The following is a 72,089-nucleotide window of genomic DNA, read 5'->3' as shown; positions in this document are numbered from 1 at the left end:
AATGGTTTGGGAAATTTACTCAAGTTGTTAAGGGAAGAGGGTTCACCCAAGCTCAGACTGATCACACTTTATTCTTTAAACACTCTGACAAAGGTAGAATTGCTATCCTTATTGTTTATGTTGATGACATAATTGTCACTGGTAATGATACCGAGGAGATAGCCTTTTTAAAAAAATGTTTAGCTGATCAGTTTGAACTAAAATATCTTGGATCTCTCAAATACTTCCTTGGCATGGAAGTTGCTCGAAGTAAGGAAGGAATTTCCTTAACTCAGCAAAAATACATTCTAGACCTGTTGCAAGAAACAGGTATGCTTGGGTGCAAGCCAGCAGAGACTCCAATTGAAGCTAATATCAAGATGGGAGTTGAGGACGGGGAAGATGTTGATAAGGAGCAGTACCAGAGACTAGTGGGGAAATTAATCTATTTGTCTCACACTCGTCCTGATATTGCTTTTGCTGTGAGCATGGTTAGCCAATTCATGCATTCTCCTAAGGAAAAACACCTTAGTGCTGTTTATAGAATTCTCAAGTACCTCAAAAACACCCCTGGTCGAGGAATTCTCTTTAAAAAGGGGAACAAAAGGATGATTGAAGTTTATACAGATGCAGACTGGGCTGGCTCTGCAATGGACCGAAGATCTACTTCAGGATATTGTACTTATGTCTGGGGAAACCTTGTGACCTGGAGAAGTAAGAAACAAACTGTTGTTGCAAGAAGCAGTGCAGAAGCAGAATTTCGGGCTTTAGCCCATGGTATTTGTGAAGGAATTTGGTTAAGAAGGCTTCTGGAAGAGTTGAAGATCTCTTATTCCCTACCTATCAGATTATATTGTGATAATAAAGCTGCTATCAGCATTGCTCAAAATCCTGTCCATCATGACAGAACAAAACATGTGGAAGTCGATCGTCACTTTATCAAAGAAAAATTAGAAGACGGTAGTGTATGCTTGTCATATATACCTACCAAGGAACAAACGGCAGATATTCTCACCAAAGGTTTACTTAAGCCGACCTTTGAGGATTTGATCAGCAAGTTGGGAATGATCAATATATATCTCCCAACTTGAGGGGGAGTGTAGAATATTCTAGATTATCATTTATTACTTCCTTGCTATTTGTTCCCTTATTTATTAATGTCTCTTATTATTGTAAATAAGCCTCTTAGTTTACTGTTGCTATTTATTAGCATTGTTCTTTGTACTCAATATAAATAGGACCTATTGGGTCTCTCAATGTAATCAATCAACAGTGTTATACAGAAAAACACTCTTTCTTTTCATCATATTCTTTATTTTTGTCTGACTTAATCTCTATAACAATTGCAAGATTGTATTGAAGAAGCCATTGGGGCTTTCTTTTCTTGCTTTAGCTTCCCACCCCCCTCTCTTCATTTTCTTGAAGACGCATAGGAAGCTAGAACCTTGGACTAGTCTTTCACCTTAATATTAATTGGTGAATTTTAGAGAATCATTACAGTTTGCTTCTTAGAACAAGGCATAGTTATTTGTGTTTCTAGTGAGCAGTGACCTAATCCTTTAGTAAAATCTCAGCAACTTATGCAGTCATGGATTTGATTCTTCCAAATTTTTGTAGTGGGTAACACTCCTTATCAAATTATACACTTATCATTAATGACACCATGCTAAAAAGGCAACAGAATGACCACCGCGCATTCAAGGAAAACAAGAGGACAAATTTACCCTATGTTCCTGCAGGAAGAATGAGAGCATTGCAATCTTCATACTATTGAGAAATGTGCAATGTCTTGTGATGTTTACAAACATTGTTGCTTTGTCATTGAGCATTTATTGTGGAGGTTTTAAGTAATTATTATCTAACCCATCTTATGGGACAGAATAAATGCTTGTTATTGCAGGTTAGTTAATATGAAGAATTAACTTCTTTGCTATATTAAGTATTTAATTGTTGAAATAACATCATATGCCATTCCACAAAGTCTTTTTTTGAGTCTTGAGGTGTATTTACTTATGACTGTCCAACACTGAGTCTTCCTTCAAATTTGCAGGGTGGAGTTGTCTATTCGAATGGAGTTGTAATAATGTCCTCCATCCATCCAAAGAACATAATTGTTCATAATTTGAGTCATGGACTGGAACCTACTTTAAATGTTCATAGGTAAGTATGCAGTTGAAACATTTTTCCAATCTTGTTTAATGTTTGATGAGGGATTATTTTTTCTTTTTCTTGCAAATCAATATTAACTTGAAATTGTTAACATCGCAAATGAACCGGTTGATAAATATATTAGTTAATTCTTTTAAAACTGTCCCCCTGTACTGTTTGAATAACATGGTTTTATACTAAAGCCTTCTCCATCTGACTTTTCCTAAGTATTCAAAATGGAGAATTACATTTGGTTGCAGGGACAAGTTGGTCATTGCTCCTTATGGATTAGACAAATCCACATGGGATCCTTCAACAGACTATTTTCTTCCAAAAAATTTCAATGCTGAAAATATGAATGGAAAAACTGTTTGCAAAGTAGCATTGGTGCAACGGCTGGGGTTATCTGAACATGCTTCTATTATTCTTGTAAGCGACTCACCCTTTGTTCCTTTTAAGCCTTATTTGTGTGCCATGACAAATATGTATGAGGAGAAAATGATCGATACGATTTATTTTATATGCAATCCCTTCATTAGATAATTATCATATAAGAATACAATGAGCTAATTTCAGGATATGCATAATGTAAGTTGTTGTTTTGCCAACTATAGTTTAAGCATTCTTGAAATATTTAGTTTGGACAGTTTCACGACTATTATATACTTTACACGTTGGCCTTCATAAATAGAGAATTGGTTGAATTGAATTTCTATACCAATGTACATCGGTATATGAAGACTTCGTCTCAGACTTCGTCTCAGAAGTTAAAAGGGAAACTAATATACCTAATAAAGAGGAAAATATCCTTCCTCATAAAGGGAAGAATAAAGGAGGAAAGTATCCTGATCCCTAAAATTTCTCTACCAGTCTAACTATCTAAAGATATAACATGCTCAAAATAAATAATATTCTGAACGCTCATTCAACAGCTTTCTACATGTTGATTCCTCACTTTTTCTCTTTTCAAGGGTTTAATATAATTGTTTTAACATTTTGTCCATTCCTTGAAATCTAGATTAGAGTAAGCATAGTTATGTAAGTTTCACATTTACCCTGCTAGATCTGAAATTCTGCCTAGACTCTAGGACAAATTTGAGAGAATTAGCAACACAAGAAGGGAATGAATTGAGTTGCTCCCAATTTCCTCCAACAAACAAAAACCAATTGTTGCTGTACATAGTATAGAAGTCCCACATCGAGTGTACATAGTATAGAAGTCCCACATCGAGTGTGTCTCTTTGTATTCTTCAATTGGTTTGCTATATAATAGCACCAATGTTGTGTAGTTCAATATAACAAGTATTACAATGAATACCTCTTGTCTCTTGATAATTAACATGGTATCTAGAGCCTAACAAGAGGAATCCTAATCCGCGTTTTTTTTCCGGTGGACCACTTTCTGCTGAGTAAAATATTTTTTTCCGGAAACAGTCATATCTGTCAGTTTCCGGCTTCCATATATCGTCTACGGACCTGTCTGATCACTGCCGCCATTAGGCACCACTGTCCACCGCCGTACACCGCCGTTGACCGCCGTCCACCGCCGTCTCCGGCGAGTTTTCCGGTGAAACCCATATCGATCTGATCGCCACGAGAAGGCGCTCCTTTCTGTCCAGAACCCATCCTCAGATCCTCCTACACGCGCGTCAAACAGCGGCTGCAACTCGTTTTGTTGCAGCGGCGCGTCCCACTCCGGTTGGCCGTCGTACCACCACGGTTCCCTTCGTCTTCTCCTTGCGCACTTGGATCTGTCCTCACTTTGTTGTTTCGACTTCGTTTCGGCTTCCTACAGTGTCTTTTCCCTTGCTGGTCACTATTCACAGACGTTTCTTTGCTTTTCGTTGCTTTTCATTTTTGTTTCAGGTAACCCATGGCTGATTTGTCACCCCACGATGCATCCAAGGGTTCTCAAAAGGCTGACCCGCCTGTTTTTTCTAATTATGTTAATGTTCCGCTGCACGTCGACAAATTGGATGGCTCCAATTATGACTCTTGGGCTTCTGATCTCCGACTTTGGCTTGATGGACAGGACTACACTGACCATCTCATTACTAAGGCTGAGTCCATCTCGGTAGATGTATGCCCTCATTGGAAAAAGGTTGATGCTCAGTTATGTAGCATCATCAAGTCTACCATCCACTCGTCCTTGAAGCAGATTTTTCGTGCTCACGTCACTTGTGAGTCTGTTTGGCGTCAGGCCAAGTCACTTTATACTAATGACACTCAGCGACTCTATGGGGTTTGTCAAAATTTGATCACTACTATTGCTGCTCAACAACTTGATGTCTCTATGTCTGCTTACTTGGGAAAAGTTCAGGGCCTCCTTCATGATTTCAATGAACTGTTGCCGCCTGCTGCAGATCCTGCTAAAGAACTTGAGCAACGCAGCACGTTCTTCATGCTCATGGCTCTTTATGGTTTGCCCCCGGCATATTCTGTCAACCGGGATCAGATCTTGGGCTCTACTACTGTTCCATCGCTTGACTCTGTTTGGTCTACGTTGCTTCGCATTCCACCTAAGACTTCTATGGAGCCTGCAGTATCTGCTCCCTCTTCAATTGACCCATCTGCCCTTGTCTCCAAAGGTTTTGCACGTGGACGCAAACCCTCTACGAGACGCTTTCTCTGCACTCATTGCAAAAAGTCGGGCCATACTATTGATCGTTGTTGGGATCTTCATGGTCGCCCTCCTCGCTCCGCTCATTTTGCTCAGACTACTGTTCCTGCCTCGGACTCTGCCTTGATTGCTGGATCACAGCCACCTCCTGGTACCACTGCCTCTAGTGCACACACGGGTAATTCCTTTGCTGGTGTTTCGCACTCGCCCTCTCTTGGTCCATGGATTCTCGATTCTGGTGCATCTGACCATATTTCTGGTAATAAGTCTTTATTTACCTCTCTCTGTACGTCTGGTCCCTTGCCCAGTATCACTATGGCTAATGGGTCACTGGTTCAGTCCCAAGGGATTGGCACTGTTCTCCTTTTTCCTTCTATTCTCATTGAGAATGTGCTTTATGTTCCTCATTCTCCTTTCAACCTTATTTCCATTAGTCGCTTGACTCAATCCCTTGACTGTACTATTTCTTTCACTAAAGAGTCTGTCATTTTGCAGGATCGGAGCTCGAGGAGGACACTTGGCGTCGGATCTGAGTCCAATGGCCTTTATCAGCTTTCAACTTCTGTTCCAGTGTGCTCTGTTGTGGATTCTCCGCTTACTATCCACGCTCAGTTGGGTCATCCCAATCTTGCTAAGCTCCAGAAGATGGTCCCACGTTTCTCAAATTTATCTAGTTTGTCTTGTGAGTCGTGTCAGTTAGGGAAGCACACTCGTAGTTCGTTTCCCGATCGTGTCAGTCGTCGGTCTTCGTCTCCTTTTGCTTTAGTTCATTCAGATATTTTGGGTCCTAGTCGTACCGTTTCCACTATGGGGTACAGATATTTTGTAACTTTCATTGATGATTATTCTCGATGTACTTGGTTATTTTTAATGAAAAATCGGTCTGAATTGTTTTCTATTTTTAACAAGTTCTTTAATGAAATCCTTACTCAATTTGGTGTTTCGATTCGCATTTTTCGAAGTGACAATGCTCGTGAATATTTGTCTCATCAGTTTCAAACCTTCTTTGCATCTCACGGCATCCTTCACCAGACATCATGTTCACACACCCCTCAACAGAATGGGGTTGCTGAACGCAAGAACCGTCACCTAATTGAGACTACTCGGACACTTTTGTTACATGGTCATATCCCATTCCAGTATTGGGGCGATGCTGTCCTCACAGCTTGTTATCTCATTAATCGGATGCCTTCCTCCGTACTTCATAATCAGGTACCACATTCTGTGTTGTTTCCCCATCAACCTTTGTACCCACTCACTCCTCACATCTTTGGTTCTACTTTTTTTGTCCACAATCTCAGTCCTGGTCTTGACAAGTTATCTGCTAAGTCACATAAATGTATTTTCCTGGGTTACCCTCGCTCACAAAAGGGTTATCGTTGTTATTCTCCTAGTCTTCGTCGTTACTTTGTCTCGGCGGATGTTACATTCTTTGAGTCTATTCCATTCTTTGACTCCTCCTCCCATCCCAGTGATTCTGTTGCTACTCAGCTACCTTTACCACCTGTTTCAGTTCACTATATACCTTCACCATCTCCTTCTTTAGATGTCCCCGTCCCTGTTCCCGCCCCTGTTCCCCCCCTCCAGGTCTATCATCGTCGGCAACGTCCCCCTGTTCCCCAGGACCCTGCCCCCCCCCCCCCCCCCCCGAGTCTGCCCCTATTGTTACTGAGGCTCCTGTGGACTCACTTCCGTCATCATCTCCTCCGGCAGCTCCGATCCTTCCGTCTGACATTGATGTGCCCATTGCACTCCGGAAAGGTACTCGTGATTCTCGTCCCCCTCCCAGGTATTTAATAAATTTGAGTTATCATCGTCTTTCACCATCCCATTTTGCTTGCCTCTCTTCTCTTTCTTCTGTATCTGTTCCTAAGACTACAGGTGAGGCGTTATCACATTCTGGTTGGCGACAGGCCATGATTGATGAGATGAGTGCACTTCAGAGTAGTGGTACCTGGGATCTGGTTCCCCTTCCCTCTGGGAAGTCTGTTGTTGGCTGTCGATGGATATACACGGTTAAAGTTGGTCCGGATGGTCAGGTGGACCGTCTTAAGGCCCGCTTGGTGGCTAAAGGTTATACTCAGATATTTGGCCTTGACTATGGTGACACATTTTCTCCCGTGGCGAAAATGACTTCTGTTCGCCTCTTTATTACTATGGCAGCCATTCATCACTGGCCTATGTATCAGCTGGACATAAAGAATGCTTTCCTCCATGGTGATCTGCGGGAAGAGGTTTATATGGAGCAACCTCCTGGGTTTGTTGCTCAGGGGGAGTCTAACCTAGTTTGTCGTCTCCGAAGATCCTTGTATGGTCTAAAGCAGTCTCCCCGGGCTTGGTTTGGAAGGTTTAGCACTGTTGTACAGCAGTTTGGCATGACTCGAAGTGAGGCTGATCACTCAGTCTTTTACAGACACTCTGATTCAGGTTCTATTTATTTGGTAGTATATGTTGATGATATCGTCATTACAGGTAATGATACTCATGGCATAACTCAGATAAAACAACATTTGTGCCATCATTTTCAAACAAAGGACCTTGGAAGACTCCGATATTTCTTAGGGATAGAAGTGGCCCAATCCAAAGATGGCATTGTACTATCACAGAGAAAATATGCTATGGATATTCTTGAGGAAACAGCATTGTTAAATGCTAAGCCCGTTGATACTCCTATGGATCCAAATGTCAAGCTTTTACCAAATCAGGGGGAGCTATTTTCTGATCCAGAAAGGTATAGAAGATTGGTTGGGAAACTGAACTATCTCACAGTTACTCGACCAGACATTTCCTTTGCAGTCAGTGTAGTAAGTCAGTTCTTGAATTCTCCCTGTGAAGATCACTGGAATGCAGTAATCCGTATCCTCAAGTACATCAAGACTGCTCCTGGCAAAGGTCTTCTCTATGAAAACAAAGGTCATACCAGAGTTGTAGGATACTCAGATGCTGATTGGGCAGGTTCTCCTATTGATAGAAGATCCACTTCTGGGTATTGTGTATTCGTTGGAGATAACTTGATTTCCTGGAGAAGTAAGAAGCAAAGTGTAGTTGCTAGATCAAGTGCTGAAGCAGAATATCGCTCCATGGCCACAGCTACCTGTGAACTCATCTGGTTAAAACAGCTACTGAAGGAACTCAAGTTTGGAGACACTGGCCCAACATCTCTCATTTCTGATAATCAAGCTGCTTTGCATATTGCTTCAAATCCAGTGTTTCATGAAAGGACTAAGCACATTGAGATAGATTGTCATTTCCTTAGGGAAAAAGTTCTCTCAGGAGATATAGTCACTCGTTTTGTCAACTCAAATGATCAATTAGCTGATGTATTTACTAAGTCTTTGAGAGGACCTAGAATAGACCAGATATGTAACAAGCTTGGTGCATACGATCTATATGCTCCAGCTTGAGGGGGAGTGTTGCTGTACATAGTATAGAAGTCCCACATCGAGTGTACATAGTATAGAAGTCCCACATCGAGTGTGTCTCTTTGTATTCTTCAATTGGTTTGCTATATAATAGCACCAATTTTGTGTAGTTCAATATAACAAGGATTACAATGAATACCTCTTGTCTCTTGATAATTAACACCAATTATGAATGCAACGAACAAGAATAATGTAACCAAAGGAATATGAATGTGATAACACAGATTAAAAGATGTTCAATGCAAGCATAATGGCAAACAATTTCAAAATATGCTCTGAACTCGAGACTTGTTATTTATTTTGACAAAGAACTTCATAAGATGAAGAGAATAAAATTACAAGGAATTTAGAGGATGAGGCATCCTCCATAACAAAAAATTGAAAAAGAAAAGAAAAATAAAACAACTAGGAAAAAGAGAACAAACTTGTGCCTACGTTCCCCTCCCCAAGCTCATGCTTGAAATTTTCTTCACTATTCTTTTTAAAATTATTTTTTATTATTTTCTTTGAGCAAAATTAATGGTTAAAGTTGAATTTTTGGAGCAGTCTCTTATAAACAATAACTTCTACTACTCGCATATGATGTCATCAATTTTGTACGTGTTGTTTTACTAGGCTTGTCTGCTCGTTATTGCAATTTTTATCAGGTTGGATGCATTTTTTCAGAAGGAACTGACCTTGATGAGAAAAAGATGAAGGATGTTATCTTGAATGCTAAGCAGCACAACGTTCAGGTTGCAACTCTACGAAATTTATTTTCCTTTTTCAGGAAAGTATAGAGTTGCATGGGGCAGTTATACTTACTACTATTTTAATTTTACAACTCTAACTACCTGTTTGGTTACTGTTGAATCAACTTAAAATCAACGGTTGAAAAAGGAAAAAAATTAACGTTGATTTCAAATTAATCCAACGATAACCAAATAGGTAGTAAGAATGATAAGTCTAAAATGGTGATAAGTATAACCTTCCCGTAATTGCATTGCTTATAAGAATTCCTTCTAAAAGAAAGCTGCGAACATAGCAGTATGCATATGAATTTTTATCTGTTTGCTTATAGGACAAACATGATTTTTATTGGTCCTTGTTTTTATAATGAAGAAAAAAATGTAATGAGACCACAAAGTAAATAGACGTTGTATTAAATGAATCTGGCTTTGGCAAATTCTTGTTCCAGAGGGTTTCCTGTTCGAAACTAGTTTTGAATAATTATATTATTGATTCTCTGCAGTTTATATTTGTGGCGTCCAGTGAAAGTTCAATCTCGAATCAGGCAGTAGAATCACTTCAAAAGGAACTCAAGGTCCACACTGTGTTCATAACTGGTTGCTTATATATATGTTACTGTGCAATGCATTGAGTATTAGTCGTTTTGGCTCCATTTTTTTAATCGAACTGCCTGGACATATCTTGTCATAACTCATTATCCAGCAGAATGAACACTTCAATTTAATTTATCTGGTCATTAAGCTGCTTTATTATGATATTATGTTGTAGAAAGCTCAATTAATAATAGTTATTTTGCTTTGTCTGCTACTAACAATCTGCCATTCCATTCATAATCTGCAGGATGATAATCTTAAATTTATGCTTGCATATGATGAAGCTCTGTTGAATTTAGTCTTTGCAGGATCTGACATTATCTTGTGCCAATCTTTTCTTGATCCTACTGATGAAATCCCAGTAAGTCCATCCCCTCCCCTTTATTGGTGATTTTCCTCCACTAATCAGCTCCTCAAGTAAAACATGTACTAATTAAATTTGGTGGCCTAGCTTCTAGGAAGTTGCTTGTTTCTAAACGAAATTAAAATTTCTATATGAATTTGTTTGTTGTCTTCATGAAACACTGTTCTGATGGTTCACCTTGGATGCTTATCAACTTACACTTCATTATTATTATTTTGTCCAGTGCAGTATTCAGTAACCTAATCTAAGCAAATTTTGTTTCTAAGTGGAGATTTTCATGTGTGTTCTTGGACATGTCAACTGAGTTATATAAATTGCATGTGTAGCTCAAAGCTTTAAGATATGGAGCAGCTCCAATAGCAGTTGGCACAGATGCTAGCACAAACAGGTAACCATGGTCCATTGAAATATTTGTCATAGATGATGATTTTTCTCCATACTTGTATGAAACTAAAATCATTTATATCTGCAAGGGCAATACCTTTTGATAGGAACTTCATAAACCAAGACCACGAGGCCACTAAGTACTCACAGTTAATCAAATCTACCTTCGGAAACATGTCTCTTAGCCTTGCCATTGATGAAATTGTATGTAGTTTCTCGTGGTTTTCACTAATTAATTTTTACTCATATTCTTGAAAGAAACCAGTCATGCAATTATGACTCATTAATTATTGACTTTCACGTGCTTGTAGAGGAGTAACCCATCCAAATGGAAACAAAGAATAACGGAAGCAATGGCGTATGACTTGTCATGGGATGGTGAATGCTATGAAGTTCATGTTGAAGCTTACTCAGCTATAAAGAATTTGTGATGTGGATCTCATATACATGTATGTATATATGTAGTGATTTTTTTTGTTTATTATTTTGAGATAGGGCTCAAAATTATTATTTGAAAGACATTAGCTCCTCAAATTTGGTGCATTGTAAAACTAGTACCATAATCATACTCGGTGAGACAACGAAACCAGAATAATGAAATTATGATGCACTAGGAAGTACCCTCCACATTTTACTGTTATTATTATTATTTTATTTGGGAAACAAAGGAAACAAAAACAAGCTAGTTCAACTTCCTTTAATTAGTCTTTAATTATATAATTTATAAGTAATATATAGCAGAATGAAGCCCATGTCAATGAAAGAACAATGGTAATTATAATTATGATAATAATGATACCTACACATTACTTTTGAAGCATATCCTAGAAATTCCTGGTATTCAATAATATATTCTCTCTCTTTTTACCTTCCATCTCACTGTAAGGCTTTTATAGATTTTTTTCTAAGATTAGTAGTACTTTAAAAAGAAAAAGTAAGGATATGAAATATACAAGTAAGAAATATACAAGTAAGGTGGATCGGTGATACAGTGGCAATAAACTAAACGCATATAAGTCATTTGGATTGAATTCAAAATGATGTTGTTCTAAGAAGGAAATTAAGATATTTTGGTAATTATAATTTATTTCAAGGTTATAATAGCCTTTATTATTATAATTTTTTTAATCTTTCAATTCTGATCAGAACCGGTTTCACAACTGGACCGATCATGTGATCTTCCTCTACACTAATTGATGCCGAAAGCGCATAGAAAAGTGGCTAAACAGAAAGTAAGGATTTCACAAAAGAGTAACCCTCCGGTTCTCAATTTCTAATTCTCAAATTACAAAATTCAACTCCTAAAATAAGGGTCATAAGCACCCTTTTATAGACTAATTACAAATTGATTCAAAATTCAAAATCCTAAAATCCTAAAAATAAGGAAAATTCCTAAATTAAACATAACGACAACTAACCTCTAAAAATAAATAAATAGTTACAATTAAATCATTCAAAATACTTCCCAAATCTTATATCTCAAATCATGCCAAATGTGTTGCTTTTCTTTTCTTGTCAAACAAATCACAATCATATCTGATGCTTCATTTAGACCTGGGTTTGATTGTAATTTGTTATATTTCAAATTACTGCTTTTTTTAACCATTGGGCCATATTTATTGGGCCACAATTCTGGTTGACTCTGAGCTTCCTGAATCAATAGTTGGGCCATGTGCAATGAGCCAACTGTGAGTGCATCACAAATGGTCTAGAACCGTCTTGGGTCAGAGCATCTTGCAATTGAGTAGCTTTAACCCATGGGTCTTCAATGGAATAAGATGGGGGGGTGCACCTGCAAGACACTCTGACGCTCAAGTCAAATTTGGTTCAAGCAGGTTTTATTATGTAGAAAAAGATATGTATCTTTGTGTTAATAGGTATGTATTTATAGTGGAGAGATGAGCAGCTTTGCAAGTGGTGAGGCATACTTGGAGATGAAGTATTCAGAAGGATAAGGCTTTTAATGTTGAGAAGCTTGTTGTCATGTAGTCTTTATTGTGCAGCTTGATGAGATGAGCTTTGTGATAGAGATGAGGTTGCAACCTTCTTTGACTAGTGAGAAGCCCCCCAGATTTGCTTTGCTTTGCTTCATTGTGAAGACTTTTGATTTGGGCCTTGTATTTTAATAATATACAATATATATCCAGATCAGAAGCCCCCCAGCTCGCTGCTTATGCTGAGAGCATGAGTAGTGAGATGTATAAATTTGCGAGATGACATCTGTTTATCAACCTGAAAAATTCATTGTGCTTGTTCCTTTATCTAGAACTATGGTCTGTACTTTGTATGGGTGCTTGAGAACTTCATAGTTGTATCCTGCAGTTTTATACAGTTCATGATTCACAATTCATATATTTTGCGTACCTTTCTATTTTGCATGCTCTATGGTTTGATGTCGCATGTTATGATTTTAGGTGACAGTTATGGAACTTTGATGTCGCATGCCGCATATTTGTTGGAGGAAGTTTCATTATCTTTCTTTCAATATTTGGAGGAAGTTTAATTAGCTTCCTTTCATATTCATCGCGCATTGCGCATTGGAGGAAGTTTCATTATCTTCCTTTCATAATTGGAGGAAGTTTCATTAGCTTCCTTTGATAATTGGAGGAAGTTTCATTAGCTCCCTTTCATAATTGGAGGAAGTTTCATTATCTCCCTTTCTCTTCTTCTTACTTGAGTGTGTAACCCTTAGGCTTTATCCTCAAGCTTCTTTAAACCTAAGCTTAAGAACTTTAGGCGCTTTCAGCAGATTGTAGATGATGTTCATATCTCTCTTGTTTGGTGGAACTTGTAATCTTTACAAATCTCACAGAATAATGTCATATCGTTAAGATGATAAATTCAATGAAATTGAATAAGTTCAAAACAATTCATAATAATTTTGCAGATATCAACTGTAAATTTTTTTGAGTTTATCTGCGTTTCAGGCGAGATTTATGTCTTCACCTTTCATCATTCATGGATTCCTGCAACTTTCATGAGTTTCACGACAGAGACATAAGATTGTCAAAATAAGTCATATATGTCACGAATTTTATCGCGTGAGCATCCTGCAAGTTATGTAATCTCGCAAGAAGTATGATCTCAATAGTGATTTAAGCATTCATGATACCTTTTGTCCATATGCTATCAGAAAGATTCAATATATGATAGCATGCCAGGCCTTTGTCATAATTCACCCCTTGTAACAGGACTAAGATGATTCATAAAAATGATTCGTAAGCCTAGAATGTGCTCGGACTAGACTTTGTCAATATCGTATACATCCATATGCATCAGCCTAATGCTTTTATGGTAAGCCTCTTTTTTTCGCGATATTCACTGATATTCTTGTGTTTACAATATTTTAAAAATCAACCATACAAAGACTTTAAAATCAATGTCAATCTCTTAACAATTCGTCTAGGGAAGTTTATAATCACTCTCCTTGTCAATCTAACTTCAAATTTCACCCCGTGATGTACTTCGGTTCTTCCTTCTAGGGTACTTTTAGCAATAATTGACATAATTGTCACCATAGCAATCAATGATAACAAATTTATTCTTCTCTAAGTAAGCTATGTAGTTGGTCATGTTGCCTTAGAGAACTACAAATCTAAGATAGAAAAAATGCATCGCGCATTCACAATTCGCGCAATAATCAAATATTGCCACTTACACGCATCATCATCACACTGGCACTATAATTCTGCATCGCGCAATGGATTAAATCTTGAACTTTGTGCGTTGGGATATAGATACTTTCTACCCAAATGTAATAACTTATTTAAATAATGGGATGAACATATAATGGGATAAACATCGCACCATGATACTTGGATTTATAAGCCACGTACCAACAACGCGCCATGATACCTTGGATTCATAAGCCACGTACTTTTTAATATCCCATGTGTCTATCGATCTTTGGAACGAGAATAATATCACCGCGCACTATATATAAATTATAATTTTCTTGTTTTGAAAAATGGATTAAAAATGGCTTTAGCACCGCGTGGAAGCACTGCGAGGTTTAACTTACAGATGATTCCATTGGGATGAAGTAGCACCGCGGTATCCCATTTGTGTAGAGCAACGATGCCTTAGCGATCGCCACGTCACATGCCAGATCGCGAGGAAATTCAAATATTAACCCTATTCTCACTTCCAATGCCTACTAGAACCGCCGGCGAAAGCGAAGTTCGGTGGCCGCCGTTCAGACCAACTGTCAATACGGTGGTCGGAGACGATCCGGAGATCGATTTACAGCACCGACGAAAGTTCCAGCCATCGCGAATATTGTCATGGGTCAAGTTAAAATTCTCAACGCAGGCAAGAAGTTGAGTCCGGAGAATAGCCACCGAGGACTTGATGTTGCTGTTCCCGCGGAAAACCGCAAGGCGTAGGTTAAGAGCGAGGAACATCTCTCCATCTCCGAACTCCGTTTCGGTTCCTGGATTTTTTGGGGGAAGAATAGTGCGGCCACCAGTGATCTGAGACGGTTACAGAGGCTTGATTTGGAATGATTAGTTAATTTCGTTGTTTTTGGAGTTTGAGCACTCTCTTCCTAAGTAAATGATGGATGGTTAAGTGCTCGCATGGTCTCTAACGTGCTTCCTTTATTTTTTCAAGAGGATAGCCGTTAGGTGCGAAGCACATGAAGAAAACTTTGAAAGCAAAGCAGAAGTTGTAGGAAAATGAAGTTTTGATTTTCAGCTCATCGCGCTATGATGAGCATCGCGCACTGTAATTCAACCTATGGGCATCGCGCATCATATATGAAAGTATGTAAACAAAGACTATCGTTGGATAGCTTCTAACGTTGGATAGCTTCACACTTGCGCAATGTAATGCCCTTTAATGGTATGTCGTGGCTAGGACAAAGACTAGATTTTTTTACAACATTACCTATACGTCTCTAGTCCTATGGCGTAATTTTTGCAAACATCGCGCACTGTACCCTCATATATTAGGTTTATCAATCTTTCTTTTTTTTACACTACTGTAGGTAATATATATTGGTTTTACAAGTAAACCTATTATGGGATGCGCTGCCCAATAGTAAACCTAAAATATATAAGGAAAAAGTATGTATCATTTTAAAAGATATAAAATTCTCTCATTTTAAGTGAGAGAAAGAGATAGATAAAGGGAGAGAGAGTTGACAAAAAAAATATAAAGAGGTAGATCCCACCTCTTTCTTAGAGTAAAATGATATAAATTATGTTATTTAAAAGGACAGACATTTTTTTCCTATATATAATAGGTTTATCAATATTACTTTTTATACTACTGTTAAGTAATATATATATACAAAATAGGCTATCTCAATACTTTTTGGAAGACTAAAAGTGTTGGACCGATATATTTATAGTTTCTATCTAAAATAGGCTATCTCTATTTTCAAGGCGGTTCTACATCCTGCAGGATAAATAAAAAGCATATCCTTCACAATTTTCAAAGCTTTGTTAAGTAACATTATGAATGTATTACCTATATATAAAAGGGTTTTATTAATGTTATGTTACATAACTTAAGTTTTGTTTCCAACACACACAATAAAAGGAAGAAAGAAAGTGAAATGATGAAAGAGAAAGAAAAATATGTGGACTCCACTTCTTTAATATGTGCGTAAAAAAGTGAAGTTGTGTTATGTTACATGATAAACATAAAATCCAATATAAAATAAGCTATCTCATAAGTTGCACACAGTTCCATATCAGGAGAGAAGTTAATGTGCACCGGGTACATTTTTATTAACTGTTCCATTTTCTCAAATTAGAAACTTTTTATGATATTTTTATCCCCATTAATTTACTTATTTCTTTTCATGTCCTAATTTTTTTTCTACTTTTGGAAAAAGGTGCATTGCACCGGGACCATATTAACTATTTTCAAAAGCAGAAAAGAATTAACTTTTCTACCTTTTTTTCAAAAGTAGAAAAAAATTAGGACATGAAAGAAAATAAGTAAATTAATAGGGATAAAAATATCATAAAAAGTTTCTAATTTGAAAAAATGGAACACTCAATAAAAATGTACCCGGTGCACATTAACTTTTCTCCATATCAGATATATTATCTGTAGTACTTAATAAAAAATACTAACGTGACTCTAAGCTAGTATTACTTTTCTTGCAAGATAATAAAAGCAAAAAGGTTTTATGCCGAACTGTACCCATGGGTTATACATGGTATGCATCAAACCTCCATCGCGCTCTATTTGTATCAGATTCATGATGATAAGCGACATGAGTTAGATTCAACAACTACTGATAAATAAAAAGCTCAAGGCAGAGTGCACGTACATTTTTTTGGGATGAGAATTAAATTTACCTCTTCCCACATACAGCGCCAGTGATCAGAATCGGTTTCACAATCATGTGATCTTCTTCTACACAAATGACCTGTAATCGTCTTGGATCAGAGCATCTTGCAATTGAGTAGCTTTAAGGCATGGGTCTTCAATGGAACAAAATGGGGATGTACCTGCAAGACACTCTAACGCTCAAGTCAGATTTGGTTCAAGCAGATTTTATTATGTAGAAAAAGATATGTACCTTTGTGTTAATATGTATGTATTTATAGTGGAGAGATGAGCAGCTTTGCAAGTGGTGAGACATACTTGGAGATGAAGTATTCAGAAGGATAATGCTTTTAATGTTGAGAAGCTTGCTGTCATGTAGTCTTTAATATTGTGCAGCTTGATAAGATGAGCTTTGTGATAGAGATGAGGTTGCAGCCTTCTTTGACTAAAGCTTTGCTTCATTGTGAAAACTTTTGATTTAGGCCTTGTATCTTAATAATATATAATATATATCGAGATCAAATTTAAAATAACGTTGTTTTGGGAGTGAATATAGATAATTTTATCTGCATTCATTGTTGAAACATTAAAGCCATAAAATTTAGGGTTCGTTTTTTCTACAGTCAATGTAGATAACTTATTTACATTAAACCCAAAACGACGTCATTTTAAGACAGAAATCAAGGTATTTTTTTTAATTATAATTTACTTCAGGAGTATAATAGTCTTTTTCATTATAATTTTTTTAATTTTTCAACCCAAAACAATGTCGTTTTGGGAGCGAACGTAGATAACTTATTTACATTCACTGTAGAAACATTAAAACCTAAAAATTATGCATATACACTTTTTATATATTTTTAAATTATCTACCTCATGTTAAATTATAACTCATTTTTTAGGGATTTTTGACCCTTTTGCCCCTCATTAATTAATTAATAATCAATTTGCCCCTGATACAGAACTATCCATCAACCTGCCCCCTTTTAGTCGACTACCTTGCTTTTTTTGTCGAGCAAATGGTCAAAATTCAGAATGTGGACTTCACCAAATTTAGTCGACTAAAAAATCATCTTGATCAACTACATTTTTGGGATATTTAGTCGATTAAGGCACGATATTTAGTCGACTAAATATCGACTGAAACCCTATATTTTCCATGTTTTCGGTCTCATTTCGATTGTTTATGTTGTGTAAACCAAAATAGCTCCCTTTGTTCATGTGTAATCCTCTCAATCCGATTGTATTTCATCCCACCATCTCTATAGCCCTAATATTGTGAAATCATTGTCATTGCACAATTCCAAACCCCCAAAATCCGAACCCAAACCCCCAATTTCAAAACCCTAGTCCCAATTTCGTGAGGAAGATGAGCACAAGTCCAAACATGTATGTGACAATGATCTACTATGATGGAAAACATTATGAAGGCCCCAATGGTGTTCAATTTGAAGGAAAAACGAAAATGTTGAAAATCAAACGGGGCACTACATACAATGAGTTAAAGGGGAGAATTCAGCAAAAATTGGGTCTGCAAGGCAGCCAATGCGTTCAATGGATGATTGCCAGGGTAGAGACTACAGTTGGTAAGGATGCTATTTACTACATTGGTAACGATATATGCTATTTACTGTTGCCAGCCAATGCATCTATGACACATTCGACATCTTCATCATCACATATATTGTTACCAATGTAGTAAATAGCATCCTTACCAACTGTAGTCTCTACCCTGGCAATCATCCGTTGAACGCATTGGCTGCTTTGCAGACCCAATTTTTGCTGAATTCTCCCCTTTAACTCATTGTATGTAGTGCCTCGTTTGATTTTCAACATTTTCGTTTTTCCTTCAAATTGAACACCATTGGGGCCTTCATAATGCTTTCCATCATAGTAGATCATTGTCACATACATGTTTGGACTTGTGCTCATCTTCCTCGCGAAATTGGGACTAGGGTTCTGAAATTGGGGGTTTGGGTTCGAATTTTGGGGGTTTGGAATTGTGCAATGACAATGATTTCACAATATTAGGGCTGTAGAGATGGTGGGATGAAATACAATCGGATTGAGAGGATTACACATGAACAAAGGGAGCTATTTTGGTTTACACAACAACAACAACAATCGAAATGAGACCAAAAACATGGAAAATATAGGGTTTCAGTCGATATTTAGTCGACTAAATATCGTGCTTTAGTCAACTAAATATCCCAAAAATGTAGTCGATCAAGATGATTTTTTGGTCGACTAATTTTGGTGAAGTTCACATTTTGAATTTTGACCATTTGCTCGACTAAAAAAGCAAGGTAGTCGACTAAAAGGGGGCAGGTTGGTGGATAGTTCTGGATCAGGGACAAATTGGTTATTAATTAATTAATGAGGGGCAAAAGTGTCAAAAAGCCCATTTTTGAGAGTGATTAAATTTCTTAATATATTCTCTATTAAAAAATGATACATATCATTCTTAAATTTCAATTATGCATATTATCTTTATAAATTTAAATATATTTTTAAGATTCTATTTAAATTATTTATATTTTTTCAGTACAAATATTTTTCTATATTTTTTAAAATACTTTTTTAATTTATATTTTTTATGTTTTACCTAAATTTAAATATGTTTGTGCAATGCATTAGTTTTGTTATAACTTTTTAAAATAACTCAAATATTAACATACCTCATAAAATTAATGCACGTACTTTTTCTTGGCTTTTTGACCCTTTTGCTCTTAATTAATTAATTAATAATCATTTTGCCCCTTATCCAAAACTATCTACCAATCTGTCCCTCTTTAATCGATTAAGTTGAAGATTTAATTGATTAAATGGTCAAAACTGATAAAAACAGTTGACTTGAAGATTTAATTTCAACTTAATCGATTAAATCTTCTTGGCGTATGATGATAATTGATGGACCAATTCATTCTTGTTAATATCCGTATGCAAGCCACAAAATGACTTTCACAAACAGCTTTGCCTTTTTGTATATATGACTTCTGATAGCAAATAATTTCAGTAAGACTTAACTGTATACCAAAAAAGAAATATCACAGGAATACAAAACAGTACTTATATTGATTTTATCGATGACAATGGATTGTCAATTAACTAACACTCACCAGCACGATATTACATTAATGGCACTAATAATGAGAAATTGGAATTATCATAATACGATTCTTGTATCCTGTAGGTTGATATACTCAACAAAGATCAGAGATGATATACTAAAATCCAACGTGTTTAAAATCAATCACATAAACAAAGTCTAAAAATTGTTAATATACTCAGTGATCAGTGTTATTCCTTCTTTTCATATGCAAAATGGTCTTCTTCCCATTTTTGTGTGTGATGAGATTGAACAGCTTCAACGAAACTTCATTTGGGGCAGTAATAAAGCTCATTTAGTGGCTTGGGACACAATGTATAGACCCAAAGAAATGGGAGGTCTTGGTATAATCAGGTTGCGTACTCAAAATGAGGCTTATATTCACAAGCTGGCCTGGAAAATCCTTACTGATAAGGATGAACTCTGGGTTAAGATTTTGAGAGCCAAGTATGGCAGAGGTAAAGATTTGAGGCGAGAAATAAGCTCTAAGCCTTATGATTCTAAGCTTTGGCGAGATCTTTCTAAATGTTGGAATAGTTTTTTAGCTTCTCTTCGATGGGAGGTGGGCGATGGAGAGACTATTAAATTCTGGATGGATAATTGGTTGAATCTGGACGACAATCTTTGTAATTTAGCTTCTAATCACATTCCTGATTTGGAAATGCATAGAACTTTAGCTGAGATTCTTCAGTAGGGTACATAGGATGTTCGATATATGAAGCAATTTTTAAATGATGAGCTTATCTCTAAGGTGTTTTGCGTTCCTGTTGCTTTGGAAGATAATACTGAGGATAAGTTAGTTTTGTGTCAGAATCATGTGTCATCTTCCTTAGTTAAGGTTGCCTACATGAACTTGATGAATTTTCAACTTTCTCAAAGGAATGTTCCCTGGAAGAAGATTTGGGACTAGAAGGGGCCATAAAGAATCAAGACTATGATGTGGCTGGCATTTCTTAATAAACTTCCAGTTAGGAGTCGTACTTGCAAATGGAATGGGAGTTCTAATATCTGTTTTAGTTGTCTAAACAATGAAGAAACTCTTATCCATGTCCTTCGAGATTGTTCTCAAGCCAAAAGATTGTGGATAGATTGGTTTGGTGGAAGGGCTCCCAACGGTTTCTTCACGTCAGACTTGCAGCCTTGGCTCATCAGAAATGTGAGTAAGGGTTGGAATCATCATAACCATGTTGATTGGAGAGATGTTTTCTATACTACTTGCTGGCATCTTTGGAATTGGCGTAATCATCAAATCCATGATGATAGTTTTCGGAGACCAAGCAATGATAAGCTTGTAATCTCTAATTTTATTGCGTATTTAATTCATGCTAGAGGTAAGACTAGAAGCATTTTCGGAAGCTCCCCTACTGTTCATCAGCCTACTAAATGGTGTCGTCCTGAACCTGGTCGGTTGAAGATTAATACAGATGGTGCTTCATCCCTTTCTAGGAAGCATGCTAGTTGTGGAGGTATTATTAGAGATCATAATGGTGCGTTTCTGGGTGAATCTCCTTTAGGTTAGGTTTCTGTAACCCTCTAGATGCTGAACTTTGGGGTATTCTCAAAGGTTTAGAGTTGGCCTGGGGTACTGGATCTAGGAGATTGGATTTGGAATGTGACTCAGAAATTTCTCTAAGCACTATTCGAGGAGATAGCTATAATCTCAGAAACTCTCAGGTTGTTCCCCGTATTCTCAAGTGGCTTGCTGAAGATTGGGATGTTCGATTGGTCCACACCTACAGAGAGAATAACACATGTGCTCTCTGGTTTGCTTCTAGGCATTTTGAGGATGATAGTAGTCTTATTGTTTATCACTCTCCACCTTCTTCTTTGTTAGAGCTCCTTCTTCAGGATGCTTTTGTAGTTCTTTTAAATTCTCTCGTCGTGTAATTTTTTGTTTGTTCGGGGCTTTTGCCCCTCCTTATTACAAAAAAAAAAAAAAAAATTGGCAAGAAAGAATTGGTCCATCAATTATCATCATATGCCAAGGAAGGGTAACGACAGATTGGCTTGCGAATTACCACCATCACCACCACGAGTTAGATGATTATAAGCAGTTTTGCCATTTTTGCCAAATACGCCAAGAAGATTTGATCGATTAAGTTGAAGATTTGATCGATTAAGTTGAAGATTTGATCGATTAAATCTTTAAGTCAATCATTTTTGTCAGTTTTGACCATTTAATCGATTAAATCTTCAAGTTAATCGATTAAAGAGGGACAGATTGATAGATAGTTTTGAATAAGGGGCAAAATGATTATTAATTAATTAATGAAGGGTAAAAGGGTCAAAAAGCTACTTTTTCTTCCTCTAAAATTATAGTTACATCTTATTTCATTATATTTTCATTTGTTGATAATACTTTTTTTTGGAGTTACCCAACCCTAATTATCTCTTTGAGACGAGTTGGCTCCCTCCGGTATCCCCACGAGCTTCGACTCTTTGAGCCGGCTATGGGACTAATCTGGAGTGCGGGGAAACAGTGATGGTTAAAGGTTCAGCCCCCTTCCCAAGAATGCATTCAGCGGGAATCGAACACATATCCAACCCCACTAACTCAGCGCCAAGTTGATAATACTTAACTGAATAACGAAATGCTTAATAAAATGGGTATAATTCAAGTGTGATAATTGATCATCATCATCAATTCATCATTATTACGGAGATAGTCGTTGTTTTTAGATTATGGGTTTAGTATTTGTTATTTTTGAGTATATAGAATTTTGTCATTTTAAATAAAAAAATATATAAACAATGGAAAGAAAGTGAAATTTTTTTAATTTAAATTTTAAATAAAAAATATTAATTTTAACTAAAATAACTATCCTTTCAAACTACAGATATTTCTCCCACATTAGGAGTTTTTCTGTAAAATATCCGGGCAAATTAGATTTTGATTTGAACTTATCAATGTTTGGTAGAAGTCTCAAAAAAATTCTACTAGGCGTTTGGTTGAGGAGAATTTTTTTGAATACTAGGAAAATGTAATTAATAGGGAAATGGTTGGAAAATGAGTTTGGTAGGAAAATGTAAAAAAAGTTGTTTGGTTGGAAAAAATTTACCGGGCAAATTAGGTAAGATTTATAAAGTCTATGTTTGATTTGAGGTAAAATATAGATGGGAAATAAGTGGCAATTACGAAAATATCCCTGTTTTTAATTTTTTTTGAATCACCTACCCTTTATCTTTTCTTTTTTTAGTACAAGTTCGTACCAATTCAAGAGTAACATTTTTTGCCCCAATACAGCCTCAACAAAAGCAATCAAATGGGCAAAAACTGGGACCAATTCAAGAGCAACCACAAATGTATCCAAATGGAAATCATAGGTTCGTACCAATTCAGTAGCAGCAATAAGAACAACTAAGGAACTCAAATGGGAAATAAAAAGGGGTTTGTTGTATTTACCAACCCCTCTAATATGTCATTTACTTCAGAAATAAAAGGGGTTTGCTATAATAGTGATTATCAGAAATAAAGCCTCCATTGATGCAACTGAGTTTGAGTTTCATTACCTCTACCTCACAACTGAAATCAAGTGTTCACTGATGCTTTGGTTTGGGTTACAAATGAGATAGACGAAGAGTGTGCTATTTGCCACATGCAAAACCAAGACCTCATTCGCCGTTTCAAGATCCATTCTGCTACCCACAAATTGCAAATGACCTTTCCCACAGACGTACTCGGGTCTCACTTTCACGCATAACAGAGGGTATTTTTGGCAGTGAAACGCTTCTCTTTCTCCCATTTGCATAGGGAACTTGAAATACCACACTGCAGAAGGTCTTTCTCAACAGTGTTTTCCCCCATTTTTACACACAAATGCAAACGGTTGGGCAACACGGATGCATGGGGAAAATTTTCAAAAACTTCAACCAAACAAGGAAGTCCAAAAAAGCCACACTCAGATGCATAAGTAAATTCTACAAAAACCTGAACTAAACGCCCCCCTAAGAAAATCATTTACCTATACATTATCAATTGTGTGAAAATTTTCATTAAAAACACTGTGACAGAAACTCACATTGTAGGTGGTATTTTGTGTTTACCCGGTGAAGTAAAAAAACAAGCGGGAATTATTTGTCAAAAATGACCCTCATATTTTAGTGAAGGTTAATTTTTTTTTTTTTTTTACAGATCCAAAAATTAAAATGCCCTCTTTCATAATTTACATCCATGATTCCACCAATATTTTATCTTCAATTAAATATAGATTCAGAAAATTTAACTCAATTTCTTCGATAATATTTCAGCCTATCAAACAAATTTTTTTAGAGTAAATACTCTTTTCGGTCCTCAGCAAATTCTACGATCTCGTTTTAGTCCTTAGCAAATAAAAGGCTATTCGTGGTCCCTAAGAAATTCAAAGTGAATCTATTTTAGTCCTTTTGAGAGACTAATGTGAATTTTTTTGAATTTGTGAGAGACCACGATTTCAACTAAATGGATCCATTTTAAATTTCTTAGAAATCACGAATAGTCTTTATATTTGCTAGGGACTAAAGCAGACATCATAAAATTTGTTAAAGACCAAAAATAATATTTACTCTTTTTTTTTACTTTCCTACCAAATTTATTTTTTCATCATATATCTAATAATTATATTTCCCTGATACGCAAACGCCCCTTTATTTGATAAGATGACCAACCGTTTGAATTAAGGAAACAAAACGAAGCGTTTATGGCGGTCTTACTTGAACCAGAATAATCGTTGCTTTTCAATTCCAATTCCAATCCATAATCTGAGCAGAAAACCGAAGCAGTTCAAAAAATGGCATCGAATTCAAGTCAAAATCCCACTCCTTCTTGGTTTACGCCCAAAAGGTGCTTCTTCACCTTCGTTGTAGTTTCTCAGAAACCTAGTTTTGCATTTCATTGGTTCTGTGCCTTATATCTTTGTTCTTGGTGTTTAATTGAAGTGTATATATATATATATATTTTGCGAAGGAAAGGAAAGGCTAATGTAGTAAGATATATCTCGTCTCGTGGTTTCAGGCTTCTTATAGTATTTTGTGTCATTAATTTGATAAACTATGTGGATCGAGGAGCTATAGCTAGCAATGGTGTAAATGGAAGTCTTGCAACTTGCACTGACTCTGGTATTTGTACTGCTGGTAGTGGAATCCAGTAAGCTAAGCTTTATTTTCTTAACCTTTCATTATCCTATCCTATCTCTCACTGCCAAACCCCTGTTATTGTTATTATTATAATTCTCTCATGGTAGCGTGGGTTTTCACATTTCAGAGGGGATTTTAACTTGAACAATTTTCAAGATGGAGTTCTGTCATCTGCATTTATGGTTGGGCTTCTAATCGCTTCTCCAATATTCGCTTCTCTGGCCAAAAGGTGAATTGCTTCATGTTGCATGAGCTGCTGCCTGCTTTTGGCAATGTTCATATTTTTGGATTAGCTTTGACATCAAAATGATAGGTTGCTTTTACTTTCTATGATGTAGAGGATGATATATATAGATATTACTTATGTATAATTTAATGTTAGGTGAGGGCTCTGTAGTCAAGTCAACGGCAGGTGTCCTTCGAGCCACCAAAATGAAAATACCATAAGAAGATCCTTGATATACCTGGGGTTGTTTTTAGGACTCAATATGTGGTCAAATTCTTGAGTCTCTTGATCCAGTTCTACAATACAAATTTAATGTTAGCTATGCTTAATTATTTCACTTCGGACAATATCATAAGACCTTCTCTTACAGGTGGGATTTGTGAGGAATTGATCATCTCAAAAGCTTAAGTTATTAGGTGTAAGCTTAAGATATGTTTGCATGGATCAATCATAGGTTTCTGGGGCTCCAATATCACGTTTAGGAACCAATCATCCCAAAATCTTAAGATGTTAGAGCTTAGAGGGGCAGGCCAAGAATATTTTTGTCTCTGGCAATAGGGAAAGAAAGGAAAAACTGTGTGTTTTCAGGGTACAAAATTCAAAATCCTGAAGTTCTCACTGCTAAGAGTCTAAGGTCTACACATGGATTACACATGTTCTCATTTCCTGCTTTTTTGGAATTCATATCAGTGAATAACAAGCCTGTCCATGGATTACATGGTTCAACTCCTCCCGGACCATGTACAGCACTACAGAAATTTCGCTTTCTCCTTACTTCCAGTTTGGTTAATGTAATCATATAGGCGTCAGAATTCTAAAAACGAGTAACTGTTCCTGCACTTTAACCGCAATTTCCAGTTATTATAAATAAATACACATTTTTTGTCCTTCTATGGTTTATCTAATCTTTAAGGAAATAGAAAGTCATTTTTTTGGTTTCTTATTGTTCCTGTGTTGATTTCACGTTACCCTACCATCATATCGTTTGGGTTTATTTGATCAAATGTGATCCAATATTTTTCATCGTGGAAATCTAAACAGCGAAGGGGAATGAAATGACATCCGCTTTCAGCATGTTACTGTGCATGAATGTATTACATTTTTATTACAAAATGATATTAGAGAAACACATAATTGGGAAACTGATAATTTGATTCATACATTCTTCTGAAAGGATTAGGTATCTTAGAGCTGGTAAATATTTGCAACCTCCATGTTGCCCCGTTGATTGAATGATGATCTAATGCATTATCATGTTTGCAGTCACAATCCATTTCGGCTTATTGGTGTTGGATTGTCTGTTTGGACATTTGCGATAGCTGGATGTGGTATTTCGTTTGATTTTTGGTCTATTGCAATATGCCGAATGTAAGGGAATATTCCAGTGCTTTCAACTTTTCAAGGTCTTAATAATTCACCATTTTCTCATGCTATATGTTGAGTGTTGACATTTGTTTCACAGGCTAGTTGGTGTAGGTGAGGCTTCCTTCATAAGTCTGGCAGCACCATTCATAGATGACAATGCTCCTGTTGCACAGGTTTGACTTATTTCTCTATTCTCCGTCATAACTAGTTGAAACTGTTTCTCCATGAGTGCAGAGTTGCAGCTTTATTGTGTTTTTATTGTGACAGAAAACAGTATGGCTTGCTACATTTTACATGTGTATACCAGCTGGGACTGCTCTGGGCTATGTTTATGGTGGATTTGTAAGATTGCTTACCTGTATAATCTAGCTATTTTAAGATGGTTTTTCTTGTTTCTTTTCTGTAATGGTGTGAAGTAATTGTGTTTTTCTGTCATGAACGCGTAGAATGTGATTATACCTGTTAATTGTGTCGTGTCATTTCCTTGGACTTCTATATATTTAAGTCTAGTCTTAGGAATTGCTGGAAATGGTTGAGGTTTTTTCTTTTTGGGATAAAAGAAAAATTCATTGAGATAAAAGGAAAGATTACAGAGAAAATGGAGGATAAGAGTCTGTGTTAACACCAGCCTAACTGCTTTTAGACATATTAATATTAAATCTAGAAGAAAGTTCAAAAAGCTGAAATAGAGAGAGCATTCAGAAACTTTCCTAATCCTTTTCTGAAAACAAAATAGTGTGATTAGCAAACTGCCAATGACAAGATAACTCTAGTAGTTACAGATATGGTTTATAGATGCTGTCGTAAAATTGAGATTATATATAGTAGTAATAGTATACACAAGTGTAGTTAAGCTGAGCACTAATTTTCTCAGGTTCATCTTGTTTAAAACTAGAGAAAAGGACAGAGCTGGAACCATTGCAAAAAAAGTTGGATTATGAAGGATTAACTATATTTGACGCAGTTCTGCAGGAGGTCTAGAATGTACATTAGCCATATTATTAAATTAATTAGCCACATTTTTAGAAGAAACTACTTTATATTGTTTTACCCTTGTATAAGCTACTTGCAAGCTTAATGCTCGTGCTCTGATCGTATATTATTCCATAAGTGGGCTCGTGTATATGGTCAATGTTACTATATCTTGAACATTGTTCAGTATTAAATTGAGTCATCATCAAATTTTCAAATAACATGTAGGTTGGAAGCCAATATAACTGGCGTGTTGCATTTTGGGGCGAGGCAATTTTAATGCTTCCTTTTCCGATTATGGGTTTTGTAATAAAGCCTCTGCAGTTGAAAGGTAACTATTTTCTTCTATTTGATGTGTTTCACAGTGCCCTTAATTTATCTAATCCTTGTCATGCTATTTGATTTTTAACCATAGGTTTTGCTCCAATGGAATCCAAACAGACTCTAACATCCACCGAAACAAATGTTTCAGAAAATGGAGGTATATCGTAATCTTTTGTCTATTACTTTGGTAACTTATTTTCTATATTTTTTTTTGGTAACTTTTCGAAATTTATAGGGGACAAAGAAATTTATCTTCCAATATTATTTTCATAATATCACCAAGCTTGAGAGAAATTTCAAAGGCAGGACAATTTTCGTAAAGAGTAAGAAAATTTGAAAAAAAGTTGTACTATTAATGAAGCGCAGAGAATAGGACGTGTCTTGTTCACATAAAAATAAATAAATATCTTACATTTTTACAGGTAGGTATATGTATTGAAAAGAAGTTTTTGTATATTGATATTGAATAAATTACATGAGTGAGTATTTATACAAGAAAGAATCGCTAAGAATGACTAAGCGATGACTAATCAATCCTATCACAATCCTAATCACAATCAATTCTAATCAATCACAATTAATCCTAATCAATCATAATCAATCCTAATCAATCATAATCAATCCTAATTAATAGGAAATAAAAACGGAAACATGTTTGAATTCTAATTTTCTACACTCCCCCTCAAGTTGGGAGGTAAATATTGATCATTCCCAACTTGCCAATCAAGTCTTCGAATGCTGGACGGTGTAGGCCCTTGGTAAGGACATCTGCCGTTTGCTCTTTGGTTGGAACATATATCAAATGCACACTTCCATCATCTAATTTTTCTTTGATGAAGTGACGATCAACTTCCACGTGCTTTGTTCGATCATGATGCACAGGATTTTGAGCAATGCTAACAGCTGCCTTGTTGTCACAATATAGTTTTATTGGTAGGGAATATGAAATCTTCAACTCTTGAAGAAGTCTTCTCAACCAGATTCCTTCACAAACTCCATGAGCTAAAGCTCGAAATTCTGCTTCAGCACTACTTCTTGCAACCACTGTTTGCTTTTTGCTTCTCCAAGTAACAAGATTTCCCCACACATAGGTGCAATAGCCTGAGGTAGATCTTCTGTCTACTGATGAGCCTGCCCAATCTGCATCAGTGTAGATTTCAATTGTCCTTTTATACCCCTTTTTAAAGAATAATCCTCTTCCTGGAGTATTCTTGAGGTATCTAAGCACCCTATAACTGCACTAAGATGCTTCTCCTTGGGTGAGTGCATGAATTGACTAATCATACTCACCGCAAAGGCAATGTCAGGACGCGTATGAGATAAGTAGATTAGTTTACCAACCAATCGCTGATATTGTTCTTTATCCACCTCATTCCCATCTTCAATACCTAACTTGGTATTAGGTTCCACAGGTGTCTCAGCAGGTTTACACCCTAACATTCCTGTTTCCAACAAAAGATCTAGAACATATTTCTTTTGTGTTAGAGTGATGCCTGTTTTGCTCCTAGCAACTTCCATACCAAGGAAATATTTGAGAGTGCCAAGGTCTTTGAGTTCAAATTGAGCTGCTAGAAATTTCTTCAAGGTGTTCAATTCCTCAATATCATCACCTGTAAGAATTATATCATCTACATATACAATAAGAATAGCAATTTTACCATCCTTAGAGTGTTTGTGGAAGAGAGTATGATCAGTCTGTGCTTGAATGAAGCCTCTTCTTTTGACTGCTTGTGTGAATTTGTCGAACCATTCTCTGGGAGACTGTTTCAATCCATATAGAGACTTTTTTAGTTTACACACTGATTCATTTCCCCTTTCAAAACCAGGTGGAGGATCCATATAGACTTCTTCATGTAAGTCACCATTTAGGAATGCATTCTTCACATCTAACTGTTGCAGAGGCCAATCTAGATTGGCAGCAAGAGATAAGAGAACTCGGATGGTATTGACTTTAGCAACCGGAGCAAAAGTCTCATGATAATCTATCCCATGAGTCTGAGTGAAACCCTTTGCAACCAATCTTGCCTTGTATCTGTTGATGCTATTATCTGCATTGAATTTTATTGTAAACACCCATTTGCATCCTACTGCCTTTTTTCCTTTGGGTAGGGTCACTATCTCCCAAGTTCCATTTCTTTCTAAAGCATTCATTTCTTCAAAGACAGCATCCCTCCATTTTTTATCATTGAGAGCCTCATGTATATTTCTCGGTATCTTTGTACTATCCAACATAATATTGAAAGCACGAAACCCTGGGGACAACTTTCCATATGAAATATGATTAGAAATAGGATGAGTAGTACAAGATCGAGTACCTTTTCTGAGAGCAATGGGCAAGTGTAGATCATTTTCACCATGACACTCAAGTATTGGGGTGCTGGAACTAGAACATGGTTCAGAATCCTGGCAGTGTAGAGGCTCTGGGTTATTCACACTTTGAGGAGGCTTTCGCCTGCTATAAACTTGTCCCCATTTTGAGGAGGCTCCTGATGGTGAGGATTCTGTAGCTCCCCCTGTTTCCAAAAGTAGAGGTAATACTGTGGCATTAATAGGTTCCCATGACTGATCTTCATCTACTCCTATAGACTCCCCCTGAAGAGAAGTCGAGGGGAAGAAAGGGTCATTCTCAGAAAAAGTGACATCCATAGAGACAAAGACCTTACGAAGAGAGGGTGAATAACACTTATAGCCACGTTGAGTAGGAGAATAACCAATAAAGGCACACTGGAGAGACTTAGGATCAAGCTTAGACCGTTGATGGGAGGGAATATGGACAAATACAACACAAACAAATAACTTGAGAGGTAAGGAGGAGACACCTCGGAAGGAAGGAAAGATACGAACAAGACTAGAAAGAGGAGACTGAAATTTCAGAATGCGAGATGGCATTCGATTTATCAGATACGAGGCAGTGAGAACTGCCTCTCCCCAAAGATATTTAGGAACACTCGTGGTAAACATAAGAGCCCGAGCAACTTCAAGGAGATGTCGGTTTTTTCTTTCCGCAACTCCGTTTTGTTGGGGTGTGTCAGGACACGAGCTTTGGTGAAGGATGCCATGTTGGGAAAGATATTCTCCAAGAATAGAGTTAAAATACTCTTTGCCATTATCTGTACGAAGAATTTGTATAGCAACTTGGAATTGGGTTTGAACCATGGCATGAAATTTTTTAAACACGGATGCAGCATCGGACTTATCCTTTAGAAGATACACCCAACAAACTCGAGAATGGTCATCAATGAAGGTAATGAACCATCGAGTACCTGAAATATTTTTAACACGGGCTGGACCCCATATGTCGCTATGAATTAAGGAAAATGGGGAAGAGTCATGGTGAACTTTAGAAGGATAATGAGCACGAGTATGCTTGGCAAGTTGACAAATATCACAAGAAAACAAACTTGGACTTTTATTAATAAATAAGTTTGGCAACAACTTCTGAAGATAAATAAAATTTGGATGGCCTAGCCTACGATGCCACAGCATAACATCATTACATGAATCAAAAGGAAACATAGAGTTTTTTTCTACGAAAACAGCTTCATGAGTCACATCCTCCTCAAAGTAGTAAAGTCCACCATCCTCTCTAGCACTGCCAATCATCCTCTCCGAGTCCTGTTCCTGAAAAACACAACCATGTGGAAAGAATTTAGCAAAGCAATGCAACTCAGAGGTGAGCTTGCTAATGGAAATGAGATTACAAGTCAGAGAAGGAACATAAAGAACTGATGTCAAAGTAATCAGCTCAGAAAGTTTAATGGTTCCGTGTCCCGCAATCTGGGAAAAACTGCCATCGGCGATCTTGACCCGAGAAGGTTCAGAATATGGAGTGTATGAACAAAACAAGCTAAGATTACCTGTCATATGATCAGAGGCTCCAGAATCAAGGATCCAATGATTTTGACTATCAACATGGAAAGTTGTACCTTGCTGGACCACATATTGCTGGACCACATGACTAGTGGCCTTAGGAGGTTGCTCGTGGTAATAAAAAAAGTGTTTTGAGGAAGCCATGAATAAAAAGAGAAGGGTTGACCGTTGATGAAAAATCAAGTTTTGTAAACTTTTGATCTGACCTCTGGAACAGGAAGGGGAGAAGCCGGCGAGAAGGTCTGTGCAAGTCGCGACGGAAAAAAAACGTCTGGAAGGCGGCGCGTGGTGGCGCGTGCAGCGGCTGACGGCGATGGGTCCAGCGGCGGTCGACTCGTCGGATCCTTTTGAGTCGAATGGTCACCTCACTTTTTTGATCGGAGGTCAGTAAACTAGGTTTCTGTGTTGGACAGATTCAAGGCGGTGTTTAGGAGGTGTTTGACGGTGATGGAAGTGTTTGGATGGTTATTTCAGATTTGAATTAGGGTAGGAACGAACCCGCTCTGATACCATATTGAAAAGAAGTTTTTGTATATTGATATTGAATAAATTACATGAGTGAGTATTTATACAAGAAAGAATCGCTAAGAATGACTAAGCGATGACTAATCAATCCTATCACAATCCTAATCACAATCAATTCTAATCAATCACAATTAATCCTAATCAATCATAATCAATCCTAATCAATCATAATCAATCCTAATTAATAGGAAATAAAAACGGAAACATGTTTGAATTCTAATTTTCTACAATATGTATGTATCTATTACACTTCAGGGTAAGCGGAAATCAGAGTTTTGCACTATGTCCGGTTTTTAAGTTAAAAGCTTTGTTGTAATGATTTGGAGGAAAAAAATTGCATGAAATGCCAAAAATGCATTGTTTTTGTAGCAGTTATCTTTTGAACTTGTTAACTTTATCCTATCGTTTTTAAATGCTATTTATCATTTTCAAGGAAGAAGCCATGTTTGAGGCTATCAGTCAAATTAGGATAATTGTACATGTCATATTTTTAGTATTTAGAACTTTTTCGTGCTTCCCACTTCCATTCATAGTTTTGTTTTCCATTTGTATAAAACAATAGCATTTTTCTTGTGGTAGTGCATAATTTCTATACTCAAAAGTTAGAGGTTTTCCTTATAGATGATGACATGCTTGCTGAAGATCAAGCCTTTATCAGTGGATCCAAGTGAGTGGCTCTATTGCCTTTGATTTCTGAATTTCCATGCCCTTTCACTTTTTGCTATTTGTTTTTCAGTTTTGTGATTTGTCTATTTATGTTTCTTGTTTCTAATGCCAAGCGGAAGAAAAGCCAAAATCTAAAATAATGAATTTTTATTATGTATTAAAAAGAGGAAAAGAAAGATAAAGTTAGAGACAGTGAATTACATGACCATGAATTATGTGAATCAGCGAGAGAGTGGACAATGTCCCTTGAAGCAACCAAGATACTTGTTTGTTTAATTAATCTTCTGGGGACAGCTAATATCCTAAAATGGGAATGCTTTCAACTTAGTAATGTCATTGAGTTTATAGTGTCAATAACATAAACTTGAATTTTGAAACAGAGAATGATACAGGTATACTTATAAATTAGAACCATTTCATCCGAAGCATTTATGCCAGTATGACATATTGATAACCTTGTCAGGACTCAGGATAGACTGACAATGATAGTGCGCAGACTAACAGACAGATACAAACCCACACAACCACAAGTGCACGACAGTGACAAACTGGAAAGGGGATTCCTCTCTTGGTGTCTTGTTTCCTTTTCTTAAAAGTCCAATGCTTTGTTTTTTATATAAACTGAAAAGAGAGAAGAAAATTGTCATTTCATACTAGTCACAAATGCCCCCACTTCCATCTACTACTTTTAAGGAACTTTTCTTTTAAACTGTTTTTATCTAATATAATTAAAATTCAGTTTTAATGAGGGCGAGCCTGGAGCAGTGGTAAAACTACTCCTTTGTGACTGAAAGGTCACATGTTCGAATCCAAGAAACAGTCTCTTTGCAAATATCCAAGGGCAAGGTTGCGTACAAGAATTGCCCTCATCCCACCCTCGCTAGTCGGGGTTTAATGGAGAGTGGTTTTATAATTAAAATTCAGTTTTACACTCACATGATGGTGCCCCTTCTAAAGTTCTTGTAAATTCGAGACTCGCTTGATAATGTAGTCAGAATAGAGTGGTGAACTTGTTTGCTTCTCCTGATCCATGAGATGTGCTGAATATTATTTTTCTCCTTAATGATTGTTGACTTATAATTGTCAGGTCAACATCTAAATTGTGGAATCAGTTCACCAGATTCTCAAAAGATATGCAGGAGCTTTTGCATGACCAAGTGTATGTTATAAATGTTCTAGGTACTTCTTTTCCCTACCTGCAGATAATTACTTTTCTCTTATTTGTTTCCTAAACATCCCCGATTAGTTTGAGATAAAGGCGCCCAATTAGTTTGGGATAAAAATGATGTTGATGTTGATCTTTCCTGAACTTGATGTTTGATTATGTATAAAATTGAAACATTATGATAGTAATATACTCATGAAGGTTTATGTAAGGTGGGGATTATGTTCTACCAATGAGGTAATATAACTAACTTTTGGAGGAAGAATAGAATATTGTAGGAGGTTAGCTGAGTATAAGTTGGGAATGTGAAGTGTATGGGGGTATCTTGGATATCTTTGAGAATTATTGGGACCTTTGGGAGAGAAACCTGAGCCTCTCAAATAGCTCAGGAGTTTTATCTTGTTTCTGTCATCTTTTTCCTTTTAAATCCGGTTGGGGTTTTCTAAATTTTGCTTGGTTTATACAAGCTTGTAACTAGTTCCATTTTAATTAATATTTTTGTTGATTTTCTGGGTTGGTTTTCTCTGTTTTCCATTGTCGTATCCTTGGTACCTATCATATTATTATGATAGCTCATGGTTTTATCAACCATAATGCCCGATATATTGAATAAATTCTCATTTTTGAGAATTGACGAATGTATTGTCATGAACTATGTTATTTCTTTCCTTACTTAAGAATTTAATCATCGCCAGGGTATATATCATACAATTTTGTCATTGGAGCTTACTCATACTGGGGGCCGAAGGCAGGATACAGCATTTACCACATGGTATTCTTTTATGTTTCGCTTCAATAATTTTATTGCTGCTGCTTCATATTAAATATTTGGAGAAATAATAAAAAGAGGATCTTAATCTAAATGGTTTTATTGAAGATTTGGTTTTTGATAGAGCCCAATGAGTTGATTATTCCATGTAGTCAACGTTACCTAGTGGGATAAGGCTTGGTTGTTGTTGTTGCTGCTTATTTATTCATATTATTTGTGTGTTACACTTGAAAAGAAAAACTGAAATATTATTACTATTCTTTCTGACTGATCACGTACAAAAGGTTACGATATATATAGAGAGACTAATGGGTCTAAAGGAATTAGCCCAAATCCTAAAAATAAGGAAACAAATAATTATAGATAAGGAAATAAATAATTACATATACTTTCCATATTTACAACAACTGCCTTCACATTAGTACAATTCTGGCTGGTATTACTCTTGGGCCTAGTCCTTTATGCGAATGTGCTTCTTTGACAGTTGTTTTTTGACAGAGTAATGCTGACTTGTTGTTTGGAGGTATTACAATTGTTTGTGGGATTTTGGGGACGTTAGCTGGAGGCTTGATTTTAGACAGGATGACTTCAACAATCTCTAATGCTTTCAAGGTAAACTTGTTGATTTCCATTTACATACACTGTGAAACTGAGTTAAATGACTCGTGAATCGCTTTGTTAGGAATCTTTTTTGACTGGAAAACCTATACTTATAAAGGTGCTGGATTCCTTGGATTCGAAAGATACCTTGACTTAGGTGCAAGAAATCTAGTTTCACCAGTAAGAATCGTATAAATGGTTACAAGGTTGTAACATTCCGTTCTAGAACCGGTTTGTTAATATTAGTTTATGACATTAAGCGCAGTTACAATCACACTGGTTCAATTAGAAACAGAGATAAATTTTTCTTTTTAAAACCTTGCTTATTTCCCTTACAAACAATCCGAATTTAAAATAACCAATTACGTGATTATAACCGTGTGAAGTTGCGGAATAACTAAGACTATGCTTAACATCATAAACTTTCTTTATTAGACCTAATTAGATGGTCCCTATTACTTATTTTAATAGATAATTGTTTTTTCTTAAAACTAGGGTTGGGTGCTTAAGCCCCCTTACTGGGCGCTTAAGCCCCCTCAGGCAGAGGATTTTTAAGTTTCTGTTCAAAGAGCGGGCTTAAGCCCCCTGTGCGCACTTAAGCCTCCATTTTGGGCGCTTAAGTCCCCAGCGACCGAGAATTTTTCCCTGCACAGGTCCTCCAGGGTGCTTAAGCCTCCTTTTCCGGCCGCTTAAGCCCCTTCCACCTGTGCAAAACACAAATTCTTCTATTTTCCTTTATTTTACTTGGGGATTTAACTCCGTCCATTCTCCAACTTCTTGGTACCTAATTGACAAGGGATAGTTAATCATGGCCACACACCATATGGCTCTACATCCCACATGCAATTCACCAACTTATCATTCAACTCAAAATGAGAAAACATGCTTCACATTCCATCAGTGTTACAATGAATCATTTACAACAATATTCTTCAAGATAATTACATGCCAAAGGGCTTGGATACAAAAGGGACATGATCAAAGCTATTAGCCATATACAACGAGGTATTCACCACCACAATGATCATGTACTAAGTCCTCTAAAATACATCATGTGGTCTCAAAATATACATATACATGTGGCAATGTAAATGACATATAGATCTACTATACTCGATGAGATGCAATCCAAAATGATAGGCTATCAACATATGACATCTAGCTCAAATATGATCACTTGCCACCAGAGACTCCTGCAGCATTTGTACCTGAAAGGGGGTCCCCACAACACGGGGTGAGATATACGAATATACCTCAGTAAACCAGGGTTCCTTGGAGCATCTCTCCATCCCATAGTTCACTCACAATATAATAGCAATAACAGTAAATAATGCAGTAAATACATATCCATGTAGTGTGTCAAACATCTCTAGGAGACATCCCTCTAGCTCTCATGTTGTCCTAAGGATACTCAGATGCAAGTAGTCCTGCTGATCAGAGAATCTACCAAGTATGAATTACGCATCGTCATGCGACATACAAAACATAGGAAAACACCATCCTATGCCACACCCAATGCATACACATATGTATAACAAAACATTAAACTACTTTATTGCAATTACGTACACTATCAATAACCACAACCCCTTCAGGGCCTGGTGGAACAATAAAAAGGTCAATTCCCAAGGTCCGAAGGCTTTCCTCAATGCTTCCAATTCAACTTTTGTTCACCAACAAGTTTGCAACCAATCAAACTTTGAATTCAAGCTACAATCTTACAAAATACACACCTACACAAAAGGTGTCACACAATCAATCAATACAAGTTAATGAATATCAACATATTCATCAACAATACAACAATTCCATCCACAACTTGGCATGAACTTACCTATTCAAGTAGGCTATTCAAGCTCCATATCTTCCACCAATGGTTGGTCACTCAAGGATGGTTCACTTGGCTCAATCCTAGCATTACAAGGGACCCAATCAAACATCAACCAACCAATGGCTCAACAATGCAAGAAACTCAACATTTCAAGCATGAATTTTTCCAAAATATTGAACATAACTAAATGACAATCTAAACCCATTTCTACCTTTTATTTATCATTCCTAACAATATTTGTAAAGGGATTTAACTTCAATCACCCTCTAACATACTCCACTATTCATGCATTTTTCCTAAATCAAAACCCTAATGTACATATCTTCCAAAATGGCAACAAGGGTTGGAGTTTTTACCATAAATACAACCCCAAGAGTGTAAGGAAGAGGCACCAAGCTCAAGGAATCAAGACTTCACCTCTAGCTCCACAATCTCCAAATTTTCGCCCCACACACTAGCCAAAATCTCTCTCCACAATGGTTCCCAACTATAAAGGAGTGGTGGGTTTTGAGGAGGAAGGAATTTGACACAAATTTGCTTTTGGAATGGATTGAATTGGTTGAGAGATGTAGAAGCTAGGGTTTGGAGCTTTTCCAACAATGGTTTCCTCTCACTCTCTATCCGTCGAAGAAGAAGAAGAAAATAGGGGAAGGGTCTTGTGATTTTTACACTTAACATAGTTAAGTTACTTTCACCGGGTAAAAGCTTATCTATCTATTTAACTCCGTTCTCTTTCAAACTTTACCCAAAGGTCTAGAATATTTTTCTAGGAATATTTCTACTTTTACTTTTACATTTTGGATAATTTTGCCTACACCTATTTTTACTTCAAAAATCTCACTGACTGCACTTTTTACCTCAAAAGTGACCCTAATTTATTTAATTAGGCCTTTTACTTAGTTCAACCCATTTATGCATGCTTAATTACTTGTAATTAATTAAATCTTATGGTGAGAGATATTATAAAGGCCACTAACTAAATATAGGTGGAAAATACTTTAGCATCTCAGATAATACATGATTTCCCGAATTTCATGTCAACAGTTCTAGCATTTTTTTACCTTGTACGTGAGTTTCTGTCAACCACTTTGCATAGACACAAACATGTGTAATATGTTCATTAATTTTTTTTTTATAAAAACAGGAACACAAATCCCTAGTAAATTTTTATTCCTTTATTTTTTGTCTGTAGAAGTTCCAAGTTTCTATAACTGTTTTAACATTTATAATTATTGATCTGTTCTCGAGACCTTAATTCTATTTTATATAGAAACGGTTAAGAATTTCGTGATTTTGTATATTCCAGTCTTCTTTCCCTTGAAGTACCTTTGTCTTGAATTTTGCTCTGTTCCATTTTTGTTGAGTTTTTATGGTATTTATTTACTTCTCTTCTTCTCTGGGTTCCCATGTTACCATTGCAGCTTCTTTCTGGAGCAACATTTCTAGGTGCAATCTTCTGCTTGATTGCGTTCATTTTCAGGAGCTTGTCTGGTTTCATAGTCCTCTTCAGTATGGGTGAACTGCTGATTTTTGCCACACAGGTACTTCTATGAATCATTTGAAGGATTAAAATCTTTATCTCTTAAAGTGTTGACCTATTTTTTTTACTTGTATAACAGTTTCAATCTATTGGTTTTGTATTGTATTAGCTGTTGTACATTCAGATGCTTAGTTATTTCATCTTTTTCTGTACCGCTGCTCGTGCATAAGAACTTGATAATTAGATTACGTATGGTAATCTAGTCTCAAATATCTGTGCCTCCTTTTCTCTTCTTGGATGAATTTACTTACAATCCCCTTACCTTGCACGGCGGAAACAACCCTGTACATTCTGTTTTGTAGGTAGTTCTTGCCTCGAAGGGCCCTTAGCCTTAATTTGGATTTAATTATGCTCTTAACCGATGGACTAATCCTTGGATACTTCTGTTGGCTCTTTTTTTGGTTGATGATATAGTATTACTTTTGCAGGCTCCTGTAAATTATGTTTCTCTCCGTTGTGTAAAACCAAGTTTGAGGCCGTTGTCTATGGCAATATCTACTGTTTCCATCCATATCTTTGGGGATGTGCCTTCCTCACCACTTGTTGGGGTCCTGCAGGTTAAACCTAAGATTTTCCTGATATTATAGCTGTGTTTTGGTTACTTTTATGAATGGATATTATAGACAATAATCAGTTAACATCAATTTTATTAGATGATGATTTTCACCTAAAGTGTAGTGCTCTAGTGAAGTTCATCTTACCCACTATGGCCTTTTTTTTACTATGCTGGGTATGATCTGTAGTAAAATTTAAGTTTTACTTCTTCTTTTGACACTTGTATTCTCAATCACATGAAAGTTGTAGGATAATTGTTAAACCTGGTTTATTTTCTTGTAACACTGTTCTCTCTGTCTCTTTCTCTACGTATCTCTCCGGTTGGTGTAAAGGGGCTTCAAGTCTTACTTTGTTAGAAGACAACTAGTACTATGCCACTTGAATGTCTATTGCAAAGATGTTGGAAAAAATAGTAACAGGAACCACACTTATTTCTGTTTTGCAATTTGATGTGGCCATTGTCAAGATTTGCTGACTTGACGTTCTTGGCATATTCAGCCTTTTGCAAGTATTTGTTGTTCAATTTTAAGCATTATTTTGACTCTAACCAACTTGGTTTTCCTGCACAGGATCATATTAACGATTGGAGGAAAACAGCACTTTGTCTAACATCCGTTTTCTTTCTTGCTGCTGCAATATGGTTCATGGGTAAGTGGCATGCAGCTTCAGTAATAATTTGATGTTCTTAATTTTACCAGATATTCATTAGGTTAGAATAGTTTAGGGTTAATTGTTTTTTAAGAATGTGCCTGTGAGCTAAATCTTCTGAAACACATGATGAAGAAAATGTCAATGTTGTGCACGTGTTTTCAAATACTTCCACACTTATTTGTCTACTCATCTTTCCTAATTGAAAATTAAACGATAATATTCAGTAGGAGGAGGATGCAATAGAATCTCAACTACAATGACTAGTCCTATCGACTTTCAAGAACCAATTGAAATTTCCTTTTAGCGTTTGGGAAACTATAAATCATCAATGAAAAGAAATGCCAATATGGGCTACTCTATACCTAAAGTGTGAACTTTGTCTTCCAAATTTGATTGGCATGTTGCAGTAGAGATCGAACATGATGTGCAGGCATCTGTAGAAAAATAACCTTAATGAGTGTGAGTGGAGTAGCCAATACCCTTGCTGGATATATAAATTTGCTTGAAAATTTAGGACTGTAAGTTAACCACACCACGCACTATTGCCTGTCACCAAATAACAATTTAACATACTTGTTGGGAAAACTCCTGCTGCTAATTGCATGAAGATAGTTTTTCCATTGAAAGTTAACATTTATTTATAGTTGGGCTATAGTTTATTAATCCTATTAATTCTACAGGGACCTTTTTGAAAAGTGTTGATCTATCTAACGAAGGTGATGAGGACCAATCTGCCACGACTAGAAAAGGGAAAATGAAGCCATTGCTTGAAGGGAGTAGTGATGCTTTCAATCAAGACTAATTTCTCATGCACTTTTAGTACTAATAAGATGCTTACCATTTGCATATGCCATAAGTGTATTATCTTCAAGTCTCCAATTCTTCCTTGAAGAGGGACAAGTCGGCAGCATCTTTACTACAGTCAATCATATAGAAAATGGTGGGTGGCGGCACCGATGTGGTGCTCTTGCAAAAACAATGAGGATACTGTATAATATGTTTGGAGGAATCTGCTGATGGCTTCACCTTTTTATCAGATCGGATGGAACGGGGATGCTGGATCCACTTATCATGATCAAATTGTTGTTCCTTGTAAATTTGTAATTATTGTAATTCTTAAGTCTTGCCATGAAGAAGAAACTGGTAACGGATATTTTATGCTGTTCCACCAAATTTTCTGGAAGATAAGTTGTCAGTATCAAAATGTATATGAATATGTCTTCTCTTTTTTTCCTTGGGCCATGCGGGAGGACGTTTATAGTCCATGATATTCTTAACAGAGCAAATGATTGGAATTATTGTCAGAAAACTAACGCATTTGTTGAAAGTACAAACGGAACCTCTTAATTATCAGTAATCACCTGACTCTTGACGCACGTTTAATTCACAGCGATTTCAGAGTAGCCATCAAAAAGCACATATGGATCTTGATTTTCTTCCGTGTTGCTTTCTCTGACTTTCAATTTCGAACTTTGCATGCCTGTATAAATTTTGGTTGGCATGGATAAATCAACACGTGATTTTGCAGCCTCATAAATATCCCTTGTGAAGCAATCGTATCAGTAGCAATATATGTAACGACTATTGAAATCCGAAGGATTATCGAGCAAATATGTAACAACTATTGCGGCAAGCTTAATCCATATTGAACATTGTAGAGCGTGCGTAGTTGTAAGTTTAATGCACATGGAAACATCTTATCATGAAATCAGACATGCACCCATTAAAAGAATTTCGTTGAGGTAAAAACCGATAAAACGATTAGGCTAAAATATTACTTACCACTTTGGTCATGTTTTAAATTATCGATAAAAAATTAATAGTTAAAATTTTGAATAATGATATTCATTCTCAAATCCTTAATTTTATTCTCCTTCCCAAATTAACATATATGTTTCAATTATTCCTCTATTTGACTATTGATGTGGCTCTTCTTGAGCCATTTAGATTTTGTTAGGTTATACTTGTCAAGAGCAACCCTGGTAGTTGTTCCAGCAAACTTTGTTGATCATTGGAAAACACAAATTAAAAAGCATGTCAGTCCTGGTCAATTGCGGATTTATGTTTGGACTGATCATCGGAAGCCATCTGCACACTGTCTCGCTTAGGATTATGATGTTGTCATCGCTACATATATATAGTCGTTTGAGTGCAGCAGAGTGGAGACCTCGTTAGAGGAGTGTTTTGATGCAAGTGCATTGGTTCAGGATAATTTTAGATGAAGGACACACTCTTGGCTCAAGCCTGAACTTAATAAACAAGTTGCAAATGGCTACATTGATGGCTTCAAAACGATGGATACTAACAGGAACTCCAACACCTAATACTCCTAACAGCCAACTTCCACATCTACAAGCATTGCTAACTGCTAAGCTTAATTATAAAGCTTATGGACTGAATCAAAAATCATGTGAAGCTGGCGTGTGAATTAAACACGTAACCTAATATAAACTATCCAAACTTCTCACCACTGGACCAATTCCAGTGGCTTTGCTTAGGCCATTTGAAGCAGAGCCGGAGGAAGGAAGGTCTCGTCTATTAAATTTACTTCACATATGCACAATTAGTGCCAGAAAAATAGATTTGGAAAGCATTCCACCGTGCATCAAGAAAGTTGTTTTTCTAGACTTCAATGAGGAGCACGCTAGAAGTTACAATGAATTAGTACTCACAGTTGGGCGTAATACATTGATGGCTGAATGAAATTATCCTTCACATGTTGAGAGTCTGCTGAATCCAAAACAGTGGAAATTTCGTGGTGCAACAGCAACAAAATGTCAGGCTTGCTGGAGAAGATATTCAAGAAACAATGGATATGTCATTACAAAATGGTATAGATCCCATTTGAGGGATTATACACCTACACCGACACACCGACACGGGACACGACAGGATATTCCGACATATTAATTCTAATAAATATTAAATTTGGATACGGTGGTAGGACACGTTTGAATATTAAATAATATTTTTTATATATATAATGTAGTTTATATTTAATACATATAATATAGATTTAATACATAGCAGCTCATAATAAGTCATATAATCGATTAAATATTCAAATTCTATAACATAAATATAAAGCAAAATTAATTTTTCATACCTTGTTAATTTTTTATATCAAATTCCATAACAGAAAATATTTGATTTATATATTAATTTTTCATATTTAGTTAATAAAATTTGGATCTGCATGAATGTTGACCGTGTGTCTCACGTGTTAATCGTGTGTCGGTGTCCAAAATATGTCGGACACACATGTTTTAGGAAAAAAGTATATGTCCGCGCTTTATAGTATACCTCCATAAGATATAATTTTCCATAAGTGCCGGTTAATATTTGTGTGAAATGCAAATTTAGGAAGGAAAATAAAATTAGGAATTTGAGAATTAATATTATTTGAATATATATAGTAATTTATTACCTTTAAAGTATAAGGGATTAATTGAAATAATTAGAAATATAAAGTAATAATTCAAAATATCACCAAAGTTCAAAGGATAAGTTGTATTTTAACCAAAGAATTCTGATATACTATACTATATCTTGATAGGCTGCTTAGGAATTCTAAAGTTTCAGGTTCACAGTTCACAATTTCTTAATTAGGAAAATTTGTTTCCGGATGATCATTCTTTTTTCTTCCTTTGGGATCAACTATAGAGAGAGAGAGAGAAAAAAAAATGACAAAATAGAGTAAAGAGGAGATAGAGAGAATAAACACAAAAAGAGAAAATTGTGATAAGAAGGTAAAGTAAAAACTAAAATATTTTCTTTTAAAAAAAGTGTAATGTGATAAAATTTGTATGCTCAATTGAGCGCGAGCTCTATATATCACACATCAAAGACTTGGTGTGGAGATGGATTGGTCTAAACTAAATGATTTTGGGTGTGTGTCTCAGTGTGTGTGTGTGAACCTCTGTCTTCATCTATCCATATACAACAAATCCTCTGTCTTCATCTGAACCTCTCTCTGTTTTTTGGGTGTGTGTTAGGTCGCACTCTCCCTTCCCAGCTTTGTGGACTCTTAATTTTGGTCTCACCCAAAACTCTCTTGTGGTTCTGTAACTCTTAAGATTCTGTTACTCTTTTCTTGTGTTTGCATTTGGATTATTCATCACCTTCAGAAACCCATCTCACAGGTTCACCTAACTCCCCCTTCTTTTTGAGGCCTTTCAATCAAAAGCAACTGGGCAGGCACTATTCCCTGTTTCATTGTTCCATTGTAGATACAATTTTGTTTTATTCTGTTTCACTCTCATGTTCCTATACCTACCTGACACGTGTGTGTGTGTGTGACTGTGTGTAGATATAATTTTGGATCTAACTTGATTCTTACATTGGTTACTGCCACTCTTATGTTGCAATTGTTGTTATTTTTTAGAATTTGTCTTTTGTTGTGTCTTATGGGTGCTTCGTTAAACGAACAAAACTTTAATTGTCCCGAGCATTTTTTTTTGTTGTTGAATTGTTCTTCTAGATGTGTATCTTATAAAGCGGGTATTGATTTCTAGTTTTTATGAATTTTTCCTTTGCTTGAGGAAGTGAGTGTTAAGAAATCTGTGGTTAGTTCTCTACTCTATGAAGCAAAAAGTGTGGAAGATGGAATATCTCTTTCTTTCACCTGTTATAATCTGAGCCAGAAATTACTGTGATGAACTTTCAAATCCTTTTTTTGTTGTTCTTTTTTCCTCTTCCCTGTTTGTACATATCTGTGTATCCTCTGACACAGTGAATGGACCAATACCATGGGCGTCAAATGTATGGTGGATGTGCTAAATTAGTTTGGATGACATCTCTTCTTATGCTAATTCCTTTTTATTAACTAAGATGAGAGTTCTTGACAAACTTATAAACACAATTGCTTGATAGAATGATGCATGAACATAAGCTGATTTTCTGTAGCTTACGAGTGTTTGCATATGATTCATGATTGCCATGCATATCATTGGGAAGGAATACCAAATACCTGTGTTGCGAATATGAACATATATTTTTTTCTTCGGATATATCAAATCATTCTTACATAGTATTTGTTATGTGGTAATGGTTCTTTTAAGAGATAACACAACGGGAGGTACATAATTTGACAAGACCACAATATTTTGTTTTGCATTTCACATTAGCTGCAGTCCTTTCTAAATGCAAAGAATGTGACTTGTGCGGGATGTACTCTATGACTGTTAATGCTTTTTTATGTTACACTTCTGAAGGTTTTAATTGATATTTAATTCCAAGACATGAATCATGAGGTTGTTTTATAACTCCTTATGCTATGTCGGAGAACACTTAGTGTTGATGCAATTGTTATATGATGAAGCTTTTTGTTATGTTAGTTTATTGTATATATATATTTTTTTACTTTGATTTTTGTCATATTTATTTCAAGTCTTTTTAATACTTTAAGCTACTATTGGTGTTTCAATTAATATGACAATATATTTGTTATTAATATGAAATGTGCATCAATGCATTACATATCAGCAATATGAGACCTCAAACATGTAGTTAGGTTTCAACATTTCCTCTCCTTTGCTGTTTCTCATGCATTGTTTGATAGAAAGTAAATGGAATGAAAGGAAGTGTAAAGAACCTTGGGATACACCACTCCAAAAGCTAGCTCAAAGGGTGGGAGTGCCCAAGGCCTTATAAACTCCATATTAGTTGCACATACAACCAATGTGGGACTATACATCTCAACACGCCCCCTCACACAAGAGCCCATTGGGCTTGAAGAGTGGACAATGCTACAGGCCCAACCTACCTGTGCTAAGAAACTCCACAAGAGAAAGTGGGGGGCGGCGAGGCTCTGATACCATGTAAAGAACCTTGGGATACACCACCCCAAAAGCTAGCTCAAAGGGTGGGAGTGCCCAAGACCTTATAAACTCCACATTAGTTGCATATACAACCAATGTGGGACTATATATCTCAACATGTAAAGAACCTTGGGATACACCCCCCCAAAAGCTAGCTCAAAGGATGGGAGTGCCCAAGGCCTTATAAACTCCACATTAGTTGCACATACAACCAATGTGGGACTATACATCTCAACACGCCCCCTCACACAAGAGCCCATTGGGCTTGAAGAGTGGACAATGCAACAAGCCTAGCCTACCTGTGCTAAGAAACTCCACAAGAGAAAGTGGGGGGCGGCGAGACTCTGATACCATGTAAAGAACCTTGGGATACACCACCCCAAAAGCTAGCTCAAAGGGTGGGAGTTCCCAAGGCCTTATAAACTCCACATTAGTTGCACATACAACCAATGTGGGACTATACATCTCAACACGCCCCCTCACACAAGAGCTCATTGGGCTTGAAGAGTGGACAATGCAACAGGCCCAGCCTACCTGTGCTAAGAAACTCCACAAGAGAAAGTGGGGGGCGGCGAGGCTCTGATACCATGTAAAGAACCTTGGGATACACCACCCCAAAAGCTAGCTCAAAGGGTGGGAGTGCCCAAGGCCTTATAAACTCCACATTAGTTGCATATACAACCAATGTGGGACTATACATCTCAACACGCCCCCTCACACAAGAGCCCATTGGGCTTGAAGAGTGGACAATGCAACAGGCCCAGCCTAGCTGTGCTAAGAAACTCCACAAGAGAAAGTGGGGGGCGGCGAGGCTCTGATACCATGTAAAGAACCTTGGGATACACCACCCCAAAAGCTAGCTCAAAGGGTGGGAGTGCCCAAGGCCTTATAAACTCCACATTAGTTGCACATACAACCAATGTGGACTATACATCTCAACAGGAAGGGTAGTGCAAGTATTCAGACTAAGCTTTGGTCTTCATACCTAAGCATTTTCCGGTCCTTCCTTTCCAATTTGCCCTTACCAAACAATGTCACTGTTACAGGAAGTTGTTCACTTGTTTAGATTTATTCCTGAGCTCAGTTTTTTTTAGGATTGAAGAACAAAATAATGCAGAGAAGTTTTGAGCTAATTAGAGAACAATACCAATTATCCCTATTATGTTCATGTTAGGCTTGTAAAGTTGAAGTCGTAAAACTCATATCTTTTCAACATGTTTTATTTTTAGCTTCTCTTCTCCTTAAAAGCAGAAGCTTAACCAAACATAATCTTATAAAAGCTCTTATTATAAAAAGAGCTTTTTTATAATGAAGGGAAAAGCCAAAAGCTCCTAGGAGGAGCATGTTTTTAAGATATATGCCAGCTTTTTGGAGTCCTTGTATTTATTTTATAGTTTTACCTATATTATCATTTACTCTAATAATCCATCCCAATAACAAATTATTTTATCTTCCCTCCTTCAAAACTATCAGAACAGCTTTATATAATCACCAAACAACTTTTAGCTTTATTTTTTAAGCTTTATTTTTTTTTTTAACTTTAGCTTAAAAGTAACTTTTAGCTTAAAAAAAAGTGTCAAACAGGCTCTCAATCTTTTCCTTCTTTAAGCTCTTATTGCTAAACAGAGGTTTGATCACTAATCAGAAAACTTTTCACCACTTAGCCTGTGAGTGTATGAGTTGTATGCATGGATGATGATACTGTCAAACCCTCCAGATGACCCCTGTGCTAGTTACAAGACTGGTTGGGTCAATTTAGTTATCTTTATTGCCTAAAGGATCATTTCTTAGGCTTTTGATAGTGCTTTATACCTGCAGCAGCGAGAAATTAATGTTATCACCTTTGAAAATTTTCTAAGACTTGATATGTATTCTTGTTTCTTTTTTATGCAATTAATTGCTACCTCTCAGATGTCTTTTCCACAACAATAAAGGAAATAAAGCAAAGGACTTGCTTTGTCATTACTTTTTGGCTGTATCGTTTGACTATAATTGTATAGGCATGCTTTGCGTGTTTTTGGAGTTTGAAATTGCATGCTCCTCCTCTAAAATTATTAATTGAAAAATTCAAATAATTTACCTCATGAAGTTTAGCTTTCCTCTTGGCTCTATTTTTACCGTGAAAAAAATCGTATCCTTGAACTTCCAGCACATTTGTATGGGGACATAGCAAATTTAATATGAAACAAAGACACCAAGGGATGTGCTTTTGAAACACTAAAGATCCTGTTTGCTATGCTGCAATGATAAAGCTGGAACTCAAGCAGGCTATATAGTGTTCCTATATTGTTTAAATGGGCTGCTTTGTCAAGGATCTTACATTTGTTTTATTAAATTTACTTCACATTTTGAAGTTACTTTGTCTTAATCCTCTATTATTTCCCCTTGCTGGAATTTTGATTTTTCAGATGGGAGATGTTGCTAAGGACCTTACAGCTGGGACTGTTGGAGGGGCAGCACAATTGATAGTTGGCCACCCATTTGACACTATCAAGGTCAAGCTCCAAAGCCAGCCTACACCACTCCCTGGCCAGCCTCTCAAATATACTGGTGCAATTGATGCTGTCAAGCAGACAATAGCAGCTGAAGGTCCAAGGGGTTTATACAAAGGTATGGGAGCCCCACTTGCTACAGTAGCTGCCTTCAATGCTGTCCTCTTTTCAGTTAGGGGACAAATGGAGACATTATTGAGGTCCCATCCCGGTGCTCCGCTCACAGTAAATCAGCAAGTTCTTTGTGGAGCTGGAGCTGGAGTTGCTGTTTCTTTCCTAGCTTGCCCCACTGAATTGATCAAGTGCAGGTCAGAGGTCACTCATGGTGTTTTAATTGTCGTGATTGAGTCACATTTTCTGTGTTTTCTTTTTATCAACTTCTATATCAATTGTCATGTTTTCTTTCTAGCTAGAACTTATAATTATTCAAAGTATACATTTTTTTTCTTTTCTTCTATGAAGTATCTCTTTTTTAAGTGCTCATTTTTAGCAAAATTTTAATCATGTCTCTCAAGGTTGACATGAAATCAGATAGTCGTGAGAATAAGCTGAATGAATCGAGTTTTATGTCTTGATTACCTTTTCCTGAATTTACTTTTCACATTATTATTTAAACAGAAGTACTCAAAATATGTATTGATCTTCTAACCACTAACTATTTTGTTTCATGGTGAACATCAGGTTGCAAGCACAAAGTGCACTAGCTGGTTCTGGAACAGCTGCAATGGCAGTGAATTATGGTGGACCCATGGATGTGGCCAGGCATGTTCTCAGGTCAGAAGGGGGCATGAAAGGTCTTTTCAAGGGCTTGGTTCCCACTATGGCACGTGAAGTACCTGGAAATGCTATAATGTTTGGTGTATACGAAGCAATAAAACAATTTCTTGCAGGAGGCCCTGATACCTCTGGACTAGGTAGAGGTTCTCTAATCGTTGCTGGAGGCTTGGCTGGAGCTTCCTTCTGGTTCATGGTTTACCCAACTGATGTTGTTAAGAGTGTGATTCAAGTAGATGATTACAAAAATCCAAAGTATTCTGGTTCAATTGATGCTTTCAGAAAGATTCGAGCTTCTGAGGGGTTCAAAGGCCTTTATAAAGGTTTTGGTCCTGCAATGGTCCGAAGTGTTCCTGCAAATGCAGCATGCTTCTTGGCATATGAGATGACAAGATCAGCTCTGGGATGACTAATTCACACTGCAGGCTTGATAGGGGTAGGGGGTACCATTGAGTGCCCATGTTTTTTATATATATATGTATTCCTATAACATTTTTATTTCATGCGTTGTAATGTGGCTACAAAGGCATATCTTCTGTTATTGCTTCTAGGAATCATTCTTTCACCAGTGTTAATGGATGAAGCCTTTTATTTCAGAGTTGTGTTTTTCCCTCATGCTTGAAATATTATTAATGCCCAATATTAGGATGGAATCATTTGCACTTACCAGAACCAGATCAAACATTGTATCGTAAATAACATAAATTTCAAGTTTGAACTTTGAAAAGTGTCCAAGATACAAAGATCGGTTCTGAATTCTGAAGTTGATGGCCATATTTGTTTACAGTTTCATGGTTGTGGAAGGGCAGATTGACTCTTACCATTTCAATGTCAATGAAGTGGTGTCAGGCACTTGTTTTTAGATTCCATGGAGTTGATTAGCCCTATACTTGTATATTAATATACATTAGAAATTGTGGGAAGAAAAAATGTGAACTCTGATCAATCAGATTACTCCACCTTTTCGTGGGACGGGAATGAAAATTATGTTTTTTTGCTAATGTTATTTTGGCAGCTTCAATTTGGAAGACTAATCACAGCGAGGAAGAGGTGTACATTTGTACTAGGATTATAAATAGGTTTGAGAACAGTGGTTGAATCAATCCCAAAGCCGAAACAGAAGTTCAAGGTTCAAAAATATTTTTTTGGTATGCTCACACTCTTTTTGAGTGTGGGACTAATTCCTGCTCGGTGCTGGCTTGGCCTATGCCACAAAGTTGTAGGATACTTGTTAAACCTGGTTTATTTTCATGTAATACTGTTCTTTCTGTCTCTTTCTCTACATATCTCTCATGTAGATGTTAAGGGGTTTCAAGTCTTACTTTGTTAGAAGACAACTAGTAATATGCCTCTTGAATGTTTATTGCAAAGATGTTGGAAAAAAGAGTAACAGGAACCACACTGATTTCTGTTTTGCAACTTGATGAGGCCATTGTCAAGATTTACTGACTTGACTTTCTTGGCATATTCAGCCTTTTGCCCGTATTTGTTAAGAGTTCAATTTTAAGCATTATCTTGACTCTTATCAACTTGGTTTTTCTGCACAGGATCACATTAACGACTGGAGGAAAACAGCACTTTGTCTAACATCCGTTTTCTTTCTTGCGGCTGGAATATGGTTTATGGGTAAGTGGCATGCAGCTTTAGTTGTAATTTGATGTTCTTAATTTTACCGGATATGCATTCGGTTAGAATAGTTTAGGGTTAATTGTTTTTTAAGAATTGTAAAAAAACTCAAAAACTTAAGCTGTTAGTTATTTTCTAACACATCATCTCAAAAGAGTTTTTTGGGGCTTGAAGCAGGGATATTGTACGGTCTCGTTTATTTTGGTTTACCTTGTACTTATTTAATTCTATCAGAAAGTGGAGGACGGTTGATGATTGAATTCGTAACCTTGTGATTATTAAATCTATGATAACATATAAAAAGTCAATTTAATCCAAAAACTTAAGCTGTCACGTGATGGATTTTTTAATGTGCCTATGAGCTAAATCTTCTGAACACATGATGAAGAAATGTCAATGTTGTGCATGTGGTTTCAAATACTTCCACACGTTTTTTTTGTCTACTCATCTTTCCTAATTGAAAATTAAACGATAATATTCAGTAGGAGGAGGATGCAAAAGAATCTCAACTACAATAACTAGTCCTATCGACTTTCAAGAACCAATTGAAATTTCCTTTTAGCATTTGGGAAACTATAATGTGATAAAATGATTTCCTTTTTTAAAAAGTGTAATGTGATAAAATTTCTAAAATATGTATGCTCAATTGAGCGCGATCTCGATATATCACATATGTATATACAAAATAAGAAACATTTTAGAGTAAATATTATTTTTGGTCCCTAACAAAAAATACGGTCTCCACTTTAGTCCCTTATAAAAAAAAAATTAGTCTCGAGGTCCTTAACAAATTCAAAATGGATCCATTTAGTTGAAATCGTGGTTCCTCACAAATTCAAAAAAGGCCCATATTAGTCCCTCAAAAGGACTAAAATAGGTCCACTTTGAATTTGTTAGGGACCAACTGACTAATTTTTTTTTTTTTGTAAGGGACTAAAGTGAAGACCGTATTTTTTGTCAAGGACCCAAAATGGTATTTATTCAACATTTTATCATAGAAAGATATTTTAGACTTGGTGTGGAGATGGATTGCATAAAACTATAGCAGAATGTATTCCTCGAAATTCTTTTTATAAGTAGTTCTTTTTCTTTTTCTATTATTTTGTCTGTTCTAACTATTTCTGTAATAACAATAGTCATTGTATATATGGGAACATGGTAGTTAAAATCTCGATTTAAATCTGCGATTTTATGATTTTTTTAATCAAACCGATTTCATCAAAATTTCAAACGCTTTTACGATTTTTTACGATTTTTTTTTACGTTAAGATTTTACGTTTTACGATTTGTAATCCTTCTTCTGATTTTAGGTAGAATCCCAATTTTAACTACCATTTTAGGTAGAATCCTGATTTTAACTACCATGTATGAGAAGGCTTTGTAGCCAACCTGATTCAAGTTACTAAGGAATACATTCACGGGGCGTTTGGTAGAAGAGAAATTTTTATTAATCCAGGAAAGAATGTTTACTGAGTTATAGTTAAAAATATATTTTACTGAGAAATTTGTAAAAAGTTGTTTGGTATGATGAAATTTTCCCGGGAAATTATTTAAAAATTAGTGGATGTGTGTTTGGTTGGTTGTAATATATTTGTGGGAATGTTATGTAATTTTACGAAAATGTCCCTACCGTACTCATTAGTCCAACGGCAAAACCTGCGAGCTTCTCTCTCTATCTCTGTCTCAACGATGGCCACTAACTCAGTCCGAGTTGTTGCGGCTCAGATGACTTCCATCAACGATCTCGCTGCTAATTTCGCCACCTGCTCTCGTCTTGTTAAAGTCTTCTTTTTTCATCTTTAATCTTATCTGGGTTCCTTTTACTGCGAGCTTCACAATTTCTGTTTTTTTGTTGTTGTTTGTTATGATTTGTGCTTTGTTGTCATCTGTATGTTCTCCAAATACACGAACAAGTAAAGCAGCACAGGATTTGACACCCATCGTACAAAAATGAGGGTTAATTTAGTCAATTATTTTGTGCCTCAAATCATCTTTTCCTGGGAACGAAATGGTTCCATCTTCAAGATAGAGTTTTCATCTTTGCAATCGGTACTGTTCATTACACTTGGTATGAATTCTCGGGATAAGTTTGTGGTCAGGAAAGATTTTCATTTTGGTTTACCAAACGTGGGATTCAATCTTGTCAAGTGTTGTTTTCCCGGGGATTGCAAAATAAAACGCCTACCAAACGGCCCCTCACGGAAAAAAGAAAGGTTCTCGGGTAAATAACTGCGATTGAATGTAATATTTAAGGCTTTTGAATCCGAAAGGGATGGTTAAGTTTATAAATAAATCAATGATTATCAAAGAAAAAGTTAAAAGTTTATAAATAAATCAATGATTATCAAAGAAAAAGTTAAAATAAAAAGTAAGGAAATAATAATAATTGATTTGTGGGGGAATATTACTCTCATGTTACATGAGAGTAATTCTCTCGTGCTATAGAGAGAATCCAAGTGAGATCCACTATTAAAAAGCAAAAAAGAAAAAGAAAAAAAGAGGGGTGCGATTTTTGAAGTGAGAGAAAATGAGATAACTATCTCATTTAAAATGAGAATAATATTTTCCTTGATTTGTTTATACAAAACCGAAATATGAATTTTAGGAGGCGTTTAATAGAGGAGAATTTTTTTTTTACCAGGGTAATACAATTATTAGGAATATGATGAGAAAGTGAGTTTAGTAGGAAAGTTAAAAAAAAATTGTTTGGTAGGTCAAAATATTAATGAAAAAATTGGATTAAATTTTCTGAGTTTATGTTTGGTTGAAAGTGAAATATTGATGAGAAAATGGGATGACATTACCAAACTAATCCTTAACTAAATACAAAGAAGACTCTCTCTCTCCAGCTTTCTTTTGACATATTTTTTTGAGAAGGGATATTTATGTCCATTGCTTTTTTTTTTTCTACTTTTTGGTTTGATGGTGGTATTTAGAAATGAAAAAAAATTTCAATTTTACACACAAACTGAGATTGCTATGCAAATCTGAATGATGAGATTTTTTTTTTTAAAATCTTCTACCAAACATAGTCAACTAAAAAATTCATCTCAACTTTCACGGCCATCCTAAAAGAAACCTCTTATCAAGCACCCCCTTAATGTTATTGGTGGTAGTATAAAAATCCGTGTGGTTAATTATGGTAATATCAATAAAATACACAAAATTGCATACAATTACATAAATCATAGTGTAATATGTAAGGCATAAAAATTGCAGAAAATTAAACCCGAATCCAGTATTAGATACTAAGTCTTTACAACAATTTTGCCGGTACACGGTATTTGGCCGGATTCCCGGGAAACTGAATTTTTCTAAATTTTAAATTTTCGGATATTATGGTAAACTGAATGTAAAAATCATATTTTTGAAAATTGAGATTCCCGAACAAATAAAAATTTCTCCTGTACCAAACGCCCCCTTAATGGAACTTAAGGTTTATAGACAAATGCCTCTCAGATTCCCAAGATAGAACATGTTTTTTTTGATAACATATTGTTTCGACGAAGGCATAACTAGAAGAAATAACACCAACGGACACAACAAATGTTTGGTCAATTACAGACAAAGATAATATGTGAGAATTAATTTTGGCAAAATTTTAATAAGGAGTTAAAAAACTAGTTATTTGAATTTGCAAATCACTATTTATAAGAGATGACCGGTCACAAGACGAAGAGATATTAATATTCGGAAACGAAAAGATGTGACTATTCGTAAACGAAGAGACGTCACTATTTACAAACAAAGAGACGCGACAATTAATAAAAGAAGAGATGCGACTGTTTGAAATAAAAATACACAACTTTTTATTCGTAATCATTTATACAACATTTAATGCATAAGATTGTTCGAAACGAAAAGAAAAGATACGACTTTTTATTTGTAACCATTTATACAACATTTAATGCAAAAGAACAAATTTGCTGAATATATGGGATTTCATCTCTCCAAATGAATTCAAAACAAAACAAAAAACAGAAGAAAAAAAAAAGGACCGGTTCTTGAATAGAAATGAAAATGACATTCGCCTAGGATTGAGGTTGGTAAGCTTAGCTGGCACTGTGATTGCTACACAACACTCCTTAGTACGTCGAATTAGGACTCAATTTCGTACAAGTTACATTCGAACGTGCGTTGTGACGGATGCATCCAATGGTTGGTCACATAATAATAATAATAATAAAAATGAAGTGTCCCTTCTCTTGCCGGTGTATTGTAGATGATAAGATCTGATATTATAAAATCTGATAATATAAGATCTGATAGTATAAAATCTGATAATATAAGATCTGATGGTATAAAATCTGATAATATAAGACCTGATTAAATTTTAACACTATCCTGCATTTGGTATTGTATAAGATAATATCCTCCAATATTTTAAAAATTGGGGTAGGATATTCTTACACCGGTGTAAGAGTTAGAAGTCTTACACTCAATCTTGATCGTTGATCCACTTGTATCCAATGACTCACAATACTAAGAAATTTGAGCCGTTAGATATAAATGGAATCAACGGATAAGATTGAGAGTGTAAGTTACACTGGTGTAAAATGATCCCGACCCTTTAAAAATTAATATATTAATTTTTTTTTAATATATTAATATTAAAATGATATATTAGTTCTTGGAAATTGTCCTTATAAGTAATATTAATAAATCAACTCCTTATCAGGTCTAATCTCATTCTTTTAGGTTTGATTAAGTTATAAGTCATTTTGATATATAAAAAATTTTACTGTATAAATTTATACTATATGGTGGTCACACCAAATATTTAAAATTATCATATAACATATAATATATATGGGCAATGCTTTTCTCATGCTACATGAGATAGTATTATCTCATGTAGAGACATAATTGGATGGGTTCCACGGTTAAAAGAAAATAAAAAAGAAAAAAAATGCTGGCTTGAATTGCGATGTATACGTGAAGATAAAAAAAATTTACGTAGCTTAGAGAAAAACATTTCTCAATATATATACTATCAAACTCACCAAACCAAACAGTGTATGTCCAGTGTCCCTTATAAGTTTATAAATTAACTATCATTGGCTGACGCAAGAGAGAGAGAGAGAGAGAGGCTTTCTGACGAATCCTCTGTTTGCATTTGAACCTCTGTTTTTGTGTGCGCGTTAGGTCGCACATCTCCCCTTCCTGGCATTGTCAACTCTGAATTTTGGTCTTACACAAAACTTTCTTGTGGTTCTGTAAATACTAAGATTCTGTTACTCTTTTCGTGTGCTTGGATTTGGATTATCCATCATCACCTTCAGAAACCCTTCTAACAGATTCACCTAACACCCCTTCTTTTGAAGCATTTCAATCAAAAGCAACTGGGCAGCCATTATTCCATGCTTCATCGTTCCATTTTAGATACCATACTCTTTTTGTTTTATTTTGTTTCACTCTCATGTTCCTATAGGTATCTGACAAAAGTGTTGCTCTGTTGAATTTTGATTCCTTTTTTCTTGTTCGGTTTTTCATCTGATTCTTTGGGACCGAGCTAAAGCACGGTAAGATTCTAGCTTTGTTCAAAAGCTCCTTTTTTAGGGTGATTGTACGTTTAATTATTGATCGGATTCCTTGTAATGTATATGTATTCTAGATTCAAATGTTTGGTTGTAGAATAGCGCGTTTTTTTTTTTTTTTTTATGAATCTAATTTTGGACCTAACTTGATTGTTCCATTGGTTAGTGCCACTCTTATGTTGCACTTGTTATTTTCAGGAATTTGTCTTGTGTTATGTCTGTGAATTTATGGGTGCTTCGTTTAATGAGCAAAACTTCAAGTCCGGACCTTTTTTTTTTTGGTTGTTGAATTGTTTCTCTAGATGTGTATCTTATAAAGGGGGTATTGATTTCAAGTTTGTAAGAATTTTTGCTTTGCTTGAGGAAGTGAATTTAAGCTATCTTGGGTTATTTCTCTACTCTATGAAGCAAAAAGAGTGGAAGATGGAATATCACTTTATTTCGCCTGTGATAATCTGAACCAGAAATTACTGTAGTGAACTTTCAAATTCTTTTTTTTGTTGTTCTTTTTCCCCCTTCCCTGTTTGTACATATCTGTGTATCCTCTTAAACAGTTAATGGACCATGCCATGGGCGTCAAGTATATAGTGGATGTGCTAAAGGGATTTGCATGTCATATACGGGTTTAAATAAGGCTGACAGAAAAAAAGAACAATTGTTTCAAATGATTCTAGTATGTGTTTTTCCGTGTCTCACCAAATCCCTCTTAATTTATTTTATATCAAATTTGGATGACATCGCTTATGCTAATTCCTTTTTATTAACGAAGATGAGAGTTCTTGACAAACTTATAAATATACCTGCTTGATAGAATGATGCATGAACATAAATTGATTTTCTGTAGCTTACGAGTCGTTGCATGTGATTTCCATGCATATCATTGAGAACTGAGAAGGAATGATAAATACCTGTGTTGCGCGAATATGAACATATATTTTTTCATGGGATATCTCAATTCTCAAATCACTCTTACAAAGTATTTGTTATGTGGTAATGGTTCTTTGAAGAAATAACTCACACCATTGGTCAACGAGATGTACATAATTTGACAAGACCATAATATTTTGTTTTGCATTTCACATTAGCTGCAGTCCTTTTCAAATGCAAAGCATGTGGCTTGTGCAGAATCTACTCTATCACTGTTTATGCTTTCTGATGTTACACTTTTGAAGGTTTTGTTAGACTTAGTTCTCCTTAATTAGATACATCATTGGGTTAGTGTCTTCTCAAGTTCCAATGCATGGAAAATTGAAAAGATTTCATCTCATGGATGAATTAAAAGTTGTATTGAAATCTTACACATTAAATGGAGAAGAATCTAGAGCATTGAAGATACCCCTCCTAGCTATCTATAAATAGGGGAAGAGATGGGATCAACAAGTTCAGGTGAAGAAATCCTCCCTGAATTAGAGGCAGGGCAATCTTCCATGAGGCTGAGAGAGTATACCTCCTTGTGAGAGATAAGCCTTTGTTTTCCATCCTATGAGAGGGTGACGACTTTTGTGTATCCCTCTGTTAGAGAAGTTTGAGTGTGTACCTCTATCAGGGAAAAAAACGTTCCATCCTTCTTAGGGTGAAAAAATTGGGTAACCTTCCCGTGACGTCACTAGGGAAGAACTGCTATAATCCTACTATTCTTATAGTGGAAGATTTTCTGGATTAGATCCCTCAACTTTTAATCCTCTGCATTAGGAGAGGTTTTCCTTGTTAAAAATTATTATGTGTCATCTTGTTTTTACTTTGCTTCCGCAACATAAAGACGTGCTCTTTTTCCCACTAGTGGTATCAGAGACCTCAAACATGAAATTAGGTTTCAACATTTCCTCTCCTTTACTGTTTCTCATGCATTGTTTGATAGAAAGGAAATGGAATTAAAGGAAGAGTAATGCAAGTATTCAGTCTAAGCTTTGGTCTTCATACCTACAGCATTTTCCCTTCCTTTCTTTCCAATTTGACCTTGCCAAAAAATGTCAACTGTTACAAGAAGTTGTTTAGATTTAGGATTGAAAAACAAAATAATGCAGAGAAGTTCTGAGCTAATTAGAGAACAATACCAATTATCCGTATTATGCTCATGTTAGGTTTGTAAAGTTAAAGTTGTAAAACTCAATCTTATCCTTCTTTAAGCTCTTATTGCTAAACAGAGATTTGATCACCAATCAGAAAGTTGTTCACCTCTTTTAGCCTGTAAGTGTATGAGTTGTATGCATGAATGGTGATATTGTCAAACCCTCTGGATGACCCCTGTGCTGGTTACAGGACTGGCTGGGTCAATTTGGTATCTCTATTGCCTGAAGGATAATTTCTTAGGCTTGTGATAGTGCTTTATACCTGCAGCAGTGAGAAATTAATGTTATCACCTTTGAAAATTAGAAAACACTTTATATGTATTCTTATTTCATTTTTATGCAATTAATTGCTATCTCTCAGAAGTGTTTTCCAAAACAATAAAGGAAATAAAGAAAAGGACTTGTTTTGTCATTACTCTTTGAAGCTGTATCTTTTGACTGTAATTGTATAGGTATGCTGTGCCTGTTTTTGGAGTTTGAAATGGTATGCCCCTCCTGAAATGATTAATTAAAAATTCAAATAATTTACTCTATGAAGTTTAGCTTTCCTCTTTGCTCTAATTTTACCCTGAAAAAAATCATATGCCTTGAACTTCCTGCACATTTGTATGGGGACACAGCAAATTTAATAAGAAACAAAGACACCAAGGGTTTGTGTTTTGGAAACACTAACAATCCTGTTTGCTATGCTGCAAAGATAAAGCTTAAACCCTAGTTTTTTAGTATTTCTATGTTGTTTAAATGGGCTCTTTTATCAAGGATCATACATTTATTATGTTAATTTTACTTTGTATTTTCAAGTTACTTTGTCTTTAATCCTCTATTATTTCCCCTTGTTTGAATTTGATTTTTTAGATGGGAGATGTTGCTAAGGACCTTACAGCTGGGACTGTTGGAGGGGCAGCACAATTGATAGTTGGACACCCATTTGACACTATCAAGGTCAAGCTCCAAAGCCAGCCTACACCACTCCCTGGCCAGCCTCTCAAATATTCTGGTGCAATTGATGCTGTCAAGCAGACAATAGCAGCTGAAGGTCCAAGGGGTTTATACAAAGGTATGGGAGCCCCACTTGCTACAGTAGCTGCCTTCAATGCTGTCCTCTTTTCAATTAGGGGGAAATTGGAGACATTATTGAGGTCCCATCCTGGTGCTTCGCTCACAATAAATCAGCAGGTTCTTTGTGGAGCTGGAGCTGGACTTGCTGTTTCTTTTCTAGCTTGCCCCACTGAATTGGTCAAGTGCAGGTCAGAGGTCACTGATGGTGCTTTAATTGTCATGATTTAGTCACATTTTCAGTGTTTTTTTTCTATCAACTTCTACATCAATTGTGATGTTGTCTTTCTAGCTAGAACTTTATAATTATTTTAAGTATTACGTTTTTTTTTCTCTTGTTTTCTATGAAGTATCTCTTTTTGAAGTGCTTATTTTTTGCATTTTTGATCTTGTCTCTCAAGGTTGACATGAAATCAGATAGTCATGAGAATAAGCTGAATGAATCGAGTTGTGTGTCTTGATTACCTTTTCCTGAATTTACTTTTCACATTATTATTTAAACAGAAGTACTCAAAATATGTATTGATCTTCTAACCACTAACTATATGGTGAATATCAGGTTGCAAGCACAAAGTGCACTAGCTGGTTCTGGAACAGCTGCAATGGGAGTGAATTATGGGGGACCCATGGATGTGGCCAGGCATGTTCTCAGGTCAGAAGGGGGCATAAAAGGTCTTTTCAAGGGCTTGGTTCCCACCATGGCACGTGAAGTACCTGGAAATGCTGCAATGTTTGGTGTGTACGAAGCTACAAAACAGTTACTTGCAGGAGGCCCTGATACTTCTGGACTAGGTAGAGGTTCTCAAATCATTGCTGGAGGCTTGGCTGGAGCTTCCTTCTGGTTCATGGTTTACCCAACTGATGTTGTTAAGAGTGTGATTCAAGTGGATGATTACAAAAATCCAAAGTTTTCTGGATCAATTGATGCTTTTAGAAAGATTCAAGCTTCTGAGGGATTTAAAGGCCTTTATAAAGGTTTTGGTCCTGCAATGGCCCGAAGTGTACCTGCAAATGCAGCATGCTTCTTGGCATATGAAATGACAAAATCAGCTCTGGGATGACTCATTCATACAGCACGCTTGATAGGGGGTACCATTGAGTGCCCTTCTTTTTTTCTTTATATATTCCAATAACATTTTTGGGAAAAAGAAGTGTCATGTTACATGACACTTCTTTTTTCGTACACACTCAAAAAGGTGTGGGACCCATTTTAATATATTTTTTCCTCTTTTTCTATGCAGTGGGACCCACAATGTTTTTGTGTCTATGACATGACACAAAAAGTGTCATGTAACATTATATTCATAAAATCCAACAATTTTATGTCATGCATTGCAATATGGCCACAAAGGCTTATCTTGTGTTATTGCTTCTGGGATTCATTTTTTCACCAGTGCTAATGGATGCAGCGTTTTATATCACAGTTGTGTTTTTCCCTCATGCTTGAAATATTATTAATGCACAATATTTGGATGGAATCATTTGCACTTACAAGAACCAGATCAGACACTGTATCTTAACTAGCATAACTTCCAAGTTTGAACATTGAAAAGAAGTTTCCAAGATACAAAGATTGGTTCTGAATTCTGAAGTTGATGGCCATATTTGTTTACAGTTTCATGGTTGTGGAAAGGCAGATCGACTCTTACCATTTCAATGTCAATGAAATGGTGTCAGGCACTTGTTTTTAGATTCCATGGAGTTGATTATCCCTATACTTGCATAAATATACATTACAAATTTTATGGGAAAAAAAAAAATGTGAACTCTGATCAATTAGATTACTCTACCTTTTCGTGGGATGTGAATGAGAAATGTTTTTTTCATAATGCTATTTTGGCAGCTTCAATTCGAAAGACTAATCACAGCGAGGAAAAGGTGTATATTTGTGCTTGGATTATAAATAGGTTTGAGAATTGTGGTTGAATCAAACCCAAAGTCAGAACAGAAGTTCAATGTTCAAAAATATCCTTTTGGTAAGATCACACTCTTGAGTGTGGGACTAATTTATGCAAGAAACGCGACGTATCATATGTAAATATTCTACAGAAAATGATCGAGTTATATAGATTATTTGTTAACTATTTCTGTAACATATAAAACAAGCTAAGTGTAATTATTATGAAATTTAAATAAGATATTTTATACAGAAAATTTAATTATATCTGAATTTCAGGCAAAACAAAGAGAATAAAACTTAAGGGAGTAACGTTTTTCATTGTTTACATCCTGCCTCTCCCGTTCCTATCTTATCCTATCCATCTCAATGAACTATAATAAATATAGCGGGGGAAGAAACGAACTGAAAGAAATTGTCACTGCCACGTAGCATAACAAACTAACGTTTGACCAGTGAGTGCGCTCAAAAAATCTCGCTCCAAGGAAAGCGAGGGAACGAGTAACTGTCGCAGTTGAAAGCTCTATTGATTTTCTTCTCTTGTTTGTTATTATTTCTTTGGTAAGTGATGAAACACACACACGTATATATTTATATATATTTTGAAATTTAACATTATATTATAATCTTTAATTTTTCACAATCAACCGTCGTCATTTATTGGGAATTAATATATTTGATTCTCAATAAATAATCACCGTTGATCGGCGGAAATTAAAGATTATGATATGATGTTAAATTTCAAAATTCAACACCGATCAAAAGATCTTATCCTGTATATATATACAAGTGTAAGACTAATAAGTCTTACACTATATCTCAATCGTTGGTTTCCGTACATTCAACGGTTATAATTTAGGAAGTCATACGAATTAAAATTAGTTAATCATTAATTACATTACAAATATCAACCGATAATTTCCGTCTATCAACAATTGAAATGTGATATAAGACTTGTTAGTCTTACACTAATGTAAAAAGAATTTGCCCCATATATATATATATATATATATATATATATATAACATGTCATTTTAACAAAACACAAACAATCCCAAATTGGCCAATGGATGACCCCAAACTACCCTCTCATGACTCCTCCATCCCTCTCATTGCTAGGTTGGATCATTTGGAGTTCATTGTGAGCTTTTCACTCTTCCAAGCTCTTTCTTACTTGCCATTATGCAATCAATTCTATCACATATCTTTCTTATCTTTCCAAAGATTTATACTTGTACACATGTATATATCATTTTTTTTTCTTTATGTATATTTGTGGTTGTCGTGACAGATGAAATATTTAGAACGAAAACAACGTGGTAGCAATGTTTCTGCTGACAAACAATCTTCGGATTTGTCCATGAAAGAGGCTTACTTTAAAGGAACAATGATGGATCGAGTGGCCTCTCTTGAACAGAGACTTTTTCAGGTTAAAAAATTAAATCCATTGTTTTTTACTCAATAATGCTAATCATTTTCCGTAAACTTGCAAAAAAGTTGATCATTTTTTAAGGGAATCAATGCAAGTAGCTCAGGAAAACACTGCTTAAACCGCTAAAACATCTCATATACATGTAGTTCCAATATGTCTAAGGAAATGACTCCGTCACACCCATCAATTACTAACCAACTATTATTTTATGGTTACATTACATGGTCACACTCGCACCTACTTTGTTAATTTGGTGAAAATCACTGTTTTTTGGAAAAACATTGTTACATTAGATATATTCATACAATGTATTGCATGAATTTCATTATTCTGTGATCATAATGTTTTATCTACCATGGAAGCTAATGCAACAATATATATTGACTTGGTTGTTCCTATAGCTCTGCGTAGAGATAGATTCAAGTGGTAGCTCTTTCCCTTTGTCCCGTGCTTCGACGCAAGCTTCTGGGGAATCTTCATCCAGCCAGGGGTCCAAGGGAGAAATATGTTACTCTTTTCCAACCTTCAATAATCTCCCACATCATGAAGAGAAAGGAATGCCTCAGAACCATATTGAGGCACTTGAATTGCAGGCAAGGGGAAAAAAAATTCATTATATACCTTCAATAAACCAATGTATTTTTGTTTTTGTTTTTTTGTTTTTTGTTATACTGTCACCACCCACTAGTCAAACTATATTTCATATATTTATTTATTTAAAGGACGTTTGGTAGAGGATAAATTTTTTCATGTCCGAAATCAAGATTCTCATAAATATGATGAGAAAGTCACTTTTCCGAAAATGTTACCAAAAAACTATTTAGTAAGTTAAAATATTACCGAAATTTTGTCCCAAAAATGGATAGTATCAATTCTAGAATAGCATTTTGGAAGGAAAATTGTACACAATAAAATTCCGAGAAAATTAAATTTTCTGAGAAAAATTCAGAAACTTCATACTAAACATAGATAAATAGCATTACCACTATCATTTTTATGGGAATCTCAAAAAATTCCGCCTATCACATATCCCCTTGAGTTCTTATGCTACAATGAGTGCTTGCAGTCTTGGACTCTGGATTTTAATGTTGTCCTGTTATGTCAAGGATATAAAATAAAATGGTAATCTCTCGGTATGAGAAAAAAATTTAGAACGATGTCTCTTTCACACTAAAGAATTTACCAAATTTCAATTAGATTAGACAAAAATGAAAATTTGCAAGGAGCTTAGGCCAAAAGCCATCATACTATGCATCTTTTTGCTAAACAGCATGTATGCACATACAGATAGAAGAAACAAAACATGCACATCATGAATGGAGGAGAGCCTCTAGTATGTTCTGTTTTCCTTTTTCCTTTTTGGTTGTCTTTATATAAATTAAGCAGTAAAGACCAAAGAGCATGCAATTAGATTATGATGCAAACAAGGACATTACTTGGTGGCAACTTCATAAGCAATATGTATTGTAGCCTTTCTGTTTTAAATTATTACCTTTGCAACATCTTATGCAACATATCTTTTAAAATATAGTTTTATTCACAAAACACAAGAAAGGATTACATGGTGCTCCTGCAGGTTACAGAATTCTATGCTTGATATTATTGGAAAGAATCTGAGAATCTATGTTTGACATATTGGTGCAGGAAAAATCAGAGAGTGTGAAGCATCAAAGGAAAAATTCCTGTCCTCCAAAGCAGCAGATAGTGAAGAATAGACCCGAGAAGAATGAAAAGAAAAGCAAAGGTGGAAAGAAAAAGATGAATCCTGTTAGTTGGCCTCATTTAAAACTTCTAGGCTGCTGATGCTATTAACATTTATTCATTTCTTTTACTACTTTTGGCGTTGCCCTGAACATTATTAGACATTTATGTCGTTCGGTTTGAACTTTGTGGCTCATTGCTCTATAATAATAAAGTATGTGAGGTTCGATTTGGTGGATTCAACTACATGTAGCTTGGAGTGCTTGGGAAATGAACCATCACAGTTTTTAAGAAACAGAAGGCCATGTGACATCCTGAACTGTAATAGCACTCACATTTGGTTTCAGATTCAGACAACCAATATTCCTAATTATTTAAGTCGAATTATTGGAAGAGGGATGCCATCAAATGATCTTTATATATATTTTTGACATACCATAAAACTAACGGTGTTTCATGGAATTAGTAATAAATTTTATATACTAATAATTTAATTTACTACTTAAAAATATCATAATATCACATGTATTTTGTATGACTTAAATATAATACTTTAAGAACTACCAAAAATATTATATATAATACTTTTAAGAAAACGGAAATTTTGTTGTTGTTGGAGAAATAGAGCTTAAAGCCTTAAAGTTGTATTGCATTTCTATACTGTATAACTCCCAAAGCACATTTACACAAAGCCAAATCGTCGTGAGCAGCCAGTGCCAAAGAAAGTGCAATTGAAAAGTTACGAGTTAAATTGGAATCAGATACACCCACTAATAAAAGACCTAAACACAAGTTCATAGCATATATATGGGTAAAGTGTGTGTCATTTTAAAGGATGTAAAGTTATGTTATTTAAGAGAGAGAAAGAGATAGATAAAGGAGGAAAGAGAGTTGACAAAAAAAATAAAGGTGTGGGTCCTACCTTTTTGTGAGAGTGAAAAGATATAAGTTGTGTCATTTAAAAGGATAAACTTTTTTCCTATATATATATATGAAAAAACATTTCTCCGACAACTTGAGATAAGTTTATCTCCGGCCACCCCAAAATTATGTCGTTTTGTTTATTTATTTCTGATATGCGTCCAGCATATGATGCTTTCTAAGCTAAAAGAAGCAAGGAATTTATCGTAAATGGTTGAAAAATGGTTATAAATGTTATAAATGCTGATTATTCCTTCTCAATCATTCTCTCACTCAAATTCTATATTTTGACAGCAGGAAGCATCAAAAAGAAGAAAAAAAGAGAAGTTAAAGTTTTCCAGCCAGCGTGTTTTGCGCGAAGCATTGCGCAAATCGCGCTATTTAGATCACTTGCTTCTGTATACTCGCGCGGTGAGTGGCGCAAATCGCGCCATTTTGCGGTTTCAGCTATGTATCTCCGCGCGATTTGGGTGGAGCATGGCGCAAATTGCGTGGGCGATACTTTTTAATTTTAATCTGATGCGAATTACACAAAAAGGAGCCCAATTGGAGGGCAATTGAAATGAGGTTTTCCCAAAAACCTAATAAAAGGATAAAAAACAGAGGGAGAAGGCACTTTTTGACGACAAAGAGAAGGAAGATAGTAAAGAGAATAAAAATTCTTGGGAGCTTCTTGGAGTTTCAGAGATTCGAACGATCAAGACAGGAGATCTTCATCTTCCTTCTCTTCTTTAGGTTCTGAAATTTATTTTCTTTTGTATTGATTTTGTCAGACATGAATATGTCTGGCTAGTTTCTATTTATTGTGGTAAGGGTCGCAACCCTTGATTTGAACCCCTTGTAGTTTGGTTGAATTTATGCTTATCTATTTAAATTGAATTTATCTTTCTTTGTTCTTCATTCCATAATTCTTTTAGAACCGATCAATCTATTAGGATTGCGAGGATTAGGGTTTTCAATAGGGATATTGGAATTCTAATTCCTGACAAAAGATAAGATAACTGTTCATGTATGCACTAGGGATAGGCTATATGAACCGCAAACGTTAAAGATTCATTGATTCTAATGTTTAACTTGAAAGGGAATTTCTAAGGGATTAGGATTCTAATAGAGTTAATAAGGTTAAAGTCACTAAGAAATTAGGGTTTAACTAATCATATAAAAGATGATGAATTGTTTGATCAATTGAATAGGTAAACGTAAATGTAATCCAAGTTGCAAGGTGGGGATCATAAAGTGTTGACGTCTCTTTACCGCAATATTTTCTCAAATATTTACTCAACCTTTATTCCATTGTTCTTGAATTTCTTTAAGAACCTTTGAATCATTTACAATTTCTTGAATTGTTCTCATTTATTTCACAAACCACAATTGTACTTAAACCATTTTTATTAATCCAACAAGAGAGGAATAGTTATAATAACTTCGGTGCCTCAATCCTCGTAGAGATGATACTCTACTTACCCTTTTATTACTTGGAACGATCGGTACACTTGCCGATTACGCAACAATTTCCTTATATTAATTGATTCACCTTTGATTGATTATGATTCTATTTTTCTCTCTCTTCCTTTATCACCATTGATCTATCTTTCTGCGGTTATGATTTAGTAACCGGAGATAAAATTATCTCCGGCAGCTTGAGAAATGATAAGCCCATATATATATATAAATAAAAATCTCTAATCTAACGGTTATAATTTATTGAAAATTAAAAATTAATTAATAAGTGTGACCCGATAAATTATAACCGTCAGATTGTGACCCGATATATATATATATATATATATATATAATTATATATAGAGAGAGCTCATTTGATACCGGCGTCAAATTTAAAAATCCGACGGTCTTAATTTATTGGGAATTAATAATTAATTATAACCGTCAAATTGACAGAAATTAACAGTTATGATTTGGTGTTAAGGATCATGCCTCATATATATATATGATTTTTCTTTTCTCCGGCCACTTGACATTCGGCAAATAAATTCGGGGAATCTTAACTATACAAAGGTGGCTAAAAGCATTAAAAGCGGGAAATAATAATCAATCAATGGTGTAAGATTTATTGATGGACATTTAGCAGTCGGAGAAATGATTTTACCATATATATATATTGATATTTCTTATATTATAGCAGATAAAATTATCTTCTACACACGCATAAAAGTGAGTGAGATTCATGTAAGGTCATCTGAAGAGAAGAGAGAAAAAGAAAATATGGATTTCACACACTTTTATGTATATATAGAAGATAATTTTATTTTTTATAACATGAGATATGATCCTTTGACACATATATCAAACTTTGAAATTTGACACAAAATCCTAACCGTTGATTTTCATCTCAACGGTTATCATTTATTATGATGAATGCTTTAAACTCCTTCCAAAGATAGTACTGAAAGGATCGAACACATGTTCTCACCTCCACCTGCTCAACTCTCATGCGCCAACTGACCTACCATCATTTGGGTGTATACATTTTTTTTAGTCATGATGATAAACAACTATCTCATCTAATAGCTCAAGTTTCAAAGTGATGAGTTTTTAATAATTTTTATTAGGGTTGGCAAAACGGGTCAACCCGGCTCGACCCGGCCCAACCCACATTCAACCCGTAAAAAACGGGTCGGGTTAGGGTTGGCTCGAAAAAATAAACGAGCCAGAAAACTCAACCCAGCCCGACCCGAGCCGGGTTAGGGTTGGCTCGCGGGTTGGCTCGATAATCAGCTCGTGGGTTGGCTCGGAAAAAAGCTCGCGGGTTGAACAAAAAAAGCTCGCGGATTAGCTCGAAATAATGATGCCAGTGGGTTGGCTCGCGGGTTGGCTCGCGAGTTGGCTCAAAAAAATTGATTTTTGTGGAACTAGTCTTATTTATGGACTTGTAATAAACAAGTTTAAAGTTCAAAATGTAAGCTTTCATCTTCCACTGATCAAAATTAAGCTAAATAAAATCAAACGGTCAAAAAAAATTAAAAAAAAAAAAAAATACTTGACAGCAATAAACATACAAATGGACCAAAATGCTACCCTATTCTTAATAAAATTTATAAGTTTCTAATTGGAAAAGCTAATTATTTATAAGTTCAAAATGTAAGCTTTCATCTTTCTTATTTTTTTTTAATACAGTCATCTTATTTTTTTTATTTTTTTTTAATTAAAAAAAAATACCCAACCCGCGAGCTAGCCCGTTTAACCCGCGGGCTGGCTCGTTTGGGTCTGGGTTGTATCGGGTCGGGTTGAGTCGGGTTGGCAGCTCATTTAGGCCAACCCAACCCGACTCATTTAGGACGGGTTGCGAGCCAACCCGACGGGTTGGCTCGTTTTTGCCATCCCTAATTTTTATATTATATATATCTAACACATTCCTCACACAAGAGTCTTTGGACTTGAAGTATAGATATTGCACAAGTCGAACTTATAAGTGCTATCACTGTGGGTAGCGACCAAGGGAGCTCAAATGTGGGAATAGTATTGTCCACACATTAAATTGGCCTAAACGACAAACTCCAACAAGGGAGTCCAACATACATCTAAACTTAAAACCTTAAGATAATTAGACTTATAGATTTTTTCATTTATATGTATCATGCTTAGTTCATTCCTTTCGGATTCGAAACTTTTTATCACCCACAATTCCCAACAATCTCCTCCTTACGTTTTTTCGAATACTCATGAGATTACCAACCAAGTGAACTAGTGTTGGTTCCACAACTTGGGTTTGTGATTACCTATAAATTCAAACATCAACCACCATCTACAAATATTTGATATACATATATCGATCGACTATTGACTTAAATACCATGTAAAAAATCATGTCAACCAAAAATTAAGCGATTAAGTTGACTGACCTTTATTATATTATATCTATCACGTGATTCGTGAATCTTGGTTTTTAATTAATAGGCCAGTTTGAAGTTTGAACTCAGTAAAGAGATTTAATTTTTTTTATTATTTGGCAAGAGGAAAGTTAGAAAAGATATAGGAAAAACGAAAATTAGGGATAAAATTTTGATGCTCCAGATCCCATATGATCCTTCTGTTCAGGGGATAACACTTAGGCAAAAAAAAATTTTGTTTATCCTCTTTTCACTCTCCTTATTAATTGTCTGAATTTAATTTATTTGAATCAATAAATGAATGATAGTTCGGGTGCACCGAAATTCTTCTCTAAAATTAGAGATTAACTTGATCGAGATATGGATTAGACATGTATGCCAAGAGAGAAAGCTATGCCAGCTGGAAAATGCGTGGAATGAGGTGGATATCCAAATTTTTTATTTTGTAAGAGGAAACCACGCCAGCTCCAAACTCTCTCTTTTTCTTTTTTTTTAATTATGAGTAACTTGGGGTTCTAATCTGTCTAATTCAGATGACCTCATGACACAACCACAAGAAGTTTTTAATGTTAATCTGCTAAGGAAAAGAAAATTTTAAAAGAAAGAGTTCGTTCATCAAATGGTGGCTACAAACAGACAAAGTTTCTAGTTGTGCCGTGACCATCATCTTTTGTTATCTGTAGGAGAAAACACTCCAATGAAATCATTTCAGCGTGTCCAAGTTTAATTATTTGAGCACCAATATTTGAGAACAATAGTAATCCCAAACTTGCTGAATTGATCCAATGATATATTACCTAGGTAGTGTTTGGTTGAAGATTTATTTTGAAATTGATAGAAAGTGTAATTGGATATTGGAAAATATCATGTTTGGTTCAGATTTTTTCAAGAAATACCAGGTAAATAGGATAGATGGAAAAATGACTTTTGTGTTGATTTTTGGATGAAATTCACTGTTACAGAATACCACTTGAGATGTGGTATTTTGAGATAACTGAGGAAGTGAAAAAACAGGTGCAAAGTTTCTCCCGAACATAGATTTTGCATATTTAAATAAATTTTCCTGGTAATATTTGAGTCAATCAAACAACTTTTTTTACATTTTCCTACCAAACTCACTTTCTAACTATTTTCATATCAATTACATTTCCTTAGTAAAATTTTTTTTCTCCCGAACCAAACACTACGATTTCAGCTTGGTTTTTGATAACATTATCATCAGATTCTGGTAGGATTGTGCCGGAACATTTTAATCTAATTCGTTTCAAATAATTGAGAATAACTTTATTGATTCCTCTATTTAATTATTAGTCAACTTAATTTCGATTTGATTTTTGGTGCAGAATAGTCAAATTCATAATTAACGCCCCTACTTTTATCTATTTTTATATATGATATATTTAAGCAATCAATGTCATACTCATTATTTACAGTGATGTGGGTCCATAAGCCTAAATACATAAAATGATACGAGCGATGAAAAGAAAAAACAAAAAACAAAAAACAAATATTACTTTCTTAAATTTATTTGATGAGTTTCTCCTAAATTATTCTCGTGCGTCTAAAGTTTCATTTCAAGTTGAGGAGATGTCTTTTTTAATCACAGCTTGAAGCGAGACATTAATATAAGTAAATGAAGATTATTAGATTAAAAGCAATTGATCATGGCCATCACTTATATGCACAGGAACTTCCGGTGACTTTGGATGCTTCGCGTAGCATCCTATATTTTATTCTAAGGAATCTTATTGTCCGCTTTGACCCGAAATCAATAAATGAATGCACTGTACATATATAATAATACACTACCATCTTTAATATTCCTTTTCTCTTTGCTATAAATAGGTAATGATAGCTGTATTGGGAAATTGGATTGTCACCTCGACCTGGCCCATACATGAGATATTTTAATGTAAATAGCTCTATAGAATAGGGTGTTTAAAAAATAAATTAATCCAATGAGACTAATTATCTTGATTTCAATTTCTATTATATTATTATTTTGATTTAATTTCATATTTTGGGAGTTATGGACCAAATATTATCATAGCAAGATTCAATTGTTATTGGAATTGATTTGTGCTATCAGTTACATGTGGTTTTTTAGTTATTAACTTTTCATTAATTTACTATTGGTTGATTAATAGTATTTTACAGAGTGGCAAAATATGTTGGCGAATCGAGTTCATGTGGTATCAAGTCTAATTCACTTGTTAAACTGTTAACCCAAACACAACACATTTTTATTTGCGGATCAAAAATTTAAACCCAACATAACCTGTCTCGAGTCATTGTTACACAATTGACCCGTATTGAAATTTTTTTCTAAAAAAATTAAAAATAAAAGAAAAAACTTAATAAATATGCTAATTAATCATGCAATGAAATATGTCAAAATTATTAAAAAGAAATTGCAGGTTGACAACACATGTCAATCTGTTACACAACGTGATTAATTTGTGTCATTTATCCAAACCTGCACAGGATCAGTTTTATTCAATAGATTAACACAACCTCTATTTTGATATGCCAATGTCACGGATCACGACACATTTTGCCATCCCTTGCTATATTGTTAGTGTTTATTTATAGCTATATAGAAATTGACAAATGAGTATATTTGACTTATGATGCACGGGTACGTGCATGGACACGGGACATGACACGACACGTCGACACGTTAATTCTAAAAAATGTCATATTTTGATACATTGAGACACGTTTTGATATTAAATAAAAATTTTAATATATATAATATAATTTATATTTAATACATATAAGAGTCCATAATAAGTTATATAACCAATCAAATATTTAAATTTCATAACATAAATATAAATATAAATAAATTTTCGTACTTTGTTAATTTTTCATGTCAAATTTCATAACAAAAAAAATTAATTGATAAATTATTTCTTTTATATTTAGTTAACAAAATAAAATTAAGATTTAAAAAAAAAAAAAACGTGTCCGAGCGTTGACCGCGTGTCGGAAAAAGTTGTCTGCGTGTCGAAAAAACGTGTCGGAGAGTTGACCGCGTGTCAAAAAAACGTGTCAGAACGTGTCCGAGAGTTGATCGCGTGTCCCCAAATGTTGACCGCGTGTCGAATGCG

At 35.5% G+C, this 72,089-nt stretch overlaps 4 protein-coding genes across 5 annotated transcripts in view; all 4 read left to right on the top strand.

Annotated features, from left to right (window-relative positions):
• LOC133283946 (probable starch synthase 4, chloroplastic/amyloplastic) overlaps positions 1–10,823 on the top strand; it is a 19,781-nt gene extending 8,958 nt beyond the window's left edge. Inside the window, exons 13-20 of one of the 2 annotated variants that reach the window (XM_061480879.1) lie at positions 2,030–2,139; positions 2,388–2,556; positions 8,817–8,903; positions 9,401–9,472; positions 9,739–9,852; positions 10,182–10,243; positions 10,329–10,443; positions 10,551–10,823. In XM_061480879.1, the coding sequence (XP_061336863.1) occupies positions 2,030–2,139; positions 2,388–2,556; positions 8,817–8,903; positions 9,401–9,472; positions 9,739–9,852; positions 10,182–10,243; positions 10,329–10,443; positions 10,551–10,670 (849 nt within the window). In that variant the 3' untranslated portion in view covers positions 10,671–10,823. Of the gene's footprint in view, positions 1–2,029; positions 2,140–2,387; positions 2,557–8,816; positions 8,904–9,400; positions 9,473–9,738; positions 9,853–10,181; positions 10,244–10,328; positions 10,444–10,550 lie in introns of those variants that run through there. The other variant, XR_009747846.1, reaches the window with a different exon arrangement.
• A 13,457-nt stretch (positions 10,824–24,280) lies between these two features.
• Positions 24,281–41,079, top strand: LOC133283945 (probable sphingolipid transporter spinster homolog 2). Its single transcript, XM_061480878.1, has 16 exons — positions 24,281–24,452; positions 24,624–24,755; positions 24,873–24,974; positions 26,235–26,339; positions 26,434–26,509; positions 26,604–26,678; positions 27,537–27,639; positions 27,724–27,789; positions 32,649–32,694; positions 33,781–33,872; positions 34,554–34,630; positions 35,126–35,239; positions 38,480–38,599; positions 39,027–39,155; positions 39,723–39,801; positions 40,485–41,079. The coding sequence occupies exons 1-16, from the start codon at positions 24,400–24,402 to the stop codon at positions 40,604–40,606; spliced, it is 1,491 nt and encodes a 496-aa protein (XP_061336862.1). The 5' UTR covers positions 24,281–24,399; the 3' UTR covers positions 40,607–41,079.
• A 2,573-nt stretch (positions 41,080–43,652) lies between these two features.
• Positions 43,653–49,485, top strand: LOC133283940 (mitochondrial carnitine/acylcarnitine carrier-like protein). The gene is made up of 3 exons (XM_061480871.1): positions 43,653–43,946; positions 48,032–48,423; positions 48,797–49,485. Exons 2-3 carry the CDS (start codon positions 48,032–48,034, stop codon positions 49,296–49,298), a joined length of 894 nt encoding a protein of 297 aa, XP_061336855.1. The 5' UTR covers positions 43,653–43,946; the 3' UTR covers positions 49,299–49,485.
• Positions 49,486–55,602: 6,117 nt separating this feature from the next.
• Positions 55,603–60,566, top strand: LOC133283952 (mitochondrial carnitine/acylcarnitine carrier-like protein). The gene is made up of 3 exons (XM_061480886.1): positions 55,603–56,037; positions 58,977–59,368; positions 59,737–60,566. Exons 2-3 carry the CDS (start codon positions 58,977–58,979, stop codon positions 60,236–60,238), a joined length of 894 nt encoding a protein of 297 aa, XP_061336870.1. The 5' UTR covers positions 55,603–56,037; the 3' UTR covers positions 60,239–60,566.
• The last annotated feature ends 11,523 nt before the right edge of the window (positions 60,567–72,089 follow it).

This window comes from Gastrolobium bilobum, unplaced genomic scaffold (genome assembly GCF_033153095.1).
Source record: "Gastrolobium bilobum isolate Gb01-03AN ecotype WA unplaced genomic scaffold, APGP_CSIRO_Gbil_v1 utg1266, whole genome shotgun sequence".
In the NCBI taxonomy this organism is placed as follows: Eukaryota; Viridiplantae; Streptophyta; class Magnoliopsida; order Fabales; family Fabaceae; genus Gastrolobium; species Gastrolobium bilobum.
The sequence above is the reverse complement of the archived record's forward strand: the minus strand, read 5'-3'. Positions and strand labels throughout refer to the sequence as shown.

Excerpts from the sequence above, each read along its gene's own strand:
- LOC133283952 (XM_061480886.1), top strand. The coding sequence starts at position 58,977 with ATGGGAGATGTTGCTAAGGACCTTACAGCTGGGACTGTTGGAGGGGCA. Across the intron at positions 59,369-59,736 it reads ACTGAATTGGTCAAGTGCAG|GTTGCAAGCACAAAGTGCAC; the intron begins GTCAGAGGTCAC and ends GGTGAATATCAG.
- LOC133283940 (XM_061480871.1), top strand. The coding sequence starts at position 48,032 with ATGGGAGATGTTGCTAAGGACCTTACAGCTGGGACTGTTGGAGGGGCA. Across the intron at positions 48,424-48,796 it reads ACTGAATTGATCAAGTGCAG|GTTGCAAGCACAAAGTGCAC; the intron begins GTCAGAGGTCAC and ends GGTGAACATCAG.
- LOC133283945 (XM_061480878.1), top strand. The coding sequence starts at position 24,400 with ATGGCATCGAATTCAAGTCAAAATCCCACTCCTTCTTGGTTTACGCCC. Across the intron at positions 26,510-26,603 it reads ACAATGCTCCTGTTGCACAG|AAAACAGTATGGCTTGCTAC; the intron begins GTTTGACTTATT and ends TTATTGTGACAG. Across the intron at positions 27,790-32,648 it reads AAATGTTTCAGAAAATGGAG|ATGATGACATGCTTGCTGAA; the intron begins GTATATCGTAAT and ends TTTTCCTTATAG.